The sequence below is a fragment of the Pinus tabuliformis genome, chromosome 1_1 (assembly GCF_031772625.1).
Source record: "Pinus tabuliformis cultivar Carrire ecotype Pingquan chromosome 1_1, CPIR1, whole genome shotgun sequence".
NCBI lineage: Eukaryota > Viridiplantae > Streptophyta > Pinopsida > Pinales > Pinaceae > Pinus > Pinus tabuliformis.
This window is the reverse complement of record NC_142297.1, coordinates 505593861-505665949: the sequence shown is the minus strand read 5'-3', so window position 1 is coordinate 505665949 and position 72089 is coordinate 505593861. Positions and strand designations below refer to the sequence as shown.

General features: G+C 38.0%; 3 protein-coding genes across 3 annotated transcripts; all 3 read right to left on the bottom strand.

The window, feature by feature from the left end:
* Positions 1-56528: 56528 nt before the first annotated feature.
* Positions 56529-60072, bottom strand: LOC149213999 (uncharacterized). Its single transcript, XM_089389246.1, has 3 exons — positions 59252-60072; positions 58686-59114; positions 56529-58532 (listed from the first exon to the last, which is right to left on the bottom strand). Exon 3 carries the CDS (start codon positions 58371-58373, stop codon positions 56529-56531), a length of 1845 nt encoding a protein of 614 aa, XP_089245372.1. The 5' UTR covers positions 58374-58532; positions 58686-59114; positions 59252-60072.
* LOC149214000 (disease resistance protein Roq1-like) lies at positions 59407-60006 on the bottom strand. The gene has a single exon (XM_089389245.1). It carries the CDS (start codon positions 60004-60006, stop codon positions 59407-59409), a length of 600 nt encoding a protein of 199 aa, XP_089245371.1.
* Positions 60073-60083: 11 nt separating the features above from the next.
* Positions 60084-60963, bottom strand: LOC149213998 (toll/interleukin-1 receptor-like protein). Its single transcript, XM_089389244.1, has 2 exons — positions 60449-60963; positions 60084-60357 (listed from the first exon to the last, which is right to left on the bottom strand). Exons 1-2 carry the CDS (start codon positions 60961-60963, stop codon positions 60084-60086), a joined length of 789 nt encoding a protein of 262 aa, XP_089245370.1.
* Between the last annotated feature and the right edge of the window lie 11126 nt (positions 60964-72089).

The window sequence follows — 72089 nt, the reverse complement described above, 5'->3', positions numbered from 1 at the left end:
TTCACATATTAGTCACATGTCTCTAAATCTATGACAAAAAACATTTCAACATAATTTTTTTTTCTAAAACTAGAATTTTTACATGCACGCGCACACATCAACTCATTCATAACCACATTTTCAAACGATTATGGTTTCCTTATTAAGCCTGGTTATAATAACTGGAAACTAGATACCATGCCAAAATCAACGGTATTCAATTCATTTAGTCTATATACCGAGACCCAAAACAATTGTTTAAATGAAACCTTCATACCACGGTTCATAATTAGTGTTTGCAATCTTAAGGAACTAATTAGAAACCCTTTAATGCATCTACAACATTTCATGCATAATCACGTCTTTACTAGAATAAATTTCATACTTTTACACGAAATTATCAACATTGATTACTATCAGCCTCTCTATTGAAACCCCTATTATTACTTGACATAATCAACCTTTTGAATTTAAAAGGAACATCAACTTTCATTAACTTTATTTAGTCTCTTTTCTGATACTATCACCACTAAATGAGAAGTCATCTTCCTCCACATGAAACCTAAGTAGCATGTATATTTAGTGTCTTTATGCAAGGCTAGCAATATAAATGCATTCCATAAAATTGAATGTCATAAACAACAATATGATCAACATCTTCATCCACGTCCCATTATCCAAGCCACATTATTCAAGTGGACACTTCATCCATGTCTCATTATTTGAGCCACATTCTTCAAGTGTCTTTTCCACTATACTAAAACAATACCTCATATAGACAAAATAAGCATTTATTGAGAAAGGATGATGAAACACTAGGGACTCCTCATAATTCAAGATAACTTTAATATTGCAACCTCTTTATCTAGCAAAGCTACAAATATTTCATCTACAGGGTCTACACAAGACCTTTACTTTTGAACTCATCTTAGTTCAAGAATTGAACATGGATGTTCTATATCATAGCAAGATGACAACCTTTACCGGCTTAAACTAACCCTTTTCATATGTCGTGCTTATTCCTTGAACAAAGAAGGCATTGATTGCAAAGACAAGAATTTGTAAATAAAACCTCAATCACCATAAAGAAAAAGTCAACCTCTACTGAGGTTCTCTTCCATGTAACAATCTAGTAATGGGACTTCCCCATCCAACCAATACATTTATGTACATATGCTTTCATTTAAATAGAAACAAGCTATGTTATCCGTGCTACAACATCATACAATCACATACCTATCACTTTACAACTTCGACTTTTCTCGTTTGTGCAATATATTATACATATACTGATAATTTCACAAATATTGGATATATATATATAGTCACCCAATCATATATATATAGTCACCCAATCACAGGGCCATACCTAACACCTATACACACAAGCAAGCATTCACTAAGTCTTTCCCCTCCCCTTCCTTAAACATGGAAGGCCTTAACCAAGGGGGGAACATTATGAGGAACTATGTAACATCAACACATAGGAAATAATCAGCCTCAACTAAGGTTCTTAGCCTCCTACAAAATACTTACCATGGGATTCCACATCCCAACTAGCATATATAATATATATGCCTATCATTCACCGAACCAAGCAAGGTTATATAGAATACACATCACACATGAATTCTTCCCTACATCCCTCAAACCTCATGAACATAAATGTTTCAACCATACACAATCACATCTCCCAACCACTAGTGTTGGTATGCTACAAAATAACTCACTTCCATGTAAGTTGTTTAACAAAATTAAAGAGAGATAAACTTACAAGGCCACAACCATTGATTGGCCAACCTTCATGATGCCAAATAGAATGTTCTTGCATTGCCAAGGCATCTATCATGATAACACACTAATGAACATTGAAGTTAGTGTACAATACTAATCAAATGCTATGAATAGGATACCATTAGGCTCGTATTTATTTATTAACCTCATAATTGAGCTCCTCGCTATCCCTAGGGATTCATGCATTAGTACCATGCTAGTAGTAAATCAATTAAATATTTTCTTTTAACACCTAAACAATAGCCAAGATAATTTTCTAAAAATAATTAAGCAAACCCCTTTTTGTGGGACTTTTGTTGCCACTTACTCATGATAGATCTGATTCAGTCCAAGTGTTGAACTTGGAAGCTCTGACACCACATGTAACAACAACTTCCCCCAATTACCCCATTGGGGTGGTGTTACTTGCTAATCCAACTCCTCTTGTATAGTCAGAAGAATGGGATAACTTTTTTTTCTTTTTTCTTTTCTTATACACACACACACATGTGTGTGTGAGATATATTTGTGTATATATATATATATAATTGAACCACACTGCCATGCCTTAGGGGTCCCCACCACCGCATAACAAACGTGCATTTTCTGGGTGGATCCCCACATGTTTGAGTAGTGGAGTCATTGTAAGCAACTCCGACAGGGTAAAGAGAACAATGGTTAAGAGGAGGTTACTCCTCAGAATAGGAAGTAAGAGGAACCCATTAATAATCATATCAATGACTGATATTTAATCTGACACCCTCCCACACCTTTTCTGACACCACTAAAGGGGGTGTCAGAGGAGGCAGTTTCAGGTTTTCCAAAACCAATTGCAGTTCTTCCAATGTGTGCATGACGTTAAGCAGGAGCCCAATTATCTAAAGCTCCTCCAAATTACTAGCCCACCACGTCACCCATGTGCTCCATCCCGATGCTTTCCTTGCATGTTCTCCTTTTTACCTGTAGGACATGTCATCCCGACCCCTTCAACCCATTGACTCTCCTTGCCTGCCCACTTGCACCTCTTGGGTGGGGACCTTTGGGACATGTCATCTTGATCCTGTCACCCTTGCGCTCTTCTAGTTTGCGCTTCCTGGGCTTCTGAGAACAACGATATGGGCTAAGTTGTACCATGGACTTCCTTGCGCATATCCTAGCATAACTATAGTTACATGGAGACCACCGTGTCCCAAACAAACGTCATCCCGCTCCTTTAGAGCGAGCTCTACTGCGATAGTTATGGAAACATTACCATCAGGATGAGCTGTAACATGGGCTCCATTGTGGTAAATGAGGACACTTCCTATCTCCGCTTCATATGCCTAGTTGGCCCGTGTCCCACGAGTCCTATCATTCCCTTACATTGATAGTTAAAGCTTTCGGGGTGTGGCCTATGGGCCACGTCACCCCTCCCCTTGTCCACGTCAAAACCAGGCATTCCATGCTGAGGGTTTCATCAGAATAGTTGGATAAGGTTTTATCAAATTAAAGCTATAAGATTGAGCCTCAACCTGCCTTAGCTGCAATGTTGCTCACATTAGATCTTTTCCATGGATCAATAAGGGAAGAATTACTAGAACATAGCTCGTATTCTCGATCTTGGATCTGGTGGTTTTCATGAGGTTCTACTCCCCTCCGACATACTCCACCATTCAACGAGGCTTCAATTATGGCTCGGTCTTGCTGGCTCTATAAGAGCCTATACTTGCACCAATGATCACTCATGGCTAGCATAATCTATTAAAAACTTTTGGTGTTATCTTTCCTGAGCTTAAGCTAGAGTCACTCTTCCCGAATCCATGGGATTTATGGGGCTCCATGAAGGCCACACAAAGATTGGGATTTGAATAGGGAATTCCAGGCATGTATGCACTGGTGACTCTTCGGTCGCCCCATGCTAAGAGCTTGTGAACTCCTTAAGGGATTCCAACTCTCCTGCCACACTCCAAGGTGCCCCCCATGGTTTACAACAAACCTGCAATCAACATTGTGGTGCTTATTAATGGTTTTAGGAGCATTTGACTATTATCAAGGGTGCACACATCGTCCCTCATGGATGAGTTATCCTCATCTCAAATGCCATGGATGCTACCGGCCATTCAAGCAATAAGCTACCCCATCATCTCAATGTCAAGATGTTACATAGAAGATGGATTCCATCCTAGGAAGGTTCAACAACTATGCTTTGCAAATCAATTTCTCCCATGAGAACATGCCAGAATCAATGGTGCACATAGATCCTTCGGACCCAACTCTGGTCAAGTGAATAATGTATCCCAACACCAGGGTGTTTATCACAACAGGCTAAAGATCCCCCTCATATAAAATAAAAAATTCTTTCACTTGTAAGGTTAAATAAGGATGAAATCCTTAGCATGAAAAATGAATGGCTTGTAACTAGTACTCTAGCACATTGCACACAGACCTCTCAACACAAGTTTTCTTCCATGTAACCAATATACTTGTAATAAAATAAGTCTTATGTTAAATATTGTTATAACAATGTAAACTTTGAAACGGGAACTGATATTGTTACCCGTTTCGTAGAGATAGAAAAAAGTGATCTGATTTTGAAAATGGGTGATGCAGAACGCACATGTTTTTTTTAGAGCATAGTTTTTGGCACTTTAAATAACCGATATGATTACCCGTTTCGTAGCGTTTCGTAGAGGTAGTAAAAATGTGACCCGATTTTGAAAAGTGGTGATGCAGAATACAATATTTATTTTTTGGAGCATATTTTTGACAATTTAAATATTCTTATATATCAAATATAAATATTTGTTTTTAAATGTTAGTGATTTTTATGCTGATTTTGAAACGTGTTGATGCAACATGTTATATAGCATACCTTTTTTTTTAGAGGACTTATTTTTCACACTTTAAAATTTATTATGTCCATTTTTTTTTAAATTATGATTACTTAACGAATTTTTAAGTCGTTTTATTTTTATTTTTTAAAATGTTGATTACTTCAAGAAACTCATATAAAAATATATATAAAAAAAAACAAAAAAAAAAGAGTTAATAAAAAAAAAATTATCTCATAAACCATAAAAGAATTTGAAAAAAAAAAACATAATTTAAAATATATATATATATATATATATATATATATATAATTAGGTAAGTCAAAATAGAAAAATTAACAAAAACAAGAAAATAAATAAATAAAAACAAACTAGATTAAAAAAAATTAGAAAATTAACAAAAATAAAAATAAAAAACTAGTAAAATTAACATTAAAAACATTAAAAAAACAAAAAAAAAAATGAAATGAAAAAAAAAACACAAACAAACAAATACCAAAAAAATATAAAAATTTTAAAAATATATCTCTTAAAAAAAAAAAAAACATGTATTTAAAATTAAAAATCAAATTTTTAAAGAACCATATATTTTTTTATTTAAAAAATAAAAAACAAAATTGATTAAAGTTATTTTTTTATTTAAATCCAAAAAAAAATAATAAAATAAATAAATAAATAATAATTAAAAAATTTAAAATTTTATTAAACAAATTGTTTCTCTGTTTAAAAATACATATATATTAAAAAAATATCAAATAATTGTGAAACAATTTTGTTTTTTTGTTATTTAAAAAAAATAATTATTAGAAAATGTTTTTTTTTAAACAAGTTGTTTTTTTCTTAAACAAAAAATTTTAAAGTTTTTTATTTAAAAAGAAAAAAAAAACATTTGTTTTAAAACAAAAGTTTTTAAAAGTTTTTATTTAAAAAAAAAAAATTGCGCCCTCCTGACCGCCCGCGGTGGGGCGGCATCGGGGGAAGGCCTGCGTGCAGGACCTCAGCTGGGGGTCGTGCCACTGCGGGCGGCCGGGAGGGCGGAGGGGCGATTCCCAGAATCGCCCCTCCGCCCTCCCAGCCGCCCGCGGTGGCACGGCCCCCAGCAAAGGCCCTGCATGCAGGACCTCAGCCCACGGTGGCGCAGCCCCGGGCGGAGGCCTGTGTAGAATCGCCCCTCCACCCCGAAGGTCTTGCACATAGGCCTCCGCCCTAGGCCGCACCACTGCGGGCGGCCGAGAGGGCACAATTTTGTTTTTTTTGTTTTTTTTTTTAAATAAAAAACTTTTAAAAATTTTGTTAAAAAAAAAAAAACAAACAAAAAACAAAAAAACTTGTTAAAAAAAAATAAACATTTTTTAATAAGTATTCTTTTTAAATAATAAAAAAAACAAAATTGTTTAACCATTATTAAAAAAAAAAATTAATATAAATTTTTTTAAACAAAAAAACAATTTGTTTAAATTTTATTTTTTTTTGTGTTTAAAATAAAAAAGTAATTTGAAAAGACATATTTTTAAATTTTTTTGGTTTTAAATTTTGTTTTTTTTTTTAGTTTTTTTTAAATGTTTTTAATGTTAATTTTACTAGTTTTTTATTTTTACTTTTATTCATTTTTTTTTTTAATCTACTTTGTTTTTAGATTTTTTTTTTCCTAATTTTTTTAATGTTTTTTTGTCTATTTTTATTTACTTAATTTTATAGATATATATATTTTTATTTTTATTTTTTCCTAATTTTTTTTTTATGGTTTATGAGATAATTTTTTAACATTTTTTTAAATTTTTTTTGGTCATATATATATATATATATAGTAATTAACATTTTAATCTTAATTTTAGTAGTTTTTAATTTTTTTTTGTTAATTTTTCTATTTTTATTTAAATTTTATAGTTTTCTTTTAATTTTTTTTCTTTTCCACACACACACACACACATATATATATATATATATATATATATATATTTCTTTTCTTTTGACAATTTTTTTTTATGGTTTACAAGATTTTTTTTTTATTTTCCATTTTTTTTTAAATATGTTTTTTTACTATTTATTTGTTTATAGTTTTTAAGTTTTTTAATTTAGTTTTTTTTTGACATTTTTTTATTGATTTTTTTTTAGTATATACTTTAATTTATGTTTTGCAAATTTTTAAACTTTTTTGTTTTGTGTTTTTTCATTGATTTAATTTTTTAATTTTTAATTATATTTTATGTCTTCATTATTTGTTTGAATTTTATTTTTTTTCAGGGTCATAATAAAATATTTTATCTATTATTTCGAAATGTTGAAATATTACACTTGAAAAAAAAGGGAAAAAAAAAAATTCATATCCCAACGTTAACACTTTTTGTTTTGAGGGTGTTTTTGGGACAATTTTTGCACAAAAATTTGGTTTTCACCGCCATTTTAAAAACATGTTCAAAATTTACCCTAAAAAAAAAGGTGTTACGTTTTTAGCATTGTTTTTTATGTTTTTAAGGGGTTTTTTTGGCTAGAGTTCCCGTTTTGAGTTTACAGTTCCCATTTCAAAGTTTACATTGTTTTATTATTTAGTCAGGATTATTGCATGCCATTTGAATTCCTTTAACATTGCACATGGTGTTATTCGTTTGTGTGATATTTTAAACACAGTCAAGCACCTCATACAAAACACCTTTTCATACCAGAAATGCACACACATTCATTATCATTTAAAGAAATATACAAGAGCACTTATCTTGTAAAAATTTAGGGTAATTGAGTCTAGGACAAAGAGTCTCCACCCAACCATAAACAGTTGCAGCCATTCCTCTCTTTTAGTTATCACCCCCGAGCTAGATTCTAAAGTCTGAGGGTTTCTTCTTGGGATTCAAACGTGACCAACAAATGAACCTGGAACTGGAGGTTTTGGCATATATTAAGTAACTACGGTTCCACCCAATTGTAGGGACTTCATAACCAAAAATAGAGTGAGTTAAAAAATAGAGAGTCTTCAGAAAATGTCTAGGAATTTCCCAAGAGTAATTCCTCCACCCCATCCCTCAGGAAATTATGAGAAAGGATATCTCCACCCTCTCATTCATGGGGGCTCGAGAGGCAATTCCTCCTCCCCTGAATGTTTTCTTTCAGACCCTTGCTAACCAGAGAACTCATCACCTCTTTCTCTTCTCTCATCCTGCTTCCTTGTTGAATGCTAATGATCACAAAAAAAATTCCCTCCTTTCCTCTATCCCCTCTTTTCTCTCCTGCGTAGTGATTTTCTTCCACTGTCCTTGCTGCTAGCACAATCAAATCTTCATAAATATTGTCATTTTTTCCTTGCAAGTTTTTTTTTTTCCAAAACAACATGGAATTTTTCCTTCTCTTTCAGTTCAATTTAATTTAGGAACCAAGCCATTTAAGTCTCAGCAACTAACCTTTAATGATTGTAAAAAGCAATTCATATTTCCTTCAACAAGGAAATCTTGAATATCCCAAACAAGTAACCTCCTCAACTCTGGAATCTGTATCCCTTAACTGAGCCTATTTTTTAAAATTCAATTACACGTTGTAATTACATGGAAAAATCAATCCAACGTCGGGCTAGTTGTAGACCCATACTCAAACATGGATAATGTAGAAAGGAATTGTTTTATATGATCTACCATAGTCAAACATTATTAACCATAATTAACATGATAAACCATCATCAACTAAAGTCAACCAATTTTGACCATGGTTAAATGCCACCACCCTTTGTTAAACATGTTGAACCAACGTTCAAACATGGTTAAGCTTTCTCAACCATAGTAAACCATTTTCAACCATACTCAAACACATTCAAATATGGTCAATCACATTTAAAACACAACCAATCATGGTGAATGATGTTCAAACATGTTTAGACATGGTCAACCAAATGTCCAGTATAATAAACCATCATTAAGAAAAAGGTCAACTAGGGCTAATCAAATGGTCAATAATGATCAACCATGGTTAAACATAATCAAATGTGGTGAACTATAAATATCATATATATTTCAATAAATTATATTGAAATTTAAACTCAAAAATCAACTAATCCTCCCATAATGTGTTTATCATCAACTAGAACTTTTTGCATAATTTAAATTCCTTAATATAGGTTTATTGGAAACATTAGTTAAAAAGGGTGGAAACTAGTGCCAATCAACGTATAGTAACCACTTCTAATTATGTGATTGTGCTAGTATTATATCAATTTAAAGTAAATTTCATTTTTGCATCATATTCCACCAAATATATATTTTGTTCTACAAAGGAGTAAAAATAGATAGCTTTGTGGCTTAAATAGGGTTTCTGAAGCATCCAGTGTTCTGCAAGGTGTCCTCGGGCCGTATCTGGCCTCCTGTCCATTCTGCTGAAGTTTCATCAAAGCCCCAATTGTTGCGATTCGCCAGCGAAGTTTAGTGGTGGGCCTATGAGCAGCCCCTCGCAAGGGAGGGGGGGATCTCCTCGTTCAGAGATGTGGTTAATTAGAACATCATCAGTCCCTCATAGCCAAGACGTCAGGGAAATGGTTTTCCACCTTCTCCGCTTGACGATTTCCTCATGATGGGCACTCAATGGCAAGCTCATGGGAAGAGTCGATGCATTCCAAAAGTGGCTAAGAACTCGAAGTTTTATGTTCTGAATAATCAACTAGAAAAGTCTCACCAATATATGAAAGATCATGCACTAATCTGCAAATTAATGGGGATCTGGCTGAGAGAACAAGAAATTATCTAATGGATCTAGTCAAAATGGAACCCCAGAGGGCAGATCGAGCTAAGGTTGAGAGGTAAAGTCTTTTTATGGTAATATTTGTAGATCTGAAAGACCGAAAGCGTATCTTTGAAAATGGCCCATACTTTATGAACAATGTCAGACTATTCATTAGGTTTTGGGAGGAATGGTATAATCCAGAAAAGGAGCAATTCAAGGCAACACCAATTTTGGTCCTCCTTTTCTCCCTTTCAGGAAGACTTTTGGGAACCATATATCCTTCAAGGGATTGACAACACAATTAGATAATTTGTCAAAGTCTCTGAAATAAAAAAAAATGAAGATGTCATGCATCATACGCTCGAATCTATGTCCACATGAATATTTATGAGCCACTCCTAGAATATATAGATCTAGAATACAATGACACTGTTTGGAATCAACCACTTTATTATGAGGACTTTCCCTTCAAATTTCACAGATGTCATGAGTATGGGCATCTCTTTTGGGATTTCCCTCTCACTTTGGCAGAAGAAGCCCAAGCTACTCCAGGACTATGGATGATGAAGCCTTTCAAGTGATGATTGGTGCAAACCCGCCAATCTCATACTTAACAACCCCCAATGAGGTCTCATCAACATCTTCTGCAACAGGAAGTTAGCCCATCATCCCATCCACAGGGTAAACCCTCACCTCCAGGGAATGAGAATCCCTTCGTAGCTCCAGAGAATTTGGAAGTCGAGGAACCAAATGGAGGAAAAACCAACCAATTGGCTATCTAAGAAATGGAGTTAGAAAAACAACTCCCTCTTCAACAAGACAAAGAAACCCCCTAAAGGAAATATCCATAAGATCTTAAGAAAGACAGAAGAATTAAGGAAAAAGTGATTAACACAAGCAATATCTTGGAAGTGGAGGAGAAAAATAATGGTCTGGGATCTGATGAATGCAAAATTCTTGACTTCCTTAGGGTATGGATCAAAGCAAACATCAAAGACATTCCATCTAACTATCTCATCCACTTCAAGAAATTGTTTGGATAGTGGAGTGCCTGAATGGCAAAACTGGACAGGGAAGCAAAAGTTGAGAACACTAGTAAGGAGGGAGGGGTCTTGGAAATCACGTTCCCAGAACGAGCGATGGAGAAAGGTAAAAATAGGAGAAAGACGACGAAGGAAGTAATTCGTGAGGTGGGTGAATTTATGCTTAATTTTGGGCAGATGGGACCCTTGATATACTATTTTCCCTGCACTATATCCCCTTCCCAATGAAACTAGTCTCATGGAACATATGGGGCTTAAATAGAAAAGGTAAGCTCCGTTCACTGAAAAATAAAATTAACAAGGTGAAACCGGACATTGTTCTAGTGCAAGAAACAAATATTTCTGTAGGAAAACTCCAGGATGTAAGAAAAAATTTGTTGGAGGGCAGGTAAATTCATGATGATAAATGCGGATGGTGCATTAGGATGAATCACTGTACTCTATAACCCCAACCAAGTAGTCTCCAATGATTGGGTCGGAATACAAAACAGTCTTACTTGAAGATTCAAAGGTATAGATTCAGACTTTTGGAATTCCTTAACAATAGTATATGGTCCTTTGACCCCAAATGCAAAAGAGAAATTTCTCCAAGAACTAGTGAATCTTCGATCTAGCCTCTCTGACTCTGCATGGATTATCGATGGTGATTTCAATATGATTCACAATCTAGATGAGAAAAGGGGGGGTTCATAGACTATATCCCATCTTTGTGGCTTTCAATGAAACAATTGTTGAGCTCAAGCTCACAGATATGGATACCAAAAATGGTCTACATACTTGGAACAATAGAAGGGGTGGGTGGTTTTAGGTGGCTAGTCGTCTAGATAGATTCCTTCTCTCGGAGGAATTTCTCCTGGGGGCGCCCTTGAAATTTCAATTTTGTCCTCTTTGGGATCAGATCATTGGATGACCTGTCTTGACTTGACACTTCTCTCCCCTTCCAAAAATCATCCGTTTCGGTTTGAATTTTTCTAGCTCCGACACCCGCGGTTTGTGGAGAAATTAAAGAGTGGTGGGAATCTCTATAGGTACCAGAAGGATCTAAAATGAAAACCTTCCAATGGAAGCTCAAGGCTCTTAAACTTAAAATCAAGATCTAGAATGGGGAAGCCTTTGGGGATATCTTTAAAGCAAAGTTTCAGCTAGAGGAAGCAATGGAATAGATCTAGATCCAGATCATGCAAGAAGGTCGATCATAATCAATAGAGAAGGAAAAAAGTTGTTCAATCAATTAACTTGAAGAGAGACGAAAACAAGAGGAAGCTTTGTGGCATTAGAAATCTCTAATTCAATGGCTGAGAGAGGGTGATTGAAATTGAAAGTTCTTCCACTGGTGCATGATCAATCACCGTCAGAATAATCACATTACCTATCTATCCTCTGGGAACGGGGACCATCTTGAAAGTCACTAGGCCTTGGAGAAGGAATTAATATCCTTTTTCTCAAATTTACTCTTAGAGGATGTTCTCAACACTCTGAAGATATAGAAAGGGTCACTTAGTGTATTCCTCGAATTGTGACTACAAACCAGAATGAGGATCTAATATGCCCAATTTCAACCGATGAGGTGGAAGTGATTGTCAAAGAGATGCCAGGAAATAAAGCCCAGGAGATACTTTGAGGGAAGTTGAGCTCTACGAAATTCCAAAACAAGTCTTAAATGGAATTGAATTAAATCTTTACAATTAAAGAAGAAAATGTTGGTCTTCTTTTTATTGATAAGAGTTCGTGAGGTTGCCATAAAAGCCTGCAATACTTTCTGAATACCTTTAACTTCTCTGAGAGTAGGAGGGCCAAACAAACAAACATCATCAACGAATTGTTGATGGGAAATTGGAAGATCATCACCAAACAAACATGAACCATTAATGGAACCCTATAAGCATGATTTCAAGAAGAATCTCCCAATACCTTCCATAGCCAAAATAAATCAGAAGGGTGATAGTGGGTCACCTTGCCACAAGCCATGTGACGATTTAAAAGTATAAGACGAAGAACGATTGACCAGGATAGAGAAAAAAGGGGATGAAATAAGAGACCAAATTGAAGAGATCCATTTCCATGAAAAACCAAAAGCCTCCAAAACTCGTAACAGATAATCCCAGTTGATTCTATCATAGGTCTTATACATATCCAATTTGATCAACATACATGGTTTCTTTGATGTCTTCCGAGAATGAATAATTTCTTGAGTTGTAATAATACCATCTGAGATATGTCTACCCTCCGCAAAACCAATATGCTTCGATGAAATAAGAGTTGATAATAATGGCTTCAAATGTTTAACAATAGCAGTGGATATTGCCTTGTAGATAACATTACATAATGTTATAGGTCGAAATCCATTGGGGTCCTCTGAATGTCCAAATTTAGGTATTAGTGTAAGAAAGGTAGCATTTAGGCCTGCCCATAGCAATTGAGTTTGATGGGACTCCTCCACAAGCTCAGGAACCTCATGACCTAAAGAGGCCCAACACACTTCATAAAAGTCAGAAGTAAATCCGTCAAGTCTCGACGATTTATTCTGTGGCATTTCCATCACCAATACCTCGACCTCATGGAAAGAGATAGGTCTCATTAACACCATGTTTTTCTCTTTATTAATAATCTTAGGAAAACATTCTACAATTGTATTGATGTTTGATTTCCAATTATAAGAGGTCCCAGATAAAATACTTCTATGATAATCCACCAATTCATGTTCTATATCTAAATGCAAAAGTTTATGGGCACCATCTTTACCTGTGAGGGAAAAATTCCAATTGTTGTGACGATGCTACAACATTGAATTATGAAAAGAAAAAAAAATCATTCCCCCTCCTTTAGCCATTGAACCCGTGACTTCTATTTCCTAAGAATTTATTCCAGTTGCATGCATTGTTCCAATTGATGCAGAGTAATACCCTCCTCAACCATTAGCTTTGTAGTTCTTCCTTCCAAAATCATACGCCGTTGCATCCCTTGCATCTAAGCTTCTAATTTTAATTTGTCTTCAAAAATGTTCCTGAATTATTATTTATTCCATAATTTGATTTGACCTTTCAATTTTCAAAGCTTCAATTGAAATGCATGCATTTTATTCCTACCTATAACTGTTAACACCTCCCACCAACATTTTAGTTTTTCCACAAAATTTGGCACCTGCAACCAAAATCTTTCAAAACGAAATGGTCTATTTCATGGTGCTTCTTTCAAGTCCAATTCTAACTGGACCGACCAATGATCTGACCCAAGACGAGGCAAGATGGATTATACAACAAAAATATCTTTATGCAAGACTTCCTCAGAGACAAAAAACTAATCCAAATGACTAGCCAGTTAGTGTATACCACCTCTTCTATTGTTCCAAGTATAGGTTCCATTAATAGTAGGTATGCCCAATAACTTCAGTCGCTCAGTGAATCCATCAAAGGAGACTGATTCAAAGTACAGCTTGTGAAGACCCCCCTTCTTCTCTGTTAGGGATCGAATTAGATTAAAATCCCCACTTCATATCCATAATGAATCTATGATATGCCTATTATGAAACAAAATCTTCCCAAAACTTCGATTTTTTTCTGGATGTAGGTGGACCATACACCACTATCAAAGCTACTAACTCCTTTGTCCCAAGGTAGCGAAATCGACCTGTCATAATTCAAGGTCTTTCCAACCAATCTTGAAAAACAACTTCTAAAGGATTCCATAAAATTGTTAGCCCTCCCGCACTATCTTAAGCATCTAGATCCGTAACCTAACAACCTTTCCAACAACCATCACTAATTTTGAACATATTATCCCAAGAAAGTTTAGTGTCCCGCAAAATAACTACAATCGACTTCTCATTCTTAATCATATCCCTAAGATAACATTGCGTCCCATTGTTGTTTAAGCCGCTGATATTCCATGTGATAATCTTAATTGTAAGGATTTTTGGTTAAGTCGTGGTGAGACCACCGTGCGCTCTTGCACGGGTGGACACCCGACTTGGGTGTAACGCCGGTAGAGCCAAGCTCCCGGTCACTTGTAAAAATCTTCATATATAATAAAAGAATTCTCTTGCATATGGATGTGTTTATGTTGTTGTTCTATGATGTTCTTATATTAATGGTTTCCACACATTAATATGTTATTCATGTTTAATGATGAATGTTAAGGCGTAGTTCGTAAAGTAAGCTAACAATGGAAGATGTTAATTACTTAGGCAGTGCTACACCCGGCCAATTTAATGAAAAAAGAATTGGGGGCGTGACAAGTGGTATCAGAGCAGGTTCACAGGGAGTGAATTCGTTGCTTGATGAATGCAGAGAACAGACATGTATGCAGGGAAAAGTTATGGAGAAATCGTGGATGAATAGTCTGGGTTTTGTGGACTTGATGGTTCATGGCAAGACCATTCAAGCTCTGGTGGACACGGGGGCCACTCATAACTTCATGACGACATGGTTGGTAAAAGAGGTTGGACTGATGATCTTCCCATCAAATGTGGAAGTCAAGGCAGTGAACTCTAGAGCTAAAGTGGCGGGTTTGGCACACAAAGTGCCTGTGCAGATAAAAGACTGGAAGGGTCAGTTGGACTTCACGGTGATAGAAATGAACGACTTCGATATGATACTCGAACAAGATTTCTTGAAGGGCAACAGGGCTATTGTTGTCCCCTTCTGTGATGAGGTGGTGCTGGTTGGACAATCACAAACTTGGACTTTGCCCACTCATAGGCAAAGGAGGGAAGTCAAGGTGCAGCATGTTTCAACACTAAGTTTGGAGAAGGCTATGAAGGAGTCAAATATGGAGACATATGCGGTGATGTTCAAGGATGTCGAAGGTGATGGAGTGGGGACGCCTGTTCCAGTTGAGATTTCTGAGGTACTGACCAAATATGCAGATTTGATGCCTGATGAGCTACCAAAGAAGCTTCCACCAAGGCATGCAGTGGACCATAGCATTGAGCTTGAGCTAGGAAAGCAACCCCCGGCTAAAGCACCTTATCGGTTGTCAGGACCTGAGTTGGAGGAATTGAAACGACAGCTAAAGGAGTTAGCTGATGCAGGTTTCATCAGACCTTCAAGGTCCCCTTATGGAGCTCTGGTATTGTTCTAGCGAAAGAAGGATTCGAATGAGCTACGAATGTGTTGTGATTACCGTGCACTGAACAAGCAGACGGTAAGGAACAAGTATCCTTTGACATTGGCTGCTGATTGCTTTGACAAGCTTGCGAAAGCCCGAGTGTTTTCCAAGCTGGACTTGAGGCATGGGTATTATCAAGTGCGGATCGCTGAAGGAGACGAGAAGAAGACCGCGATAGTAACAAGGTATGGTAGCTTTGAGTTCCTTGTTATGCCATTCGGGTTGTGTAATGCTCCTGCTACATTTTTCACTTTGATGAATGATGTCCTACACCATACTTGGATTCATTCGTAGTAGTATACTTGGACGATATAGTGGTATACAATGACAACATGGAGGATCATAAGAAGCAGTTGGCGATGGTTTTCGAGGCACTAAGGGCAAATCAGTTGTTCTTGAAGAAGTCTAAGTCTGTGTTCGCTCAGACCGAGATTCCGTTCCTTGGGCATATAGTTGGTCAAGGGTACATACGGATGGAGCCGAGCAGAGTAAACGCGATCGAGGACTGGGTTGAACTGAAGAATGTCCATGAGATGAGGGTGTTTTTGGGCATGACCAACTACCAACGGAAGTTTGTAGAGGGGTACTTCATCACTCAGTTGCCACAAGTTCAGGGGTATAATGGAATAATGGTCATGGTTGATTGTTTTTTCAAGTATGCTGTCTTTGTTCCAACAAAGATACCTTGTGGAGCCGTGCAGACTGCGGAGTTGTTCTTTAAGAACATAGTGAAGTATTGGCGGATGCTGTTAAGCATCGTGTCAGATAGAGATCCACGTTTTACAAGAAGATTTTGGACCACATTGTTCAAGTTAGTCGGGACAGAGTTGTTGATGAGTTTGAGTTACCATCCGCGGACAAATGGGGAGACCAAGAGGATCAACGCATTGCTAAAGGATTACTTGAGACATTATGTGACGGTTGATCAGAAGAATTGACCTGAACTCTTGGATATTGCCCAGTTTAGCTACAATATTCAAAAGAGTTCTGCAACAGGGTACAATCCATTTGAGTTGGTGAATGGGCAGATGTCGGTTGCACCGCATACCATAGTGAAAAGGAGGTTTTTTTAGGAGTCCTCATGCGAAGAAATTCATGAAGGCTTGGGATGAGACCTTGGAGTTGGCACGGTTGCGCTTGCACGAAGCTGCAAGGAGAATGAAGAAATGGGCTGATCGAGGAAGACAGGATGCGCACTTCAGTGTGGGAGAGATGGTGTTTCTCAGGATTAACGGGGCGCAGTTTCAGCCAGCCAAGGGGATTGCGAGAAAACTGACACAGAAGTATGAGGGACCATTCCAAGTGAAGAAGAGAGTGGGGGAAGTTGCTTATGAGGTGGAGCTTCTGCACCATATGCACATGAAGCATCCAGTTTTTCACATGAGTCAGTTGAAGAGATGCAAACTTGATGCTAATCATCCAGAGAGAGATGAACCGCCAAGAGGACCAACCAGGATTGTGGACAAGCCAGGACTAGAGTTGGATAATATTTTGAGCTACAGAACTACAGGGATTGATTGCCACATGAAACGGGATTATCTTGTCAGATGGAAGAATGCACTGAAGGAGGAAAGCTAGGAATCAGAGGACTCGCTTTGGAGATGGAAGAAGAAGATTGCGAAGTATGAACAGAAGATACTGAGGTAGTCGGGATTTTCGAGGGAGACAATGATTTCGAGTGGGGGAGAATGTAACGCCCTGTGGTTGATAAGCAATCGGGCGCGCGCTCCACCTGCTTCGTGAATTGACTAAGGCATGAAAAGTGCGACGGGCAACCAAGGGCGTAACATATCCATGAGGACGAGTTGGTGCTCTGTCGTTTATAGGGGTGAGCTAGGAGGAGCTCGTTCACAAAGCCGACCAAAGAGCATAGCCAAACGGAGGGCGAACCAGTGGGGCGGTCCCGCACCATGGGCGGGCCGACCACACGATGGCGTTACATATCGTTTGAAGGCGCGTCGGTTGGAGATATGTGGAAGGGTCGGCCGAGGGCGCGACCTCCATGCAAGGAGGCGTATAAACAAGCGATGAAGCTTGACATTTGAACCATCGAACTTGGCTTCATTCGAACAAGGAAGAGGTGTGAAGATAGGGGTATAGCCGCAGCTAGGCGCAACGCTAATGCGCCCGCCCGCCGGGCAGGATACACGAGACTTTGCGCAGATTTGAAGTTCGGTCGAAGTGTGGGTGGAAGGCGTGTAGGGGCGCCCGCCCGCCAAGGTTTGAAACAAAGGTTGAGGTTGTAAGTTGGGCGCGGGTCGTGCACGGGTGCGCTCGCCCGACTTGACAATAAGACCCAGTTGTATTGTATCTTGGTTAAGTCGTGGTGAGACCACCGTGCACTCTTGCACGGGTGGACGCTCGACTTGGATGTAACACCGGCAGAGCCAAGCCCCCGGTCACTTGTAAAAATATTCATATATAATAAAAGAATTCTCTTGCATATGGATGTGTTTATGCTGTTGTTCTATAAAGTTCTTATATTAATGGTTTCTGCACATTAATATGTTATTCATGTTTAATGATGAATGTTAAGGCGTAGTTCGTAAAGTAAGCTAACAATGGAAGATGTTAATTACTTAGGCGGTGCCGCACCCGACCAATTTAATGAAAAAACAATTGGGGGCGTGACACAAACGGTATAGGCTAATCTTGAGCTTCAAGTTCCGGTCATCACATCGGTCCAAACACTCTGAAGTCATCGCTCTAGTGGGGAGGATTATACGATCCCTATGAATCTTGGCGGTGGAAGATCTGTTGAGTGATTGAGTAAGTATTATTGTTTCTGGTTGATTTTTTTTTTCAATCTTTTTTATTGTAATTTTTATTAATGCTATAATAATTGTAATGATTTTTATATAAATTTGTATTTTAAGATGACTCTTTTTTTTCATAAATCTGTATTTAAAATGAATTTATGGTAGTTTATATATATTCCATTAAATATTTTTGTTTAAACAAATTAAAATGTTTACATAATCTAACATATAATTACAAAATGAATTTAGAGCGGTTTATATATATTATTATTATTATTATTATTATTATTATTATATCACATTACATTTTATTATTATACTTTTTTCATATCGGCTTGATGTTTTTTTAGGGTAATTGAGTTAAAATGTTTAACATAACATTACAACATCTCTTTCATACCTATGGACACATGTTATAAAACTGAAAGAAAATAAATGAATTGAATTAACCAGCAACTCACAGGGGAGCAAGCAGGTAAACAAGGTTGCACCTAGAGGCTGCACAAACTGGAGTGTACACTCTGATTCAATTAATCAAAGATGATTCAATAAATACATCACAACAAAATTACGATAGATCACTAATCATCCAGGTTACCTCAGTACAATTTTTGCTGCTACCCAATGACTTTCAAGAGGTTTAGACATAAACTGGGTCAGCACACTAACAAAGTATGCTAAGTTTGGTCTAGTTGTAGTCAGATATATCAGACTACCAACTAGTTGCCTGTACAAAGTATCATCCACCTCCTTAGAGCCATCGTCTCTGCATAATTTCAGGTTCTGCTGCGAAGGTACTGATGTTGTCTTACACTGTTCCATTCTGAACCTTTTAAGCAGCCTTTTGACATACTTCGCTTGAGTAAGGAAAGTTTGCGCAAAGTCTCTCCACACTTCTAGACCTAGACAACAATGTAAAATTTCGAGGTCTTTCATTTCAAAAACCTATGACATTTGCAATTTGATTTATTTGATTAATGCATCTGCACTACTTGTTATAATCATGTCATCCATATACAAGGAAATCAAAATTAGCTGCCCCTATTCATCATACATGGTATATAGATTTAGATCATTCTTACTCCTATGAAAACCATGATGTAAGAAAAATGAATCAATCTTCTCGTACCAAGACCTGGGTGTCTATTTTAAACCACAAAGGGTATTTTTCAATCTACAAACTAAATGTTCCTGCCCTTGTTTAACAAGCCCTTCAGGCTGCATTAAATAAACCTCTTCCTTTAAATCACCATTTAAAAATGCAAACTTAACATCTAACTGGTGTAGCTTCCACTAATATTTTGTACCTACTGCAATTAACATTCTAATAGGATTCAGTTTGGCTACAAGAGAAAAGGTTTCTCCATAGTCAATTCCATCTTTCTTTGAATAACCCTTTGCTACCATTCTAGCTTTAAACTTTTCTATACTCCCATTCACATTAAATTTAGGTTTGTAAAGCCACTTGCAACCTATGGGTATTTTTCATTCAGGCAATTCAACTAGATCCCAAGTATTATTTCTAATAATAGATTCAAATTATTCATTCATTGCGACCCTCCACTCATGAGATTGACTAGCTTCTTGATAATTTGTGGGCTCTATAACATATAAAATGTTTGACATTAAAGCATAGTCTTTTAATCTGGCTAATAGTTGAGTTTGGCTACCTAATCTTCTCGGTAAGGAACTCTCCTCAAATATGTCTGCTTCAGACCTTAGCGGGCTTGACTTACTGATTACATCACCTGCTCCTTCCTCTTTCTGTTTTTGTTGTTGTTGTTGTTGCTGCTGCTGATTGTCCTCACTGCTATCTTCCATCAACAATGGAATGTGCCACTCTTCAAGGTTATTCTCCTTATTTCATTCCTCATCCTTTTCATGAAATAGCACATCTTGACTCGCAAACACTTTATGAGTCAAAGGATTAAACAACTTATAAGCTTTAAACTCAGTGCAGTCTCATATGAAGACATATTTCATGGCCTTAGGGTCTAACTTCTTCCTATCATCCTTGGGAATATGGGCAAAGGATTTTGATCCAAAAACCCTTAAATGATTCACTGCAGGCTTATATCCATAAAATGCTTCAAAAGGAGTGTTAAAGTTAATACATTTAGTTGGGCTCCTATTTTTCAAGTACAGTAGTGTTGATGGCTTCAACCCAAAAACCATTGGATAGACCCTTACCTTGAAGCATACTTTGTGCGCACTTCAAAAGGGTTTTGTTCTTTCATTTAGCAACTACATTCTGCTACAGAATCTAAGGTACTGTGAATTGTTGAATAATCCCATGATTCCTGCAAAATTTCATGAACTCTCCCAACTTGTATTCTCCCCCTTGATCAGAGCAGAGAATCTTAATGAATTTCCCTGTCTGCTTCTCCACCATATTCTTAAATTCTTTAAAGCATTGAAATGTTTGGCTCATTTTTCTGATAAATTATACCCAAGAGAATCTAGTGCAATCATCAGTAAAGAGTAGAAAATAATATGCACCACCTAGCGACCTAGTCTGCATAGGTCCGCATATATCTGTATGCACAAGCTCCAAAATATCTCTTTTCTTCCTATCAACATTCAAAGGAAACTCTTCCCTATGCATTTTCCCTAATGCACATCCATCACAATCTAAATGAACATTCTGAAAAGCAGGAAGTCCATCAACCATACCTTTTCTTTGTAGCAGCATGAGATCTTGTAGGTTAAGATGACCGAATATTTGATGCCAAAGATTCTCGGCTGTCAATCCTATTGAAGCCAGAGCTTGGTGTGGCATGCTCTTGACGTTCAACCTATACAAGCCTCCCACACACACTCCTGATGCAATTGGTTCCTTCTTGTTGTCCTTTATGACACAGTATGTTCTAAAGAATTTGACTTGCAGGTCCTGATCTGCCATCATTGAAACAAAGATCAAGTTCTTCTTGATCGCGAGTACTATTTCTGGGAAAACTAATGTCGCTATTTGATCTACTAGTCCCACTATGACGGGTAGCTATCTTAGAAACAAACAATTCAAAGCAACTTGTGTTTTCCTTTATGGATGATAGATAATAGAGAAGCAGAGAGCACCAACCTTAGTCTTTCGCTTGGCTCCTTGTTTTTTTCCCCTCTCCTTTGATAGAACTTCGCCACCTCTTTCTCACTTGTCCTGCTTCAAAAAACACCTATAGAGGCAAAGTAGCAAAATACCATCAAAGCATAGAGATCTATAATGCCATAAACAATGTAGAATCAGATGTACATTAAGCATACAATTGCATTCACAAATACAAGATTCACAAGTACACAAGTATATGGAGGAAAACTCAAATAGCTTTATTGATAGTAGAAGTAGAAGAGAGGATTATAACCCAGTTGTCTAATCCAGCATCATCCTCCCAGCATGAAAGCCCTCTTCACCTCATGAAAAGCAAGATCACCCAACAATACAATGTCTTAAAGAGAAACCAACCACTTCCTTACAAATTACAAAATTCCAGCCTGTGGATCTCTGGGATGAGGGATCCATATATAGATATTTGCAAGGGGGGTGAGTCAGCTTCTGGAATTTTGATTAGTGTCATTTCACTAATAGTTCTTGGTTCCACTTGAAGATTTCATGATCTCTTACCCATCCCTAGGTGAATTCAGAGAGGCAAGTGTCATATGAGCAGTTTCTAGAAGATTCTCTGAGTTTCCACCTAGCCAACTGTCTCTGCCATTTGTCTGCTCTCGCTCATCGTATTAGTGCCTAGATTTGCCTCAGGCTGAAAAAGCAAGGTTCTAGGTCCACATCAAACCACGCTCAGCCTCGTAGCTAGCCCTACGAGGACAGGAGAGGGCTCTCTCCGGGTCAATCTCAGCAAAAGATGATCTATGGGGCTTGAGATGACTTGAAATAAAACCTAATTTTAGGCTAGGTATGAAGTGAAAGGGTTTAATTTGAGTTTTTGGGGGTTTTGTTGGAAAAAAGGGAAAGACAAATTTTGGGTCCGGGGATGAGACCAGATTTTTGCAGAGTTCTGGTTGGGGCAAGGTAGGCAGTATTTTTGATGCTTTCGATTAAATGAATGAATGGAAAAGACCGCTGAGGAGCTGAAGAGGGCGTGAGGGTATCAAGAATCTTCCTCAAACTGAAGAAAACATACAGGCAGAGCACAACAAACTCATGGATTCTACCTTTGTCACTTAACTTGTTTAATTCAGAAGCAAAGAGAAGGGAAATGGCATACATAAAACATTAATGAAATTACAATTACATGAAGAAACACACCATCAAAACACAGAGCCACAAGGATCTCAACAAGTGCTGCAAAACCCTTGGTCTTTCCTTTGCCAAAATTGCAGAAATGAAATGTACAATGGAGTGCCAAGCAATCCCAAGTATCCAACCATGAAAATGACTTAGAAATTACATAATATAGACAAGCCAAACCCATTCCCTTACCTTTAGGGGTCGAGCTCATCATTCTAGGAGCTATTTCAACCAATTCCAAACAAGGCACTGAAATCTAGGCAATCAAACAACTTGCCTCTATATGGAAGGAAACTGATTCATTCATTTAATTTTCACTTTTTAGTGAATGAATCCTCTAGAACAAGTAAATATGTACCAAAATTAAATCATGGTTATGAAATTACATCATGTTAGATCAAGAGTTACATGAAAATGTAAAACTAGTCAAAACTGGGCGAATTTTTGAGCTGAAGAGTGAAAATGAGGCCAAATTTCTCTATGCACCGCCCCCAAATTCTCTATGCATAGCGCAACTTTGGAGCTGATTCTGAGGCCCTTCCCAGAGTCCAAAATGAGTTCATGATAGCTCGTTGGAAATCCCTGTCTGTCTACTTTCCAGCCCAAGTGGAATTTCCGGATTTGGTGTCCATTTGCCCCTCCAAATATCCAATCTCCCAAGACTCCTTCTTGTGTGTCAAAATAGGGGCAGTGAGGTCATTTTTTGAGTGTTTTTTGACCTTTTGAGGGCTCAAAACCTCCTAAAATTTCTTGGCTATAGGTAGGAAAGCATATATTTTCATGAAAAATCAAGTAATGCAAAGTTTTTTGGATTTGGAACCCTCTAGCAAAAGCGAGCACCACATGGCGCGGCGCATAGGGAGGAAAACCCTGTGTTAAAAATTTCTGTGCGTAGCGCCTTTTTGCATACCAGTTTTGAGGATCTTCTCGTTGTCCAAATTGGGCGTGGGATAGCTCGTTGGAAAGATTATTGAGTCTATTTTCCAACCCAACTTTAATTTTTTAATTTAGAGCTCATTTGCTTTGTCAAAATTCAAATCTTCCAAGACTGGTCAAAATGTGTCAAATGAGGCTGCCTTAAGGCAGAGCGCTGTTGCAGTCAACTTTTGAACATCTTCCTCAACTCCAAATTAATCTCATGATAGCTAATTGGAAATATCTTTGTGTCTACTTATCATTTGACTCAACAAGAAATTCATTTGGCCAACCATGCTAGGAGAAAACTTGATTTTCCCAAGATCACTTCAGAAGTGCATCAATTCTCCCAAGGCGACTGTATTTTTGACTTTTCTCTAAAACCATGACACCTGTGTAAAAAATTAAGGAGGTTTTTTTTCCTTAGCCTATTTTGGACAAAAAAATCTCTCAGTGTTTCCAAATGCATCTTTCCTTGCTCAAAATCATCATTTGAGTAAAACCTACACCGATGTGTGGGACAGGGGATTTGTCGAAATGAAGCGAAATGAAGGGGATAAGAGGCTTCTAAATTCTTGAGAAAATTTTTGGAAGTAGGGAGAGATATTAAGAAGCAGGGGAAAGTGGAATGTCAAATATTGAGTGAGGGGAAGGGGTCCAAAAGGGCTAAACACAGGCCCAACCTAGGAAATTGTCAAGTTGTAGCAAGAAACTAGGGTTTGTGCAAAAATGAGGAATTTGAGGGATCTCAGTGATGGGAAGTGTTTAATAAAGTACATTAAGGATAGGGGAAGGTGTATGAACATCAGGATACAAGTTTTTCTCATGATTTGACCATCCAAGAGAAATTGCCTTCGAACTTTACCTAAGCACAACTGAAGCATGAACAAGGCATAAAATGACCCAGTGAAACTTGGCATGGTGATGACAACCCTCTGAATGATGGTACATTCTGCCTAATGGTGACATGAAGCTCTTGGGACAACCATTAGGGTTTGGGAATTTTAAGTATGAGACTAGGGTTTGGTGCATTTGGGATTTTGAGAAAGGGAACTTAGGATAAGGGATTAGTGATTTAAGGGGGTAGTGGAACTTAAGGAATAAGGGAATCAATGAAAAAAGGATAAGGGAGTAAACTTGGTGGCAAAATAGTCATCAAAACCCTAGGCAACAATTTTTGTTGGAGGAACTTAAAATGATAGGGTTCAACTTCTTTAAGCAATCACCATGAAACAAGCATCATGAAGTAGGCACCCAACTTGGATAGAAAATAATAATGGAGGCTCTACCTGACAAATCCGTGCATTTTTGGGCGATTTGAGCGATTTGGGAAAGTTCTAGCAATTTTTGAACCCTCTGTCTGTATGCGCTGCGTGGCCAGCCCAATGCGCCGTGCCTGTGTAAAAATACACTGAGTTCTAAGGCCCAGTGTGTCGCGCCTCACCAATGCGCCGCACCTTCTGCCCAGTGCGCCGCACCAAGCAATTTTCACCCAAACTTTCTCCAACTTTGCTTTGCTCACCCCGAAATATGTTTGCCTTGTTTCCACTTTGGCTCTTTGATGTATTTAGTATGCAAATGAACTCATGGAACACAAAAATGATATATATGCCAAGGATTTAACTCTTGATTTCAAAAACCAATTTGTCATGTTGCAAACTTTGACACTTCACTTTGAAACTCTGTTTTGCTTCTTTGTTGCTCTTGGACTGAATGGTTTGATTTTCACTTGTCTTGCAGGGATGAATGGCCTGGAACTTTGCAAAGGACCAGAGCTGCGCCTGAAGATTTTTGACAACTGAAAAACCTTGAAAATATACATGGAAATTTATTACAAAGAACCAAATGATGATTTTCTTCAAAACAGAGTTTTGAAGAAAAGTCATGATCAAAGATTGCGATGAAAACTTATTATGAAACCTCCCTCATGTGTCTGCTGGCATTATTGGACACTTTAAAAAAAACCCTAGACCTAATGACTAAAATGACTCTTTGCTGACCAAGAAACCATCCATGACTGTAAAATTGATTTTGATGAACTTTGATGATCGGACACAAACCAACAGGTACATGACATGAGGGAAATGAGTGAAGAAACCCTTCGTCAGATAATCTATGCTCCTAATGGAATGCAGATGATCGAGCTGAATGAGACACCTAAAAATGAAATGCAACAAAAGAGGTTTTGATCTCTGACGGAGGGCTGAACAGACCGACTCTAACATTGGCTCCAATGGGTATGGTAGCTCCTTGGAGGTGCCAAGGACTGCAGATCTTTGGGAGAGCAGACAGTGCCTTCAGCCATTGGGTAATGGAGTCAAAACACGAAAACTAACATTATGCAGACTGAGTCTGACTCAAGGCTAAAACTAAAAACCATAATAAAATCAGACATGACTAAAACATAACTAATAAACTGGAAAGATGCTCATATTTGAGCTTATTCATCAAACCTACTCTAATTGTTCTTTTCACCATCTGATCAAGTGAAATGGAACAGCCAATGCAACCATGTAAGCATCATGGCTGATATTTGATTTCTTCCCAAATGCTTTCTGATGTGCAGGAAAAGAGAAGAATCAAAAGGCAACTCCCATGGAAACTTGGAATCAAGTTGACTGCTGATAAACTTGCGAAGCATGAGTTGACTGGATGACTTCAAGAATACTGCGAAAGGATCTTCATAAACATAGCTATTAATTTCCATTAACACATTACTGCTCTGGTCCAAGTAATCTTCATAGCTAGATATTAAAATTTTCCTCACATATGTGATGTCTTTCTTTGGTGATAGCAGCAGGCTGTCAAAAGGATCCTGAATTTCGTGAATAACCAAACTCTGTTGTTGATTCCAAACAGAACAAAAGTCTCCTTTATCAATCTCCTCATATGACTGCAAACCTTGATATGGACTTTGTAATGAAAAATCTGTTAAACAAGACAATGAAGGCAACTTTTGAATAAGATTATTATCAACATTCTTATCTGGCACATGGTTAGCCAATGGGGAAGAACTTTTACAGCAAACATCATCCAACACACGAGCAATAGGATCATCAAAAATTTGAGAAGACTGCTGCGATGTATCCATTAAAACTGTATGACATCCTACTGGTTGTTCATCTTTTTCTTTAGAGATATTACGAAGATTCTGCCTTATAAACTGAAATGCTTTGAAACAAAAAGGTAAAGAATCCTCTTGCATCATTAAATCATGTATTTCAGATTCCACGCGTTCATCTATAATCTGATCTTCAATTGAGTCTGGTGGCTGCAAATCTGGTGTTAGGGAGGGTTTTGTATCCAAAATGATTTCATCAATCATTTTAAGGGAAGATTTCTCATTAACAACTTGCTCAAGAATTTCGCTATTTGTCCTTCCTACAAGCTGTTCATTTGAAGATTTACTATGTAATTTACCCTTCAAAAACTGAAATGATTCAAAACAGAAAGGTAGGGAATCTTCTTGTATTATTTGATCATATGTGCCAGCTTCCATGTCTTCATGTGCAACTTGACAATCAATGGCATTTGGGGGCTGGATATCTGAATATGAGAAGTCTTGAACAAGGTTTTCATTGCTCTCAAGGTGGTCCAGATCAAGACTTGTCAACAATTGATTTCTGAGTGCATGAATGTTGTCTCCGATGAACTGAAACGAAGCAAAACAAAAGGGCAAAGATCCTTCACTTACTTCAAAATTTGTTGCACTTTCCTCGTCACTGTCATAGCTCATATGCATCGGCTGAACATTGTATTCGAGCTGCTGTAAGTGAACTTCCTCCTCCCACAAACTAGCTGTTGATTTGTCTGCAAGATTAGCTTCTGTTTGGAGGACATAATCATCATCATACTGATCAAACTGAGGCAAATCATCAGTATACAACACATCATCAAGCATATATATCATATCAACATATTTCTCTTCTCCAAGATGATCTATAAAACAATCATTGTCAGATCTATGACAACTAGGATAAGAAAGAAGATGTTTTGGAGTAGCGACTTGCTCTTCTTCAATCAACGAGCTATGGGCTTGAACATCATAATCATTCTTTGTAGTGATCTTTAGCATCATCTCTTCCACTTCACTTACCAAAATGTCAAGCTTTACCTCTAGAGATGTCGATTCCTCCGGATCTATATTTTTCATCTCTTCTTCCTTCAAATTTTCTCTTCGGATCAGAAAATGTTCTTCTACATCTACTGCACTATTCTGCATCTCTTCAAGTGTTGCAAGGTTCCTTTCCCTCAGCTGAAACTCCATTTCCGGATCAAAGGCACCCGGATAGTGCAAGAGAGCAGATCTAGGAGGAGGTCTTATATCAACCGGCATTGAATAATAAACTTGAATAAATCTGGCTGAAAATTGTTGTACTGTCTCCCCTGGCAATATTTTCAGCTGGTTATACTCTTCTATAATCAATAAAGGGTTTTGTCTTACCACCCACCTGTCGAGGAACACTTTGATGAACTGCTGGTAATCTGAGATGCTCGCATCAGGCAGGGTTTTGAACCAACTCTTGACTTTTCCTTGCAAAGAAAGAGCAAAAAGCCTAATACTAACATCTTCTTCATCAACTTCAAAAAGATCAAGAAAAGTCTCAACATTCTGCACATGTTGCTCAACGTTGACATTCTTACATTCACTGTCAAATCTCGGCAAATATAGGTAATAATTTGCAGGGAAAGCATGGAGAACAGAAGGTAAAACAAGAGGTTTATACCTATCCGAGACTATAAAAGGTGTAGGAGTATATACAAGAGCTACATGATCAGGTTTGTTTTCTTTAGGCTCATCACACTGAAGAGAGTCATCATGAGATGTGGGAAAAGTAAGGAGGCCAGGATCAAAGGGAAACTCAGTATTTACACTTTTTGAATAGATCGAGTGAAGATTTTGATCACCTTTATCATACAACAAATTCTGAAAAACTTTCAGGACAACTTCAAGAACAACAAAGAAGTAATTTACAAGAAAGCAGAGTAGATCCTGAATACCATTCCACTTTGGATACCTGGACTTTGTGTAAGATCCTTCCATTTTCTCAGAGAAGAGTTAGTCCTCCAGTGGAGTCTCTACATTGAGTTGGAGTCACCAGGTGAATGATTTCAGCCTTCTTATGTCTGATCGTTGTCCACCATCAACAATCAGATCTAACTTGATACATGTACTGGGGTGATCATTTAGATCAGATGTTCAGTTTATAAACTAGACCGGAGATTGACTGAAGCAACATTCATCTACTTGTGCTAATGCAAAGCAAAAGCGTTTTGAAGGCTACCTGGCTAACTTCAGGCTCCGTCTGTAGTCTACAAAGCCAAACAATGAAAATAAACTTTCTTCCCCAGTATGGTCGCCACTATGTTAGTGCCTAGATTTGCCTCAGGCTGAAAAGGCAAGGTTCTAGGTCCACATCAAACCACGCTCAGAGAGGGCTCTCTCCGGGTCAATCTCAACAAAAGATGATCTATGGGGCTTGAGATGACTTGAAATAAAACCTAATTTTAGGCTAGGTATGAAGTGCAATGGGTTTAATTTGAGTTTTTGGGGGTTTTGTTGGAAAAAAGGGAAAGGCAAATTTTGGGTTCGAGGATGAGGCCAGATTTTTGCAGAGTTCTGGTTGGGGCAAGGTAGGCAGTAGTTTTGATGCTTTAGATTAAATGAATGGATGGAAAAGACCGCTGAGGAGCTGAAGAGGGCGTGAGGGTATCAAGAATCCTCCTCAAACTGAAGAAAACATTGAGAATTAAACAAAACTACAGGCAGAGCACAACAAACTCATGGATTCTACCTTTGTCACTTAACTTGTTTAATTCAGAAGCAAAGAGAAGGGAAATGGCATACATAAAACATCAATGAACTTACAATTACATGAAGAAACACACCATCAAAACACAGAGCCACAAGGATCCCAACAAGTGCTGCAAAACCCTAGTCTTTCCTTTGCCAAAATTGCAGAAATGAAATGTACAATGGAGTGCCAAGCAATCCCAAGTATCCAACCATGAAAATGACTTAGAAATTACATAATATAGACAAGCCAAACCCATTCCCTTGCCTCTAGGGGTCGAGCTCATCATTCTAGGAGTTGTTTCAACCAATTCTAAACAAGGCACTGAAATCTAGGCAATCAAACAACTTGCCTCTATATGGAAGGAAATTGATTCATTCATTTAATTTTCACTTTTTAGTGAATGAATCCTCTAGAACAAGTAAATATGTACCAAAATTACATCATGGTTATGAAATTACATCATGGTAGATCAAGAGTTACATGAAAAAGTAAAAATAGTCAAAACTGGACGAATTTCTAAGCTGAAGAGTGAAAATGAGGTCAAATTTCTATATGCGCTGCGACCAAATTCTCTATGAGTAGCACAACTTTGGAGCTGATTTTGAGGCCCTTCCTGGAGTCCAAATTGAGCTTATGATAGCTTTGCCTATCTACTTTCCAACCCAAGTAGAATTTCCAGATTTTGTGTCCATTTGCCCCTCCAAATATCCAATATCCCAAGACTGCTTCCTGTGTGTCAAAATAGGGGCAGTGAGGTCATTTTTTGAGTGTTTTTTGACCTTTTGAGGGCTCAAAACCTCCTAAAATTTCTTGGCCATAGATAAGAAAGAAAAACTTTTCATGAAAAATCGAGAAATGCAAAGTTTTTTGGATTTGGAGCCCTCTAGCAAAAGCGAATGCCACGTGGCACGGCGCATAGGGAGGAAAACCATGTGTTAAAATTTCTGTGTGTAGCGCCTTTTTTCATACCAGTTTTGAGGACCTTTCCGTGGTCCAAATTGGGCATGGGATAGCTTGTTGGAAAGCGTATGGAGTCTGATTTCTAACCCAACTTGAATTTTTCAATTTGGAGTTCATTTGCTCTATCAAAAGTCAAATCTCCCAAGACGGGTCAAAATGTTCCAAATGAGACTGCCTCAGGGCGGAGTGCTGTTGCAGTCAACTTTTGAACATCTTCCTCAACTCCAAATTAAGCTCATGCTAGCTCATTGGAAATATATTTGTGTCTACTTATCATTTGACTCAACAATAAAGTCATTTGGCCAACCATGCTAGGAGAAAACTTGATTTTCCCAAGGTCACTTCAGAGGTGCATCAATTCTCCCGAGACGACTGTATTTTTGATGTTTCTCTAAAACCATGACACCTGTGTAAAAAGTGAAGGAATTTTTTCTTCCGTAGCCTATTTGGGAGAAAAACCACTCTCAGTTTTTCCAAATTCATCTTTCCTTGCTCAGAAACATTATTTGAGTAAAATCTACCCCGATGTGTGGAACAGGGGATTTGTCGAAATGAAGCGAAATGAAGGGGATAAGGGGCTTTTAAATTCTTGAGAAAAATTTGAGAAGTAGGGAGGGATGTTAGGAAGCAGGGGAAAGTGGAATGTCAAAGATTGAGTGAGGGGAAGGGGTCCAAAAGTGCTAAACACAGGCCCAACCTAGGAAATTGTCAAGTTGTAGCAAGAAACTAGGGTTTGTGCAAAAATGAGGAATTTGAGGGATCTCAGTGATGGGAAGTGTTTAATAAAGTACATTAAGGATAGGGGAAGGTGTATTAACATCAGGATACAAGTTTTTCTCATGATTTGACCATCCAAGAGAAATTTCCTTCGAACTTTACCTAAGCACAACTGAAGCATGAACAAGGCATATTTCAACCACCCCTCATTGCTCTTTAACTTGGCAATTACATTCTCATATAACCTTATAGCAGTAGCTCTCAACACAAAAGGAACCTTTAGCTCTTCTAATCTGTTCCAAAGGTTGTTTCTAGGAACCGTATCAAAAGCCTTTCTAAAGTCCACAAAGCAACAAAAGATATTGGATTTATCATTGTGGCACTCCTCCACAATGATCCTAAGTGTAATGAGGTGGTCTTTTGTTGAGTGCTACTTTCTAAAACTCGCTTGGTCTTTAGCCCGCTTACCTTCACTTTCAAGCCATATGCTCAACTTCCTTTCCAAAATAATACCATATAACTTGGCTAGGAGAGGGCTGATCATAATTGTCCGATAATTAGAGGGGTTATTTGTATCCCCACTTTTAAAAATAGGGATAATGAGGCTTTGAGTCCATGGTTTAGGGAACCCTTGCTTGACCGCTTGATTGAAAAGCTTGTGAATGTGGGGGATGAGGACAGGACCTCCAATTTTTAAGATTTCCGCCTGGTAACCTTCAATGTCCTTAGCTTTCCCATTAGCCAAGCGATTAACCCCAAAATCAATGTCTTCTAATGAGAAAACTTCTTTCATTGTGAGCAGGGTTTCAAAGTTATCCATGACATTTGGAGATTCATAAAGCTTTTTAAGATAGGAATTCTAGTCGTGTAAAGCAATTTTATTATTATCTTTAGTTTTCCTAGTTAGAATCTGCCTCCAGAATTTCTTAGGAGCTACCTTAGAGAGGTGTAAGAGATTCCCTTAGCCTTTTACGAATATACTGCCTTTTTTTCCTTTTAGTTAGGGATTTGTATATTTTTATCTTGCCAATTTTAAGAGATTCATCAACAACTTCCTTAATTGCTCTCCTCGCACTTTTACAATCTTTCTCATACCATGGGTTGGTTTTGCTATTTCTTTTATTACTTGAAACTTCAATTGAGAACTTGTTAACAGAATATGAGAGGGTTGTAGTAAAATTATGATGGATATCTTTTATGTTCTCTATACTAGATAAAGGAAGCAAATTAGTTTTTAATTCATTTAGAAAGAGATCTATTTTATTTCTATCAAAGATTAACTTCTTTTGGCTATAAGGATTATCTTCTATGGGATCTCTATGCAAGACAAAATTGAGAGGTATAAGTAAAGGCCTATGATCAGAGTCAGGTTGGTCATTTGTAAAATGGACCATTTTTCTAAATAAAAATTGCTTATATATAAATTTCCTCATTTAATTAGAATGTGACTTATTAGAATTGGAATAATCTCAAATCCATAGGAAATTGGTGGGCTAGAAGGAATCTAATTCAACTTGAGAATAAAAAGAATTACACATCTTATTGTAAAATGGACTATTTTGCTAACTAAAGTTTTCTTATATATTAATTTCCCCATCTAATTAGAATATGAATATATTAAAATTGGAATAATTTCAAATCCCTAGGAAATTGGTGGGCAGGAAGCCATGTGGCACAGATTTATTTATTTATTTATTTTTTATTAAAAATCAATGAAACCTAACAAACTCTATAACACACTACAACCGTTGATAAACATTAAGACTAAGCATATGATGAACATATTCCCTTGAGAACCAATCTAAGCCATCAATAAAAAAAATAAAAAAAAGCCAACATATGCTCATCCACCTTAAGTTGAAATAAAAATCCTTTGGCAACATTCTCGATCGAATGAAAGAGAATTAATTATAAAATTACCACTCATCCAAAATTGAACACACTCTCGAACGAAAGGCACTTCAAGTCTACAAAACTCCCCCCCTAGAATTTGAACAAATTTTGTTATGAGTGTTTTTCAAATGACCATTCATTAAACTTTATACTAGCACATCCACATTAATAAATGTGGTTGATAAACACCAAACACATACATCAATTATCAATAATATTAAGAATTAATGTTATTAATGTTATTATCAATAATATCAATATAAACATAAGAACCATATTAATAATAATTAATATTATATTATTATTATTACATTAAATAATAATAATAATAAAAACAATTATTTTAATAATTATTTAATAAATAATAATGAAATAATTTAGAAATAAACATTTATTAAAAATCAAACAACAATTTAAATGTGGTTGATACAAAATTCAACTTTAACCACTCCACCTGAACACAGTTATTAAACACTAGCCTCTTCCAAAGCACACCGACACTGATAAAAAATGTTGCACCAATTCAAATCAATAGGGTAGTGATCGCGACCATTCACACTTTCCAACCAATCCCTTCTCTCACTTTCTTTCATTTTTTCATAACATTGAAAAGAAAAAGGCAATGAAATTTGGTAACCATCTATTGATTTCACTCTTGATATAGATTTAAATGTCAGAACTTGCCTCTCTCTATCTCCAATATCTACAGTGGCTCACTGAAAGGGAATAATATTAAACCCAAGGGATAAATATTATAAACCCAAGGTATAAAATCCCTAAGATAAATATTATAAACTCTAAACTAAACATGGTTGACCATGATTTACCATAATTGATTTTCATACTGAGACGATGTTTGTCAGAATGTGACATTGGACCATGGTTGACCATGGTTGATTTTCATATTGAGATAATCTTTGGCACATTGTGACATTGGACCATCGTTGACCGTGGATGACCATGATTGTAAACCCAAGAGATTTATGTTAAACCCTAGGATTAATATTATAAACCCTATGAATAATATTATACCCTAGAAATATGAGCCAAATAAACCCAAGGGATTGATATTATAAACCGAAGGGATTAATTCTAAAACCCAAAGTTATTATAAACCCAAGGAAATAATATTAAACCCAAGGGATTAATTCTAAAACCCAAAGGTATTATAAAACCGGGGGATTAATATTATAAATGCAAGCTATATAAATCCAAGGGAATAAAAACCAAACAGATTGATAATATAAACCTAAGGGAATAATATAAAACCCAATGGATTAATTTTATAAACCCAAGATACATAAACCCTGAGATAAATATTTTAAACCCAAGGGAATAATATTAAACCCAAGGGATAAATATTATAAACCTAAGGAATATAAACCCTAAGATAAGAATTATAAACTGTAAGATAAATATTTGTCACAATGTGATGTTGGAAAATGGTTGACCATGATTGATTTTCATATTGAGACAATGTTTGTCACAATGCGACGTTGGACAATGGTTGACCATCATTGGCCATGGTTGATCTCCATATTGATATAATCTTTGTCACAATGTGATGTTGGACCATGGTTGACCATCATTGTGACAATATGAGTTCACGGGGGCTTCATTGGCAGAGAAATAACATACCACGTAGGTTCATATTGGGGAAAATATATTGAGGAAAAAATTACATAATATATTGGGGGATATATAAGGGGTAAAGGGTTTTTATATTGGAAAATATAAAAAATGGTGCTTAAAGTTAATAAAAAAATGGATACCTACAATATCTAGTGAAATTAGGGTTTTTTTTAAATGGGAAGTTGTATTGCGTTCATATTGGTAGGGGATTAAATAATGTGATTTTTAGAGGGATTTTCCAATATGTAGTCAAATTAAGGGTATTGTTTAATATGCCATGAACGCACATGATATGTCAAAGGTTCGTTGAGTGAATCCCCCTTGGTGCTATTGAACCAAGAGATAGTCTTTGTCATAATGTGACCATGGTTGACCAAGGTTACTGACCATGGTTGACTATGATTGAACCCAAAGGTATTATAAACTCAAGGGAGTAATATTAAACATAAGGAATTAATATTATAAATGCAAGGTATATATACCCTAAAGGTATTGATATTATAAATGCAAGGGAATAATAAACCCAACGGATAAATAATAAGAACCCAACAAATTGATAATATGAACGCAAGGGAATAATATTAAACCCAAGGGATTAATATTATAAACCCAAGGTATATAAACCCTAAGATAAATATTATAAACCCAAGGGAATAATAAACCCAAGGGATTATAAATACAAGGGAATAATATTAAACCCAAGGGATAAATATTATAAACCCAAGGAATATAAACCCTAACATAAATATTTGTCACAATGTGATGTTGGAATATGATTGACAATGATTTATTTTCATATTGAGACAAATAATCCCTAAAATAAACATGGTTGACCATGATTTACCATCATTGATTTTCACATTGAAGCGATGTTTGTGACAATATGATGTTGGACCAGGGTTGACCATGGCTGATTTTCATATTGAGACAATATTTGGCACATTGTGACATTAGACCATGGATGACCATAATTGTAAACCCGAGGGATTTATATTAAACCCTAGGATTAATATTATAAATTCTATGAATAATATTATATCCTAGGAATATTAACCAAATAAACCCAAGGGATTGATATTATAAACCGAAGGGAATAATAAACCTAAGGGATTAATCCTAAAACCCAAATGTATTATAAACCCACGGGAATAATATTAAACTCAAGGGATTAATATTATAAATGCAAGTTATATAAACCCTAAAGGGATTTATATTATAAACTCTAGGGAATAATAAACTGAAAGGATTAATACTAAAAATCCAAAGTATTAAAAAACCAATGTATTTGATAAAATAAACCCAACAATATAATATTAAACCCAAGGGATTAATATTATAAACCCAAGGTATATAAACCCTAAGATAAATATTATAAACCCAAGGGATAAATATTATAAACACAAGGAATATAAAACCTAGGATAAATATTTGTCACGATGCGACGTAGTGCAAAAGCCCACTACCATCATTACCTTCAATTTTCTCCACTTTGACCTCCAAAGCTGCCAACTATGAGAAAATTTCTACCTTAAATTGTTGCAGTTGAGCATGTTGAAGCACATGCTTTATGTTCATCAACAACTAAAAGGTGTGTTTTTCTTCTTCTGCTACTAAATATTGCTTCTACAAAGTAGCCAAAATCCCCTCCATCGATTATGTCAGCCTGACTAACAACCTGCTGGTTTGGACCCGTTCCTCCTCTCATGACATATCTTCCATATTTTCCATTGTACTATAAATATATCTCATGTATCGAGCTTCACAAAGGAAGGTTCACCTAATTTCACAAATATGTGTGCTCAATAGCAGGGAGATACAGAGCATCAACACACCAAAGAACCTTATATAACCACACCACCTCCAATGTCACCTCCTAAAGGCATTGAAATGCAAGGCTTCTAAATCCATACCCAAATCTTGACTAGCTCCATGAAATGTCAATCATTTACTAGAAGCAATGATAATAAAGAATGTGGGGAAGAAGACTGGAAACCTTCTCTAGACTAATTTCCAGTCTCCAATGTTTGGATACCCTACTCGAATTAGATCCATGAATGATTTTGGTGATTATTTTTATAATGAGTGGGGAGTCACCTTCAATTATAAGTTTTGAGAACTTCTTAGATTGAACAAAGTGCAAGCCCATTTCTACAACTTTAAGCTCACTTGTGTTATTCCTATTGAAGTCAACGACGACCGTAAAAGAGGAATAAGGTGTGACCTATGTGTTCTTGAAAGACACCACCATATCTTTTCATGTTGTGATTTCCTTTCGAGACTCCATAAAAGTTAGCTTTATGAAACATAAACAGCGTTTCCATTTTATGGGGATGGAAGGAGGATTCTGGGCAAAGGATTTCTATATCAATTGAGTCAATTAAGCTAGCTCCCATGCTACGAGAACATTAGCTTCTATGCGCTCTACTTGTCAATCATGATTTGACCAATGATGGGAAATAACTATTTCCTTGATGTTCACTTTAATAATGTTCCAAATAGATTCCAAAATTATAGAACTTTAAAAGGTACAACAATTACATTCTTTCTAGATAGTTGAAGGTGTAAAGCCTGGGAGAAATGTCCATAACTGATTTAGGATGGGATTTACAAATGAATTTTCTCAAAAATGTTCGATAGTGCTAGGGATGATATTGTGGTTGAAATTTTATCTGTGCATTATAGATGTTGTGGTTGACAAGAGGAAGTTAGAAAATGTATACCCATTAAACAAATTATCTAGGTCTTCCACTACATACCTACAAAGATGGGATTGAGAGGGGCCCAAGAATCCTTTTCTAAGGAGTTTCTAAGAGTTTTACCTTAGATTAAAATCCAAAGAAAGAATGTCACCTTGGGCCATATGTTTTAGTTCCAGATTCAATACCAGATGACCTCTTAGGGATTCTCTTGGGAGTGAGCCACCAGATGGTAGGCCTCCTTGATTGAGAGAACCACTGGATTTGTGGCCCCAATGAAGTCTGTCTGGCTCTTGAGAAAATGGAATGGCTTATGAATGGAGACTATTCCAAAAAGGTTTCCATTTTCTTTCCTCAAACTAAGGGGACCAATATTCTTGTGGTAACCAGTGATGACATTGGAGATGAGAGTGATGTGGAGACTAGTAGTATGCAACCTTATGTGTATTGATGGCTTGCATATTGGATTTTATATCCTAATTTTTTTCCTAAGGTCATAAAGTTTAGGAGCTTTTCCCATGAATTCTCCCAAAAGAGGGTTTCATTCCCATTATGAATCGCCCATAAACAATGTTGTTATATAGGGTGCATTCCCCTTTTAGCTAAACTGCAGATAAAAGATCTAGCTTGATTGAAATTTGATCTTATCATAAGAAGTGTGGGTTTTTTTTTCCATAATTTTTATTCCGCATTTGCCTCTATAATGAAGGTTCACCTTGAACCCATATCCACCATAATTTAGCTCCTAGTACGGTGCTTAAGATACTAAGATCATGTAATCCTAGTTGTCCACAATTTTTATAGAAACAAATTGTGTCCTAGGAAACCTAAACCCATTTGCTTTGCATTTTAGCGCCTCCCTAGAGGAAGGGTAATTGGATTCTTCTAAGGGTGGAGAGGATTAAAGAAGGGGCCATTAAAGCTGAGAGAATATAAAATGGGAGTTCTTGAATGATTGATTTCAACAAGACAAGTTGACCTACTCTTTTAAGAGAATGGAAAGCCTTGTTATCACTTCTCCTAACCTTAACAACAATCCCATCACATGAATTTTTCTTCAAGTGCAATAGGGTGCTACCTTGCAAGCTATGGGGCTAAAACTTCCTATTTGATTTCCAAGATAGACTTATTGTTCAATGCACTACTGGCCTTCTAGATGCAGTACAAAACCAACCGTTACAACCCAAGGTACTACTAGACTTCTAAGCATCGTACAAAACCAAAAACTACAAACCAGAGAACTACTAGGCTTCTAGATGCAATGCATATGCAATAGTTGCAACCCAAGGCACTATTTATTTTCTGGGCATAGTGAAAAATCAACAATTACATCATTTGAGCATATTTCAACACCTATAAGAGGAATTGGGTAGCAATTTTATGAGTAAACATTCTATCTTCTTTTCGTTTAGAGTTTTATTCTCACAATCTCTTAAGACCTATGCAGTTGGCATATAATAGAATATTCCATGGAAAATTGCAAGAAACATATGTGTTGTTTATCTCAAGGCTTCAAGGTGTTGTTCATTAAGGCTTCAAGACAATCAATTTGAAGTTCACTGGAAGAAATTGAAAATATTCTTCATTGACACAACTGCAAAGACAAGCATTTCTTTCTAAAGGACAGTGCTACCTTGCATGTTATATGGCTTCTACTTCCTAATTTGATTCCATGACAGAGAAGATAATTTCTAGATATTTGTTTATTGCACCAAATCCCATTTTTTAGGGCACTATTGGGCTTCTGGACATAACGTAGAACCAACAGTTGCAAAATTGCATGGTTCAAGCCTATTCCCACACTTGTAAGAGACATTGGGAGGCAATTTTATGAGTAAGTATTCCATATTAATTTTCTTTATGCATTTAATTTTTCTTATTTTTGTTTTACCATGAAACATTCCCTTGACTACATTTGCATTTGCATCATCAATTTTGTTCTTTAGTATTGGAACCTAAATATATCACTTGGAATGATAGATTTTCATTCAAATCCTAACGCAAATTATTGGGACAACAGACCTCTCTCTATTGTTGTTGAGTACATCCACATGTGTTGTTGAGTACATCCACATGGATATATTCATGGGTTTGACTAATCCTAGAACACTTGTTTTCACTCTCTTGCAATCCGTAGCTCCAAAATATATATCTTCGAGTCGTCCCACACATGTATCACAATCGATTTATTCTTGAAATCACAAGTCACATTCAATTTAATCATAAAATCATGTGTTATGTAAGAATTAAAATTCTATGAATTAGGTGATAGCTTAGGTAGGAATTATTGTAAGTGAACCACTATGGATAGTAAGAGAGAAAATAGACAATGTAGTGGGATTAAGTAGAAGTGTCCAAGTGGCTTCCCGTTAAGGGTAACATGGATGCAAATGCATCTATTATATCACACAAGTGGTGGATGGCGTGGCAACAAAAAAAATGTATCAATTAGGCATCAACGTGCAATAAATATCGAGTGAGTGGTGTATGGATTAACATCAACTATGGTCATGAGACATGAGAACGTGCATGTCAAGGTCTCTAAAATTGTGTAGCTTCAATGTTATCCTCCAAAGGCACCAATTATGTAACTTGTAAAATTATGCACTACGAGTGTCAACTATTCAAGCGGGACAATATTTTAATTTCTTAAAAAATAGATTTATAATTAGTGGAAATAATTTTACATACACCAAGGGATTTATGTCACATCAAAGTGACTTCAATTAATGGAAAATCTAATCTAATAAAACGCAAAAAAAAAAGAAGAAAAAGAAGAAGAAGAAGTTAATTTTAATTATCTAAATAACAATGATAATAAAAATAAGTTAAGGGAACTTTGTATTTGCACGCAAAATACTAGTGAATTAATATGAAGTCAATTGTCTTTGAACTTTGAAGGAAAAATATAGTCCCTAGTGGGGTAGGCACTAATAACATGTTAAAAAACACTAAAGTTTGAAGTCTTGGAAATTGTTTTGAATCATTTTTTGAATTCTTTCTAAACATTAATAATTTTGTAAAAGAAGTTATTCTAAAACATGTAACACAATACCACCTAATATTGACTAGTATAGTCATTAGGGGAATTTTGAGGTCAAAAATATGCCTCAAAACAAAAAAAGTACTAATGAAATTAACTTTAAATAAACCAATAGGATTCAAAATGATGATGTTGGAGGGAAAAGGAGAAACTACCTTTTCAATTGTATTTTTAGCTTATCTCCTTATAGATTTGCTTAAGTGTCAATGTTGATTGAAGTAGAGAAGTAAGGGTTCTTCTTGCCTAGATGTTAAGGCAAGCAGACGAACCTACAAGACAACCGCTTTAGAAGGATATTAATTATTTAACTATTTCATAAAGTTAGGCTTAGGAAAAATTAAATTCCTAAGCTAAATTATAATTTAATCTTATCCCTTGATCACAATTTAATCTCAGTCGTTGAGAGGAAGATTAGGGTTGAGATCGAAATTACAAGAGGAGATAGATCGAGTTGGTGGAAAGTTAGTTGAGTACAACTAGTGTGTGCCAAAGAAATGAAGGAAGAGTTGACGGTTTTCAATAGATCAAAGTGACTCAACAACCATGGGTTTTCACATTTCTTTGGTGCATGTGCTCCAATGCTCGGCGTTAATTTATGGAGAACATAATGGTGCTATTGTTTGATCCTTGAATTTTCCTCATTTCAACACCCTTTTTCCCTTCATTTTCACTTATTCCATATGTTTTTTTGCTATATTTACAAGTTATAAGGCCATCCAAGTCATCCTCAACTATAATATAAGGCATCATTGATTGAAATATTGCTATGGCTATCGAAAAGTACAATTTCCGTAGCTAATCAAATTTTTGCAACCAAGTCCTAGGTTGAACAGGTTGTCAAGAGTTTTAAAACTAGCAATATACATGGATAAGCACCAAATGTGAAATGCAAGGATACCCACCTATCACGCTTACCTGGAAGATCATAAAATTCGAGAATCTGATTGGTCAAAGAAAAAGTCAAACCTGGTCTATTCTCATGCAATACTTCAAGGGAAACAGTTTCATAATCAAATGAGTTTGGAATTAAGCAAGCAAGAACCGAGATGAAACCATTACAACCTAAGGTACTACTAGACTTCTAAGCATTGTAAAAAACCAAAAACTACAAACCAAAGCACTACTAGGCTTCTAGATGCAATGCATATCCAATAGTTGCAAGACAAGGCACTATTTGTTTTCTGGGCGTAGTGAAAAATCAACAGTTGCATCATTTGAGCCTATTTCAACACTTATAAGAGGAATTGGGTAGCAATTTTATGAGTAAACATTCCATCTTCTTTTCGTTTATAGTTTTATTCTCACAATCTCTTAAGACCTATGCAATTGGCATGGAATAACATATTCCATGGAAAATTGCAAGCAACATATGTGTTGTTTATCTCAAGGCTCCAAGGTGTTGCTCATTTTAAGGCTTCAAGGCAATCAATTTAAAATTGGCTCGAATAAAAACGAAAATATTTTTCATTGGCGCAACTGCAAAGACAAATATTTCTTCCTAAAGTAGGGTGCTACCTTGAATTTTATAGGGCTTCTACTTCTTATTTTGATTCCATGACAAAGAGCATAATTTCTAGATATTTTTTTATTGCACATAAGCCCATTTTTTAGGGCAACATTGGGCTTCTAGACATAACGTAGAACCAACAGTTGCAACCTAGAGGTACTATTAGGCTTCTAGATGTAGTGCAAAGTCAACAACTGCATGGTTCAAGCCTATTCCCACACTTGTAAGAGACATTGGGAGGAAATTTTATGAGTAAGCATTCCATATTCATTTTGTTTATGCATTTAATTTTTTATTTTTATTTTTTATGATGAAGCATTCCCTTGACTACATCTGCATTTGCATCATCAATTTTGTTCTTTAGTATTGGAACCTAAATATCTCACTGGAATGATAGATTTTCATTCAAATCCTAACCAAAATTATTGGTACAACAGACCTCTCTCTATTGTTGTTGAATACATCCACATGGATAGATTCATGTGTTTGACTAATCCTAAAACACTTGTTTTCACTCTCTTTCAATCTGTAGCTCCAAAATATATATCTTCGAGTCATCCCACACATGTATGACAACCAATTTATTCTCGAAATCATAAGTCATGATCAATTTAATCATAGAATCATAGGTTATGTAAGAATTGAAATGCTATGAATTAGATGTTAACTTATGTAGGAATTGTTGTAATTGAACCACTATGGATAGTAAGAGAGAAAATAGACAACGTAGTGGGATGAAGTAGAAGTATCTAAGTGGATTCTCGTTAGGGGTAACATGGATGCAAATGCATCTATTATATCACACAAGTGGTGGATGGTGTGGCAACAAAAAAATGTATCAATTAGGCATCCACATGCAATAAGCATCGATTGCAGTGGTGTATGGATTAGCATCAACTATGGTCACGAGACATGAGAACATGCATGTCAAGGTCTCTAAAATTGTGTAGTTCCAATGTTAGCCTCCAAAGGCACCAATTATGTAACTTGTAAAATTATGCACTACTAGTGTCAATCGTTCAAACGAGACAATATTTTAATTTCTTAAAAAAAAAAAAAATTTAATTACTTTGTAATATTGATAATTAGTGGAAATAATTTGACCTACATTGAGGGATTTATGTCACATCAAAGTGACTTCAACTAATGGAAAATCCAATCTAATAAAATGTAGAAATGAAAAGTTTATTTTAATTATTTATATAACAATTATAATAAAAATAAGTTAAGGGAACTTTGTATTTGCACGCAAAAGACTAGTGAATTAATATGAAGTCAATTGTCTTTGAACTTCGAAGTAAAAATATAGTCCCTAGCAGGGTAGGCAGTGATAACATGTTAAAAAACAATAAAGTTTGATGTCTTGGAAATTGCTTTGAATCATTTTTTGAAATTCTTTCTAAACATTAATAATTTTGTAAAAGAAGTTATTCTAAAACATGAAACATGATACCAAGCCCCAAGAGGTAGCTCAATTGGTCAAGTTGGGGCCTCGACGTTTGGGAGGTCACAAGGTCAATTCCCGAAAGCTCTTGGGGTTAGGTCTTGTCATAGGCCGAGGGGCATCAGCCATAGATTTTCGCATGGACGTAGCACCACCCACTGACCGAAGGTGTCCGTGAACCACAACATAGAGAACCAAAAAAAAAAAAAAACCACGATACGAACTAATATTGACTAGTATAGTCATTAGGGGAATTTTGAGGTCAAAAATATGCCTCAAAACAAAAAATGTACTCACAAAATTAACTTTAAATAAACCAATAGGATTCAAGATGATGATGTTGGAGGGAAAAGAAGAAACTATTTTTTTAATTGTATTTTCAGCATATCTCCTTATAGGTTTTCTTAAGTGTCAATGTTGATTGAAGAAGAGAAGTAAGGGTTCTTCTTGCCTAGGTGTTAAGGCTAGCAGACGAACCTACAAGACAACCACTTTAGAAGGATATTAATTATTTAACTATTTCCTAAAGTTAGGCTTAGGAAAATTAAAAATTCCTAAGCTAAATAATAATTTAATCTTAGCCCTTGATCACGATTTAATCTCAGTCATTGAGAGGAAGATTAGGGTTGAGATAGAAATTACAAGAGGAGATAGAGTGAGTTAGTGGCAAGTCAGTTGAGCACAACTAGTGTGTTAGATCAATGAAGGAAGAGATGAGGGTTTTCAGTAGATCACAATGACTCAACAACCAGGGGTTTTCACATTTCTTTGGTGCATGTGCTCCAATGCTCGACGACAATTGATGGAGATCATAATGGTGTTATTGTTTGATCCTTGAATTTTCCTCATTTTAACGCCCTTTTCCCCTTCCTTTTCACCTATTCCATATGTGTTTTTTCTATATTTACAAGTTATAAGGTCATCTAGTTCATCCTCAACTATAATATAAGGTATCATTAATTGAAATATTGCTATGGCTATTGAAATGTACAATTTTCGTAGCTAATCAGAATTTATGTAACCAAGTCCTGAGTTGAACAGGTTGTGAAGAGTTTGAAGACGAGAAATATACATGGATAAGCACCAAATGTGAAATGCAAGGATATCCACCTATCACGCTTACTTGGAAGATCATATAATTCGAGAATCTGATTGGTCAAAGAAAAATTCAAACATGGTCTATTCTCATGAAATACTTCAAGGGAAACAATTTCATAATCAAACATGTGGAATCAAGAAAGCAAGAACCAAGATGTGAAGATGATGATGTGTTGATATGTGTTGATCGATAACCTTTGTGATTTCTCTTCTCGTAGTAAATTATAAAGAATATACTTTTTGTTTTAATTAGGAACCTAAGTGTCGATTGAGGAACTTGACTGCATTGTTTTCTTAGAAGTTATTAGTTAAGAATAGTATAAATTTGTTTGATCTTAAGGAAAGAAAATCAAGTTTTAGCTTTGTAATTACTGTTACTCTCTGAGACTTTATTTCTAGTTAATGCAATTACTCTGTTCCTATACGAATTTGTTGGTGATTTGATTCATTGATTTGAGTTTTTATGCCTCGTGTTCACCAAGAGGGCCCCATGACGAGTTGTGAGATAGTAAAGTATTGTTTGATTTCATTATTCTTTGGTAGTTCTTTCGATCTGGTTTTCAATTAGTTAGATGTCAATTACTTTGGATGATGCTTTTTTTCCATGCATAGTTTACTCATTATCATTTTGATTGCAACAAGTTGAGCGCTCAACATTAAAAATAAAAACACCAAAAACATTTCTTTTATTAGTTTGCTTATTTAAATTCCTTGCTTAGTCTCAGATTTAATGTAATGCTTGGATTAGTTCTCATTAAAGTTGCGCACACTAGTAATTTGTAAAGACTTTCAATTTAAATTATAGCTTTTCAATTCAATCACTGCCTTTTAAGGTAGTGTCAGTTTTTCTTCATAACTAGATTTCCTTATGCATTTTTAGAATAGAATTGAATTCAAAGCACATAAATTGGCTTCATTTCCAGTCAAATAGAGTAGATTTATTTCAAGTTGAATAACATAAACTTTCAATTATGTTCAATAGAATAGCCTTCCATTCAGTTCACTAGCATACATTTTTAATTTTTGTTAATAGAATAGCTCTTCAATTCCTACTCTTAGAGTAATTTGATTTGATTACTTGCATTCTAGCATAGGTTGTTTTCAATTTTATCTTAAGTCAAAAAGTCTTATAGAAAAAACATGTGTGTACACTTAATAAGAATTAGTCTTGAATATATTAAATTTACAATTTTTATTTAGATATGATCTCTTGATTAAAAGATAATCCTAGCATATATTGTGCACATACAATTCACAAGTACACAAGTCATGGTCGATAATTTAATGAAGTAATTTAATCAACAATTAAATTACCCAACAACTATGAAAGCTCGAGAATTCCTAACATATGACGTTGTGGATAACACTATTAGTCCACCAGTGTGCTAAATTGTTGCAATGGAAGAAGAGGTGGCAACAATGATGTGGTGGAATGTAGAGATCACGGGACAATGCACAATAGATGGTCGTCCCTAGTTCAGATCGAATAAGGTTCTGCCAACATATTTTTAAGTATTGTGTAAAGCTAGAAAAATGAAAATGGAAAGAAAAAAAGATTCGTTATAGCGTGAGATGGTCAAGAAGGATGTGGATTTTGGTGTATGGCATTGACTAGTGTTGGCAAATGATGAGGCTATTATATCACAACTAGATCTATTTAAGTTCAGATTTGAGAATTGCGGCTAGGCAAGTGCAAATAGTGTTGAAAGGCCAGGTAAAGGTATGGATTAGGCAAGATGTAGCAAGAGAGAGAGGGGTTGCATGGACAAGAGAAAGAATGGAAATGGAGTTAATGGTGTCGATGTTTGGAGAAGGAGCCAGCCTGTAATAAGAGCTATAGTGGTTTGTGAATTTCCTAAGGGTCTTTTAATCAAGTTATGAAATCCTACCATAGGTAGGTGTATTCCCAAGGAAGTTGTAAAACATGTTGTTTGAGAATACATGTTGTGCTAGAGCACGTGATGACTCAAGTTGTGGAATGAACTATTTGAATAGATGTGAGAGTGGTGTATGGAGTTATCAAGTTGTCGAATGAACCACTTTGATAGGTACTAGGGTGGCAGGTGTACTGATATCATAGCTTGAAGGGGGGAATTTGAGAATGTGAAATGGTTGATGAACTATGTACACTCATAGATGGTAACTTTTTTATATGGATAGATGTGAGAGTGGTGCATGCAGTTATGAAGTTGTCGAATGAACCACTTTGATAGGTACTAGGGTGGCAGGTGTACAAATATCATAACTTGATGGGGGGAATGTGAGAATGTGAAATGGTTGATGAACTATGTACTCTCATAGGAGTGATTGGAATAAGGCTAATCTCCCAAAGTCAAGTTTAAGATGGGGATTGTTAAGGTAGTTCAAGTAAACTTACAAGGGCTTTTTGGGATTCAGCTTTATAAGAACCCATGGTTTTTCCCATATAATTCTTCTCTAATATAGCTTATTTAAAAGTGGAAAGGCTCAAAATAAAATTGTCCTCGTCATTGTTGAGATCATAAGTGATGTCTTTAGACACCACTACTCTAAATTTTAAATTTTAAGATCTTAACAATTTATTGATATCAATAAAATCATTGGCTAAGATCACTTGTACCTGATGAATGCAATAAGTGTCAATGAAAGGTTCGAGTGGCAATCCCATTCCATGCCGAAGGTCGTACAGAGACGCAAGCCTGGAAGCACAATAGTAGCAACGTCTCTTGCCTCTCAACAGATCGTTCAACCTCCATATGTGGCATTGCTTCCATTAATCAAGGTGGGTTTTAAACTTATCTTTCAACCAACAAATGGTGTGCACAACTCACTTTATTTCCCATTGATTTTGTTGGAGATAGATTTTAATATTGCATAGTGAACACAACTCTGCCGATGCATTGTTTAATGAAAAATGTAAGGGTGAGGTCGACTCAACTTTAGTCTCAAATGATCTCGAAGAGCCTTCAAATGTCAAAGCATGGAAACATGACTCAATCTATAATCCCCCTTACATTTATCTTATCAAAGGGGTGATGGAACACCCTTTTCCAATCGATGTCAAGAAGATCGTGATCCTCATTCCCGACGCATCACTAAGTCAATTGTCCATCAAAATCCATTGACTAGTGTAGGTTGGTGCACATATGACTTCCCACCTCACGGTTTGAAGTGAGGAGATTGACAGATTGACATGAGCTCTGTGATCGTTAACGATGATAAGAGCATAGGTGTGAACGTTGCAGTGTGTTTATTACTAAATATTCTAACTCTCATAAATAGTTTGGATCAAAACTTGATAATAATTTTTTTTGTTTTTGGTAAAATTGTGGTTTTGAGTTTAAATATGCAGATGACTTTAATATTCTCTAAATGTCTCAAGCATTCAAATTACATAGATATTATAATTAAAATTTGTAATTTCTACGGATCTCTATCAAATTTAAAATAGAATCCACTTAAAACAAACAAAAATTTATGAAATAATTAATTGGTTTTTTTTTATAGATTTTATGTTATATATATAGAGAATATCACCAAAATCTTGTGAGTTAATTGTTGATGAAATCTCAACTTTATATAATATCATTAAACAAAAAAAATTAAAAATTTATACATTTTAATTGTGTAATTTAAATCCAAATTTACAATTCTATAATTTCAATTTGAATAGTTAAAATTTACAATTTAATTTATACATTTTAATCGTGTAATTTAAATCCAAATTTATAATTCTATAATTTCAATTTGAATAGTTAAAATTTACAATTTCTAATAAAAATAGGGAAAACATTTAAAATAACTTTCCAATCAATCATATAATAAAGTAGTTGTTTTATCAAAATTAAATACCAAACTCTTAAAAATATTGAAATTTTAAATTTCGAAAATAATTTTTAAAATTTTTTAAAATATGATTTAATATAAAATATATATTAACATATTATTAAAAAATAATGAATTAATAAAAATCTTATTTTTTTGAATTTAATATATATATATATATATATATATATATATATATATATATATATATAAATAAGAGTAAGATTACTATAACCTTTTTTTTACAATTTATTTCATTGTTAAATTCTTGAAATTGTTCGAATTTTATCATTGCTACTTCGATATTCATCTCCCTTTCTAATTCTCAATCAATCAACTATACACCCACTCAAAATATAAATCTAATACAAATTATTATTTGTAAATAAATTTATTCTATAATATTTTTTCATATTTATATAATATTTTATATTTATTTTATAAAAATTAATAAATTATTTGACAAACAAATTGAATTTTAAAAATCACAAAGTTTCTTTCTATATCTTAACTTTTCTTAAACCAATTAATATACCTAAACAACTTGTTGAACACTAAATGTCACACATGCAATAATGAAATATAGTTCTCGTTAAACAACTTCTTAAACATTATATGTGATACATCAATGATAACCAAATAAAATATTGTAAACAATCAATATGCATAAACAATTTGTTAAACACTAAACATGACACACTTGCAATGATGTCAAAATAAATACAACCTATTAAAAAAGGAAAGGTGATTAAAAATATATTTAAATTGAAAATGCTTTAGAACTGAAATATATATATATAATTGTTTTAATAATTAATTTTTATGATTGCGAATAAATATTATTTAAAATTTTAAACATTTTATGTCCTAATTTTTTTAAAATAATAAATAAATAATATTAAAAAAATTAAAATCATTTTTCAATGGGGTGAGAATCTTGGAGCACACTGTAAATCGAGTCTCATGACTACAAATAACTGGTGTGCGGGTGGAGGACCGGCCTCCCTGTCCTCTCATCTGAATCGGCATATTGGGGGGTGTAAATGCGCTCGTGTGAAACATCTTAATGTCTCGACGAGTGTAGACGACAAAGATATAAGGAGAGGGATGGCTCATTGCTATGGCTTTTGTGGTGTTTCAGTCCAATGTTGTGCTCCCGGTTGGTATTCTACGAGCAAACAGAAGCAACGACGGTGGATTTTCTAAGCAGAGTGACGGTGATCGATCTTCCCTTCCAATTCTCGGCAGTGTAAATTTATCATTGTTCTTCTCCAAAGGTGCCACCCCGTGCTTTTCTATGCATGCACAGTGCGGCCTAAGGTGGTTCGGGTAAGTTGGTATTTTTGGTTACGTTGGAATTTAAAAGGTGCGAGATGTTGGTCCACTAGAGGCTACTGGAGGTGGTAATGTTGGTGGTGTTGTTGGGAGTGATGATGGTTGTGCATGGAATACTCTGTCTCAGGCATTTGTACTGAGAAGTGGCATGCCTTGTGTCTTAGTGGGTGTTTTCTTGTGTGTTGTGGGGATAGCAGAATTACCTCCCTGAAGATCACTGTGGAGGTATGTTGGTGTGGTCTGCGAGAGGCCCCTTGTAATGACCTGCAGTTCTGGGCGCGCGGGTAGATTGAACGAGCTGTGGTTGGACGAAGTGCGAGCTCTCTCTTGAGTATGCGATAGTGTTATGCGCATATGTGGAGGGCGAGCGAGTGTTTATATGCGTGGTGGCATGGCGGTAAACATATGGAGGCCGACCTACATTGACAAAGGGGCCGACATGATATTTGATGGCGTGTGTAGCATGGTGGACGAGTCGGCCGGGTGAGCCAACTCGCCCTGCCATGGGTATATCTTGGTGATGCGTTGAGTCATTTGGATATCACTCATTCGCTCAACATCTTCGCTCTATGAGGTAGAGGCGCATGTCTAGTGCGCAGATCTAAGGAGGAGGCGTAGGTTTAGTAATGCGCCCATTCTTGGGCTTGGTTGCACGGTAAAGACGCGTTTGACTTGGTTGTGGGTGAAGGGCGTGGGCAAGAGCGCCCGACGGTTGGGTGAGGGCGTGCATGGGTGTGGTGCCCGGTTTGTGCAATGACTTGACATGGGTGTCTTGGCGACTCGGGTGAGCGCCCGCCTGTCGTGCAAGTGTGCACGGTGACTTGGTGAAGTGTTGAGATTGTGGACAAAGGTGTGTCTCGAGTGGAGGCGCCCGTGTGTGGCGACTTGGAGGCGCACCCAAGTTGGGCAAACAACACGATCGTGCGACGAGGTGAACGAAGGGTTGGTGAGTCGTGCAGCGACCATGCGGAGGCGCCGACGAGCTGGGCAACCGAGTTTGCCAAAGATTGTAAAATTGGCTAAGTATGAAACTTGGAGTTCCCAAGTATACTTGTAAAGCTTGTAACTTGTAAAAGATTGTATAATATATTATTGAGCAAACTCATTGTTCAGGGAATTGCCCCTCCCTTTATACTGTGCAATTGTGTTCTTCATTTATAATTGCTGATGATAATGAATGTGTATGGGCGTTCATTGGTATAAAGGATAACACAATGGTTGCGGAACAAAAACTAAGTAGGAGTAAGTGGTTAGGCGTAGTCCACGAACATAAGTATTGGTGAAAAGAAAGTGTTCGGTGGTGCCGCACTTCGCTAAGAGCGGTTGAAAGACTACCGCCGGCTTGGGGGCATGACAGGTGGTATCAGAGCTAGTCTGAAGACTTGGAGAAGTCTTGCAGGAAGCCGAAAACTGATTTAGGGTTGAAGAAGCTTGATAGTTGAAGATAGTGAAGCAGTTACTTGTAGGTGAAGGACGCTGCTTCACATACAAGTGGAACAAGAGCTTACTCAAGTTGCAGGCATCTTGGTGAAGTTGTTGGATGGTAGAAACTAGATCGCAAAGAAGAAGGAAGCTGTTAGAAATGGCAGCTGAATCTCAAGCTGGGTCTAGTCACGGTGCGAAGGATGCTACTATGGCACTTATGGAAAAAGTGTTGGAAAGGATGGAGGACTTGGAAGCTTTCTGGGCTAAGAAGTTGGAATTGTTCGATAAGGAGCAAGAGGCCAATTCGAAGATGAAGGAAGAGCTCGATGAACTCCGGACTCAACACCACTACATTGATCTTATGTGTACACAACTTGAAGTAAGGGTCAAGGAGGTTGAAGAGGCAAGAGACCAAGGTCTTGCAAAGATCGTGGGCTTGCGAAAATCTCTTGACGAAGCTAGAGATGAGATCGCAGTGTTGAAGAAGGTCGTGAGGCATAACTCAGGTGGAGGAGTGCCTCATGTGAAAATCAAGGAATCAGAATCTTATGATGGTACAAGGAGTGCAAAGACTCTTGGCAACTTTTTATGGGACATGGAGTAGTATTTGGAACAATTGGGTCTATCTGATGATGAGATGAAGGTCAAGGTAGCTGCTCAGTTCTTGACAAAGGATGCTAAGATGTGGTGGCGAAGGAGGATGGATCAGATTGCCAATGGCAGTGCTGGTGACATTACTTCGTGGGATGAGATGAAGAAAGCTTTGTAGACCCATTTCAGTCCTCAGGATGAAACGTGGGAAGCAAGGATGAAAATTAAGTTCATAAAGCAGACCGGGAACCTTCAGACATATCAACAGGAGTTTGCAAGTGCGGTTCTGGAACTTCCTGACATGGCGAAGAGGGACAAGGTGTTCAATTTCATTATTGGGTTGAAGCCTTGGGCACGCAATGAAGTGAAGAGGCAGAGGATTAGAACACTTGAAGAAGCTTTTGCTGCTATTGACAAGTTGGTGGAGCATTATGATGAAACTTCTGATGATAGGAAAAAGAAGTCCGATAAGCCGAAAGATAAGAAGAAGGAGGAAGCTTCGAAATTGGATGATAGTTCGAAGACGAAGAAAGCTTTGAAGTGTTGGATATGTGCTAGATCACATACGGTGAAGAATTGTCTTTCTAAACCGAAAGTGGCTGCGATTGCACAATCTAATGCGAAGAATGAAGAAGCTTCTGTGGGGATGATGCAGATACTTGGTGCTGTTGCTACTACAAAGTTGGTCTCTCGGAGGGATCTTGAGAGGAACAGTTTGGAGTATGTTCAGATGAAGGTTGGAGGTGCTGATATACTCACTATGGTGGATAGTGGGGCCTCTCACAACTTCATGGGTGAAGATACTGCGAGAAGAATTGGGCTGAAATTTGTACCGATGAAGGCACAGATGAAGACAGTCAATTCTCCTCTTGATAATGTTCTTGGTGTAGCTGAAAAAGTGGACACAACACTTGGTGAGTGGACAGGGAAGGTCGACTTCACTATAGTGCAGATAGATGACTACGAAGCTGTACTAGGAATGGAATTCATGAAACAATTTGATGCTATGATTGTTCCACATTTGAGGAAGCTGTACATTTACGATGGAAGGGAAGATGTACCCATTGGTGTTCCAACCATTGGAGTGACAAGGCCTGATTGTAAGTTGGCAGTGATGCAAATGGAGGACGAGAAGCGGATGGAAGATATGAGTAAGCGGTTGTCTACGGTTGAGACAAAGCTTACCGAGCAGTCATTGGTCATCAGGACACTTTCAGATAGTATCTTGGATTTGTCAAGAAGGCTAGAAGTGGTCGAGGATGATGATGATGATGATGAGGCATATGTGAGGCCGAATGTCCGGGAGGAGGATCGGGTCACTTATCTACAGAGGATGGAGATAGAAGATCCTGACAGATGGATTGAGATGATTAGTGAGGGTGAGCCTTTAGGCTCTACCCCCTCCACATCTTCTTAGATGACAAGAAGATGGGGCTCATTGTTAGCTGCTCATGGCAGTGAGTCTTTAAAATAGATTGAGCAGGTATGGCAGATGGTGCAGGGATGGCTTGGCATCAAGCATCATGACATGTTGCATATGGGATGGAGTTTCCATGGACCTGAGCATGGGTGAGATTCTTGGTGAGTCCGAGATGTGGCAGGAATCCGAGAGAGACTGGTGAAGGCATAAGGATGTTCACTCTCATGGCTTCAGCATGACTGTTGGATTAGCTACCCAACTAGTTCAAACATGGGGTCTGGAAGTGCATGGAGAGATGCTGGCCTCAGGCAGACAAGGAGGAAAATTCACAGGATGAGGACGACAAATGATGGAGATGGGAGTTCTACATATGTTGCAAGGATGTTTGCAGTATGTGGAAGAGTTGACATCATCGACCAAGGATGAGACAGACATTGATGTTGATCTTGGTGGATGGCTACCAGGATGGTATGTTGTCGAGGACGACAAAGATTTCAGGTGGAGGAGGATGTAACGACCTGCAGTTCTGGGCACGCAGGTGGAACGTGCATGCGCGCGGGTAGGTTGAACGAGTTGCGGTTGGACGAAGTGCGAGATCTCTCTTGAGTATGTGATAGTGTTATCCGCATATGTGGAGGGCGAGCGAGTGTTTATATGCATGGTGGCATGGCGGTAAACATATGGAGGCCGACCTACATTGACAAAGGGGCCGACATGATATTTGATGGCGTGTGTAGCATGGTGGACGAGTCGGCTGGGTGAGCCAACTCGCCCTGCCATGGGTATATGTTGGTGATGCGTTGAGTCATTTGGATATCACTCATTCGCTCAACATCTTCGCTCTATGAGGTAGAGGCACAGGTCTAGTGCGCATATCTAAGGAGGAGGTGCAGGTTTAGTAATGCGCCCATTCTTGGGCTTGGTTGCACGGTAAAGACGTGTTTGACTCGGTTGTGGGTGAAGGGTGTGGGCAGGAGCGCCCGACGGTTGGGTGAGGGCGCGCACGGGTGTGGCACCCAGTTTGTGCGACGACTTGACACGGGTGTCTTGGCGACTCAGGTGAGCGCCCGCCCGTCGTGCAAGTGTGCACGGTGACTTGGTGAAGTGTTGAGATTGTGGACAAAGGTGTGTCTCGGGTGGAGGCGCCCGTGTGTGGCAACTTGGAGGCGCGCCCAAGTTGGGCAAACAACACGATCATGCGACGAAGTAAACTAAGGGTTGGTGAGTCGTGCGGAGGCACCGACGAGCTGGGAAACCGAGTTTGCTAAAGATTGTAAAATTGTCTAAGTATGAAACTTGGTGTTCCCAAGTATACTTGTAAAGCTTGTAACTTGTAAGAGATTGTATAATATATTATCGAGCAGACTCATTGTTTAGGGAGTTGCACCTCCCTTTATACTGTGCAATTGTGTTCTTCATTTATAATTGCTGATGATAATGAATGTGTATGGGTGTTCATTGGTATAAAGGATAACACAATAATACTTGGTTGCGAAACACAAACTAAGTAGGAGTAAGTGGTTAGGCGTAGTCCACGAACATAAGTATTGGTGAAAAGAAAGTGTTCGGTGGTGCCACACCTCGCTAAGAGCGGTTGAAAGACTACCGCCGGCTTGGGGGCGTGACACCCCTTGTGGAGCTTTGGCTAGGAGTGAGATTAACTCATCCATACTATCTCATTTGCTAAAGCTCTCGGTGCTTTCCGAAAACTTGGAGTGCACAATTGGTGGAGTGGCAGTAGTCGAGTCATTATGTGTGGTTGTTTGTGGAGTATTTTGGGTGATGGGAGGTCTAGGCTCTAGGTGAGGCCCTCGTGTCAATTTACAGTGGGTCGAGCTGTGAAATTTGTCAGTGGCTCCAACACTCTTAAGCCGGGTATAGGTAGTGGTGTTGTTGGTTTTTTCAACATGCGACCTTCCCCTCGCGGTGGGTGTTCCTCCCTCCTTACCAAGCCAGGTTTAGTTGGGCACGGGCAGCAGGGCAAACCAATTCAATCTGCGGAGCTGAGATTGGTGGTAGCTGGGACGCGCCGGGGTGGCGAGACTGTTAGCCGCTCCCGACAGATGGGTGTTGGAGTGCATGTTGGTTGTGGTGGTAGCGAGTAGGCGACCCATCATGGAGGGTGGTCTCAGCAACCTCAGTGACGTGGTGGTGTGCGGCGTCGTGGTAAGGTCAACCGGGGGTCTGGCAAATGTTCAACTCCCAACTTGTGGGTAATTCAACGCTGTTGTCTAGAGAATTGTCGTGAGCTAATTCAAACTTTGCTAGATTGGGTGAAGTCGGTTGAAAGGATCTAAAGGGAGGAGCATGTTGAGCTAGTGGCCACCCTGGATAGGATGCACTACTTTCAGTGCCAGGTTAAAGAGCGCATGGTGGTGGCCTGACATGGCCAAAACCATCTTTCATAAAAAGTGGAAACGTTGGAGACATGGATGGCGTACTTTGAAGGGCATGTCCAGTGCAACTTTCGCCCTCCGCCTCCTCTAGGAACAACCCTGGATAACCCAACGTCCATCACGTCGGATGACTAGCATGCCCTCAGGTGTTTTCTATGTGTTGTTTGTCTTTTGGTGTCTTTGGCCTTCCCGTTTATGGACAATGTCCTTAGTCTCGTTTTTGTATTTTTGTCACATGCTACAAACAATGGTCAACAAATGTGGTTTGGATGAGCCCACCAGTTTTTGTTACTCTCGATGTATATCTCTTTTACCAAATGAAAATGCAGTGAGAGTGAGACCACCAATTTTTATTAGTCTCGATGTATATCGCTTTTCCTAAAGTAATAGAATGTTGACTTTAATTAAAATATATATATATATATATATATTATGAATGAAAAATTATATAAAAATGGTTTAATTAAGAATAAAAAATATTATAAAATTCGGAAGAAATTTTAGATTTCTTTGGAAGCCATTCACCTTTATAAGCAATTTAATGTGAGCAAACAGTGCACTCGTAACTAAGAAAATATATTGAATTTATGTTTTTTTTGGTCATATTTATTTATTTAGGTTGAAGATACCTCCACGTTCCAATATGCTCTTCAGATCTAAACTTGAAACTAGATGAGAACTGAACCTCGTGAAATCTACACTTTTAAGCGTATAGGAATTTTCAAATCATCCACAAATTTGATAAAATTAAAAACTATCCATTAAAAAACAAAAATAGTAAATACCTGTTAAATTCGACCGCTGCCCCAGCCTACCCCCTATCAGCGGTACCCATAAAGTGGCCTCCGACCGCCTGTCAAGAACTTCGGCTTCCGACCACAGTGCGTTCGCCCGCATGTCGAGATCTTCGACTTCCCACGGCATTGCGTTCGCTCGCATGGCAAGACCTTCAGAGCACCCGCAGAGAAGTTGTCTATAAGAAGTTAATTATGGCTTAAGAGTTTATTATTTATTCCTTATAACTTATTGTAAGCTCAATTTTTCAACAAACAATAAATCTATATATATTAATCTCTGTGGACTGTGAAGGATATCAATACATAACGGATTCAATGTCTAATTTTCAATTGTCATGGACTGTGATGCGTCCAATGTTGATCCTTCGAACGAACCAGTCTGCTCAGAGCGGCGAGAGTGGGGAGATGGGCGGGAGGAGAGTGGGGAGTTGGGCGGGGAACCAGTCTGCTCAGAGCGGCGAGAGTGGGGAGATGGGGGGGGGCAGAGTGGGGAGATGGGGGGGGGGCAGAGTGGGGAGATGGGAGTTGGGCGGGGACAAGAAATGGGGGGAAGATCGGCCAAGGGAGATAATGGTGTCCACGGCGGGGAGAGTGGGGAGTTCATCAGGGAGAGGATATGCCTGGTGATCCTTCGACCGAACCAGTCTGCTCAGCGCGGCGAGAGTGGGGAGATGGACGGGGGGAGAGTGGGGAGTTGGGCGGGGGCAAGAAATGGGGGGAAAGACCGGCCAAGGGAGAGAATGGTGTCCACGGCGGGAAGAGTGGGGAGTTCATCGGGGAGAGGATATGCCTGGTCGGTCCAGTCGGTCCAGGGCGAGAAGTTTGAAGCCGAGGGCGTATTGAAGAAAGGCCAACGAAAATCAATCGCTCCCCCAGCCTGGCCTCCATGAGCAGTGCCTCTAAAAGCGGCCTCCGTCTGCAGTGTGTTCGCCTGTCCGTAAAGAACCTCAGCATCTGACCGCAGTGCGTTCGCCCGCCAGTCATGATTTTCAGCCTCCAATCGCAGTGCGTTCGCCCGCCTGTCATGATCTTCAGCCTCCGATCGCAGTGCGTTCGCCCGCCTGGCAAGATCTTCAGCATTTGCCAACGGTTCGTTTCCCGCCATAAAATTCGCCGACTGCTCCTGCGGTTCGTTTCCTCCCATAAAACTTCTCGATTGCTGCTCGTTTCTCCCCTGCAACTGCTGTCCGTTTCCCCGCCTGAAATCTTCAACCTCCCATTGCCGTTCGTTTCTCCCTTTAAAATATTGGGCTTCTACTTCCTGTTCTTTTTCCAGATAAAAGCTCTCCACCTGCAACTCATGCAACTGCTCTTTCCACAACTTTAAATCTTTAAACAATTCCAATTCTATCAAATCGCTGGGAGGAGCTTCAGAGCTTGGTGTTCGAAGATTAGTTCCATCTGCAAATCTCCTTATGCTCTTAAGACTGCAACATCCAGAAACGCGGAGATGCACCAAAGATATCAACGTTTCAACACCTGACAACTCCTCCACTGTTTTACAGTTTCTCATGTCCAGTTCTCTAAGTTTTGCTAGACCATAAAACCCTGTTACTTTCTTTAATACATCACATCCATTCAAATCCAGCAATATTAGTGTTGTGGGCAATGTTCCAACCTCCTCCAGTTCTAAACAATCGCTGATGTCCAGCTGACGCAGGTTGGGGCAAACGCCTTCAGCAAATGATAATTCCCTTATTCTTGTGCCATGCAGGTCTAACTGTTTGAGTCGAAGAAGCATGCCCTTGTGAATAGAAGAGTCCAACAATCTGCGTTCACTCTGCTGTGCTGATGCATCTTCTCCCTCAACGTTTTCCACCTTGCCAAATGGCACTTCACGCAGAGGACATTTAGTTACTTTTAAAACTGTAAGACTCTTTAACTCTCTTAAACTTGCTGGTAAATACTCTATTCTTCCACAATCGATTTTGAGATCCGTCAATCGATTCAACTCTGCAACTGAGTCCGGCAAACATTTCCAAATCCCACCAAATAGTGTCAAGTGCTTTAAGCTCTTTAGCTTACCAAGTGAAGGAGGCAGCATTGCCATAGAGGATTCCTGAAAGGATACTCTCAGAATTTCCAAGTTACTTAAGTTTCCAATATCACATGGCAATTCTTTAAGGTTCGCATTCCACAAGGAAAGTTTTTCCAGGGACCACTGACGTGTAACCTGAGGAGGCAATATTTCTACTTTCTGACAATCTGAAAGGTCTAAGCTTTCCAGCGTTCTGATATTTCCTAGAGTTTCTGCACCGAGGATCAACTGCGAGCAACCCTTCAAATAGAGATGTTTAAGTGCAGTTAAACTCCCGAAGGAATGTGGCAGCGTTTCCAAACGGGAGCACCCATACAAGCTAAGATACTGAAGGTTTGTAAGACTCCCAAAAGAGTTTGGCAGCGTTTCTAAATCGCAGCTACCAGTCAAGTTAAGATGTTGGAGGTTTGAAAGATTCCCAATCGCATTTCGCAGTAACTTCATGCTTACGCGCATTCTCAAATGTTTCAGGGAGCGGAGAAGAAAGAATTCTTCTGGCAGTGCTTCGATAGTGCATCACAGTTCAATCTTTTCCAGGTGGTTCAACATCCCAATAGACCTTGGCAACTGTAAATGGGCTACATCAATATTCAACTCCCTCAGCTGAATAGGTACCTACAACGAATTGTTCGTTTTAAATTTAAAAACCTCTACTTGCTATGAAAGGAGAAAAATACACATTAAATCTTTTAGTCACTGAAAAGAACCATAACGCAACACACAAACTTTTAATTACCGAAAAGAACGAGACCGCAACAAAAGAGTTACCTCACTGCCACTCTCCCACAGTGTTTCCAAGTGGCTATCGCCGCCAAAGATTTCTAAAACTCTCAAGTTCTTTATTGGAATACTCGAAGGCAAAGAAAAGTAGCGACACGGCCGATCAGAGGAAACAAGAACTTCTGAGCTCCCGAGACGGGAGGAAGAAGCAATTTCCGAAACACTTTCCGAGAACCCATGTGACAAAGATACACTTTCCGACACACCTTCCGAGACATGTGACGAGATCCGATTGAAGGAAGAGAAATCCCACCGGAGCCATAGAAGATTTGACCATCTCAAGTGATTGGATAGGCTTTCACACCATTCACCTTGAACTCTCAGCAGCTGCAAGCCGCGCAGATGAACAAAAGGATTGCCGATCTCCAGAGGATTTTCCAAAGAAATGCCTGATGTTTGTAAGTTAATTCCGCGTACCTAAATTGTTGAGTGAAAACTGTTAGAAACAATAATAATTCAAAAGATGAAAAACAGCTTAAATTGACCATAAATTTAAGAACAGCTTAAAGATGAAAAACAGCTTAAATTGAATGTGTAGTGGTTCAAACACATACCGATGATTGGGGGAACACATTACAAAAGGCGTTGTGTGTTGAGCGCCAAAGACGAACCGTAGGTTCTTTCACTGCCCAAGCTCTGCCCAAGTCTCGAAGATGAGAATGCATTCTTATACAGTTTCTGTGGTCGACCTCTACGAGATACTTGTTCTCTAGGTTCCGAAAACCGATGGATCCTTCCCAGTTAGATGCGTCCCATAGTTTGATGGCCTTCTCTCTGTTTCTCCTATGAAGAAACAAGCAATATCTAAGAAGATCTCTCTCTCTTGCTCATCAAGGCTATCAAAACTAATTTTAAGTCTGCCTTGTACATCACTGGGAAGTACTTTGGATATTTTTTGTAACAGGGCTCTCCAATACCCCAAGTCCTGGCTTTCCGAGTAAAGATAAGCCCCTATCACTTTCAGAGATAACGGCAATCCTTGGCACTGATCCAAAAACTGGCTAACAACTTCTTCAAATCCTACAACAGGGTTAGACTGCTGAAAAGCGTGCAAGCAAAATAGCTCTCGAGAATCTTCTCTATTCAGACCTTTCAGATTATAAATGGACGAGTTCATTCCACAGCTTTTAAGAAGAGCCTTATTGCGAGATGTAACTAAAATTATGCTACATGAACTAAGGCTATCCTTCAGCGGTGAAATTAATGCCCGCATCTGCTCAACAGAATCCACATCATCTAGAATTACGAAAACTTGAGAATTCGGGACTTGACATTTTAACATCGCTATGCCTTCATCAATGCTATTCATCGTCTGAGCCTGTCCAGTCAAGTCCTCGTAAAGTTTACCTTGCAACGATGTTAAAGAACCCCTAGATGCAGCTTCTCTCACGTCAAAGTTTCAAACAAAAAGCAAGATCGATCATACTCTGATCTCTTACGGTTAAAGAACAGTTTCGCAAGAGTCGTCTTGCCAACTCCACCAATGCCTGCTATCCCTGCAATCTTGACTTCCTCGCTGTGATGTTGTGACAACACAGTCCATTCAAAATCTTGTAGCTTTCCTTCTAACCCAGTTTGATATGTGGCCACCTCCAAAAGGGGTTTTCTGGCCCTTTTCTGCACCAAGTGCAAAACCCTATCCACGAGCTCCCCCTCGTCCCTGTTTATTTACAAATACATAACTAAAGCTGGTGAGAAACACGCTTAAAGAACTTAAAGGTCAATCGGGAAAAAGTAGTTAGAAATGTTACCCATTACACTCCTGCAGTTCCAAACCGCTTATATCTGCAACGCTAGAAAGGGCCTGTCTCCATTTTTGAACAGTGTTAGGTTCGTATCTCTTTTTCTTTTCTAGCTGGCGAAGGGCTTCAGCATACTTTCCGCAATTGCCTTCATCCTGCGTCCTCCGAAGTTCAGAAGGATTAACATGGTAAAAGACAGGGATAATGGTCGCCCCCGACTTCAGCATCAACAGGAGCTCGTCTAGACACCATTTTGACTCCGCATATCGTGGAGAGAAAATAGCCACATGAACAGAGGCCGTTGCAATAGCTCCTTCAATTTGACAAGTTATATTTTCCCCTTCCTGCATTTCTTGCTGGTCTAGAAACACTCTGAATCCAGAGGAAAGAAGCCGTCGGTAGAGATGACTGGCAAAGGTTTTCTTAACATCCGGCCCTCTATGATTGAGGAAAACATCGTAAATATAAATGCTGTTGGGAGTTGCAGAGGACGAGGAAGAAGCCAATGTCTGATTATTCGCCATTTCTTGTATTTAGGACTGATAAATTGCACTGGGCACGGAGACGAGATGATGAAATGCCAAAAGGGGAAGACTCAGTGTGAGAAGAGGAAGGGATTTGACCGATCAGTTGATCCGACAAGTACTAAACTGCTTGCTAATAAAAGTTAGCTCTATGCAGCTCATTTCTCATATTTATTATGGTTTAAATATTTAAGTTCGGTGGGTTATTGCTTCTTTATTTCAAGAAAGCCCTATTTCCAACCCTATTGCATAGTAAATGCTGATTGACATGGGGTTGATATAACACGTCAACTCTATTGCATAGTAAATGTTGCTTGATACGGGGTTGATATAACACGTCGTGATATAACATACCATACCAGTGATGAGAGAGAAAAAAATAACAACACATTATATCTTGTTATATCCACTTTATGTCAAACCGCATTTACTATGCAATAGAGTTGGAAATAGAGCTTTCCATTTATTTCATAGTGCGATGACATAGGATATGGTCTGGCTGTCATCTTTTAACAGTTTATTGGATCGGTCATTAATAATTAACCAATGACTTGAATGTTTTTTTAATATCTTTTAACCGGGCCACCATGTCATTGAAAAAAAGGTTCAGAGTTTGACTGAAATATAAGATATGTACCCTTAAATTTGACGTATTATCCAAAAATGTATATTTTAATTACTGTATTATTAAAAATACTTTTCTTGGAATTGCAAAAGATTCTCATGGTTCTGCTCGTTATTTTTTATTCAAATATGTTGTTTTAATATCTTTTTATCGGGCCACCATGTCATTCAAAAAAATGTTCAGAGTTTGACTGAAATATAAGATATGTACCCTTAAATTTGACGTATTATCCAAAAATGTATATTTTAATTACTCTGTTATTAAAAATACTTTTTTTGGAAATGCAAAAGATTCTCATGGTTCTGCCTTTAAACTCTGTAGTAGTTTAAAGAATTTGTCTGGAAAGGTGTAGAAATTCTTGTTATATTTTGAGAAAATTTGGTAAGGATTTTTGTAAATATAAATTATAATTGTTAAATTTCAAAATTTCAAGTGTTCCAAATTTTTTTGATGATGCTAAATCTATTATCTCTACAAAAAAATTTTAAATTTTTTTAATTAAATTCCAAACACTTTTGACCTCCGCCTGCATAAACTACACCATTTTAGACACTCAGTTATAAATGCAATAATGCCACTGAAAGGACTCCGACAAAGCCTTGATATTTTTATACGCGTTTCAAATTCTCACCGTTTCTTAGCTGGTCTTTGTGAGGGATACAAAGATGCGACGATGACATTCACAAAGCTTCAATAAGTTTTTGCTTTTTCCTTCAATCGAGAATGAGAAAAACCTTCCTGAGTAATTGACAAAGTCATCAAATATTTTAAATTTGTAGTTATTTAAAATTCCAAATTTTTACACCTAATTAATATTAAGAAAATATTTATTTTTTTGATAATTTGGTCACTAAAAAGTTTGTTGATTGTGAACAAAATCTTGCACGGCCCAAATTAATATGTGAGCTTTGTTCCTAGCTTTAACACTATACTAATCATAACATTTCTGAAATTTTACTTGCTTATTTCACTGAAGAGTACAATAAAATTTTATTTAAAGGTAGGAGTTTGCTTCCGTGTCAAAACAAATTTTGACAAATGGTCTTAATGAGATTTTCTAGGAAGGGAAAACTATTTAAGTTATTTATTTATTAATTTCAATAAATAATATAGAAAATTAATTTTTTTGGGTTTGGAGCGGTATGTTTTAAAACTATTTTGGCTTGGTGAAGAGTTTGTTTTTTTGACTAAGAAATAGGTTAACGGTCCAAAACAAAGAGACATGTGACAAGAGTGAAACCCTGTCTCTTAATAATCACCAACTAGTTATTCTAAGTGACATAACTTTCCTTGAATAATAATGATGACTACTAGTTATTCCAAGTGACATAACTTTCCTTGAATAATAATGATGAGTCATCATGCATTAGTTATTAACAACTAGAAATAATTGTCCTCACAACTGGCTTGACAACTAAATTATTGTGAAATTTTACCAGAATTTGATATGTAATATTAAAGAACTATGTTTTTAAGAAACTCTCCACACTTTCTTTCATGTTATGAATTCCTGCGGATTTCTCTTTTCAGTATTTGTCATGATTTTTCTGGACATTTTCTCATAGTGGAAGACTTCCTAATGTCTGGTCGATGACCACTGGCTAACACTTTTCTTTTTCTCTGAGTCCACATCCACTTTTGTTCATTTCATACCACACCCCCAAGAATTTCTCAAACACTTCTTCGCACTTTCTTTCATCTTCCTGACGCACTTCATATTGCAATTTCAGAGTTTCTTTCAATTATCCACTAACTTCCCTTTTCACACTGTATTTCATTCATGCGTTCTACAGGTGGGAGAATTTCCCGTGCCTTTCTTCACATGTATACTACATTTTCTAATGGTCTTACTATTGGTTGCGTTTTTTTTTTGAACTGGAGCTCCCGCGCCCCTGCTCAGCCTTGGCTCCCGCGGCCTTCCGCAGGCCCTCCGCTTGGCAGTCCCTGCTGCTGGGCCCTCTATTAGTTCCCCTGGTATCCCCGCATTCGGGCTCTGTCGTCCACCCTCTGCCAGTGTTGTTGCTAGCTCCTTTTCCGCCCCTTGTTTCTCATGGCTGGGAGTGACTCCTCCCTCCTACAAGACCCTGATGAACAAGCTGAGATCTTCACTTCTCTTATCTCTGAAAACGGTGCCCCACGAAACAAACCCACAACTTCCAAGTTTGTCAAAAAACTGGCTGACATCCCAGAGATTTCTTTACCTCCTAGTCTCCCAAGCAAAGCAACTATTTCTCTAGCTGAGAGAGGTTTGGTTGGTCAATTTACTGGTCTGTGGCCTTCCCCCAAAGATGTTCAGAAATGGGTGGAGCATAACTGGAGTGCGAACATTCAAGGGAAAATCACAATAAGATTCTGTGGCAGAGGATACTATACGTTCCTCTTTGAAACAAAAGAAGACTGGAACCTCATTTTCAGAAGCGGCCCTTACTTCATGGACTCAAGAGGTCTCTACTTGAACACATGGTCCCCAGATTTTGATCCAGAAATGGATGTCCCTAATGCAGTCCCGGTCTGGGTCCGCTTGCCTCACCTCCCTCTCCACTGTTGGGGAGATGAATCGGTCAAAGCAATAGGAAATGCTGTTGGAAAATATATTGACAGATGCGAACCAAAGGACAATATGTATGCCTGTGCCAGGATCTGCGTAGAAGTCGACTTACGGAAGGGCCTCCCGGAAGCAATCAATATCAAAGTGGACCAATGGATGCATATTCAGCAGCTAGACTATGAACAAATCCCATTCAAATGCAAGGTATGCCATGAATACAGTCATTTTGCTACTGATGTAGCAAACTAAAGGAAGCTGAAACGACTGAGAATGTAGAAGCCAATGAAGACTCATGGGAACAAGTCAAAAAAAAGAAAACAAACTCCAAACAATTAGGCCCAAAACCAAAGCAACCCCTTGAAATCCCGGCTGCAATCTCCTCTCCCCCCCCCCCCCATCTTGTCTCAACCAATACCTTCATCTTCAAACCCCTTTGAATCCTTGGAAGAAGAAGATCCTTCATCCCCTCGTTCTCCTTCTCAAGACAAAGCCTTAGCAACCATTCACTCCCCCATTCAGAACTTCCCATCCCCTCCTCCCACCATAGTTCGAATCCTTACAAGAAATAAAGTCAAAGAATCAAGCAACTCCACCGAGCAACCAAAAAAAGTTGGTAGAAAGTCAAACAAAGAAATAAGAGATGAAATAGTAGCTAAAGAAATGGCTACAGGCACCCAACAACCGATGGATTCTTTTTTGGCCAAACAAAGAGGAAACGGGGAAAAGCTGAAAGAGAAGAGTGGGGCTCACCAAAAAGCAAGTAAGTAATGATTTTGGTCTCTTGGAACAGCAGGGGTTTGGGCTCCTCTCTTAAATCCAACGCAGCCCGAGATATTATTAGTCAAGAACAACCAGATATCTTTTTGATCCAAGAGACCAAAATGTCCAACCAAGATTTTCAAAAATTAATAAAAAAACACAAAAGCTTTGAAGGAATAACGACAGACTCAATGGGTGCCTCAGGAGGCATAGGCAAATTGTGGAACAAGAGGAAATGGGAGCTCATCAGCCAAAAATCAAATTACTAGTGGGTCAAAACTGATCTCAAAAACAAAACTACACATGAAGAATTCACAGTGCTGAGCATTTATTCTCCAAATCATTACAAGGATAAAGCAATTTGTTGGGACTCCGTCAAAACAGAGGTGAAAGAGTACCAAAGAAGTAAGATGGTTTTGGGAGGCGACCTGAATATAGTAAGAAACATTGAAGAAAAGATGGGAGGAAAATATCTCAGTGACCCGTCAAGAGCTGCACTGGAAGAAATAATAGAAGCCCATAAACTCATGGACATCCTGCCATGTAATGGGAAATTTACTTGGAGCAACAAAAGAGCTGGAACACAAAATATCAAAGAAAGACTGGACAGGATCTTAATTCATGAAAGTATAGCAGTAGGATTCACATCCATAAAAAGCAATATCGTCCATGCCACAGCCTTAGATCATAAGCCAGTGGTTCTGATTCTAAACAGAATAGAAAATTTTGGGCCAATCCCATTCAAATATAATAAAAATTGGGACAACAAGGAGGACTTTAGCAAGATCATCAAGGGCAGCTGGGAGATCGAAGTCTTTGGATCTCCTCATTTTGTTTGGGAATCCAAACTAAAAAACTTAAGAGCAACAATTAAAAAGTGGGCAAGAGAGAATGCAATAATAGAGAAAAATAAAAAATTCAAGCTGCATAGAAAATTGGAAAAGTGGAGCCAGGAAAAGGAAAGCCAACAAATATCTGAGGAAGAACAAGTCCATGAAAAAGCAATTTTTATGGAATTGTACAGGCAGAACAGGCATGAGGAGGAGGAGCTGAGACAAAAATCGAGGTGCCTCTGGCTGAAAGCGGGAGATAAAAATACCTCCTTTCATAACAATCTCAAGCTCAGAAGAGCAGGCAACCAAATAGATAGAATCCTTGCTTAGGGGAAAGAAATAAAAGAGCGAGATGAAATCAAAGAAGCAGCCCACAATCATTTCAAATCCCTCTTATTAGTTGATATTCAGCCTCTGGACAGCGCTGAATTCCTCCATCTTTTGGACAACAAAATCAGCGAACAGCAAAACAATGAGCTAGAAATGGAGGTTTCTTAGGAAGAAATTAGAGAAGCCAGGCGGAGTATGCATCTAGACAAAGCTCTTGGGCCAGACGGCTTCACCATTGCTTTTTACAAGACTCATTGGGACATAATAAAGAAAGACTTTGTCAGTATGGTTAAAAACGTTTTAAAAAAAAACAATATGGGAGAAAACACCAAGACTTCTCATTTGGCGCTCATCCCCAAGGAGCCAAACCTCCTTACTTTTGATCGTTTCAGATCCATCTCTCTTTGTAACGCTTCCTATAAAATTGTCACAAAAATCCTGGCAAATAGACTGAAAAAGCTCTTTCCGAGCCTCATCTCAGAGAACCAAGGAGGTTTTGTCCCAAAAAGACAGATAACGAATAACATAATCCTTGTGCAGGAAGCCATACATAGTAGCATACAAAGAAAAGAAAAAGGCATGGTCATTAAACTTGACATGGCAAATTCCTTTGACAGGGTCAGTCATCAGTTTCTAATGGTTGTACTTTAGAAGTTTGGAATATCAAACAAATTCATCAACATCATAATGGAATGTATTTCAAATCCTTGGACAACTCCCCTGATCAATGGAAGGCCCAGTCGCTACTTTCGAAGTACCAGAGGTTTGAGACAAGGTTGTCCCCTCTCTCCTTTTGTTTTTATCATTATGACGGAAACTTTAAGCATACATCTTGAAAATCAAAGGAAGAAAAGGGCGATAACTGGCATCTGCATAGCGAGAGGTATAAAAGAAATCAATCACTCCCTCTTTGCCGATGATACACTCCTAATTGGAGGAGCGTCAAGTTTAATAGCTAGGAGATTCAAGAAAATTTTAGAAATCTTCCTGGCCATCTCAGGGGGAATGCTTAACAACAAGAAGTGCAGAATATATACTTGGAATGTCTCGCCCCAAGTAATGTAAAGGATTTCTCAAATTATGGACATCTCGGTTCAAAGGAACTGGAGCCATTTCTCCTACCTTGGTCTTCCTCTGGCAAAGGAAGTGGTCAAGTCCGAGACCTAGAACAAGCAGATTGAAAAAATGAGAGGGAAACTCCAAAGTTGGGGGCTGATGTGGTTAAATTTAGCGGGCAAAACCATCCTCATTAAAGATCTTCTATCAGCTCTTCCCATTTATCAGTATGATATTATTTTGGCTCCCGCCAGCATCCATAAACAAATGGAGCTAATCATAAGAGGCTTCCTCTGGCAAGGAGGGAAGCAAGACACAAAAAAATTCAGTCTGGTTCGCTGGGAACAGGTGATCCTTCCCTTTGAAAAAGCAGGCATATCCATCAGGATTCCAAGTTTAACAAATAAAGCAATGGGCTTCAAACTTGTGTGGTGAATGTTAATAGAAAAAGTCGTTGGTGGGTCGAGGCTCTGCTAAAGAAATACCTCAATGGATAGCATTCAAAGATCCTCTCTGATTTGATCACGGAAAGACCATGCACCCAAGCGTGGAGACTCATCAAAAAGGTCATTCCTCAAATCAAAAATCATATTTCAAAGATCCCAGGGAATGGAAAAGACATAAATCTATGGACCGATAGAATAATGGGCTCGGAGCCCCGAAGTCATTTCCAGCAGTATAGGCCTTTGAAAAATTGGATGGATGCAAAACGTATAAACTCTCTTCATGACATTTCTGTCTTGGACCAAACTAGCTGGTCTGCCGAGAAAGACCTTCCTCTTCCAAATAATTTGAAAAATCAGTGGGCTGAATTGAAATAACGCTGACTGGAGCCGCCCTAATTAATAAAACATCTCAAGACAGCTTTGTTTGGGACCCAAGCGGAGAAAAGTTTACAGTGAAAGCCGAGTATCAGCTCCTTCAACCCAGCAACAACCTTGAAAATTGGAAACTTCGCACAACAGTTTGGAAGAACGAGTGTCTTCCAAAAATATTTTTTTTTGCTTGGACCCTTTTGAAGGGTAAAATTTTCACTGCTGAAAATCTCAGGAAAAAAGGGATTCAAGGGCCTTCAATGTGTTGTTTATGTCGCTGTTATCACTCAGGTTGTCCTTAAGCTCCTGAAAGGATACGGCCGAGGTAACCACAAACCAACTTTGGACTGCAGGTCCTAGCCTACCTACAGTCAGAGAGGGCTCTCTCTTTCTAATTTAGCTTTGTTGATGATGATTTTAGGCTATTTATTGAGCTCATGGGTTTTGTTTATAATTTGGTGGGAAGGATGATGCTTCCAAGTAGAGAGGCAAAGCATAGCGTGAAGGTTTCACACCATTGGGCATGGAGTCAAAGAGTGGGACTGTTGGTGCGTTTTATTGGTCACAAGACAAAGTGGAGCAAGATAGCTGCATACAAAACAATCTTTCAAGCTAAAGGATGGAGTGAGAGCTAAGGCATGAGAGGCAGTAAAGAATCTCTCAAACAGGTTTAGCAGAGGGAAGATGAATGAACTCTGCCTAGGAGCAATTAAGAATTCCTAGTTAACAGTCATTCATATGTGAAATAGGTTAAACATGAGGCATAAAGGAATTCATATTCATGCCTAAATCAAGAGGAAAACATTAAGAAACCACATAAACTGAGCATAGAGTGCAGATATGCAAATTCTAAACCAATCTTTCTTTATGTGTTTTGAGCATATATGAGATGAAAATAACAGAGATAAGGAACACTTATTGACTCATACAGCAGCGCAAGAATTCCACATTCACGTCTTCAAACTATTAAACACAGTGCAGACAGTCATTTCTCCAAGCTCTTCAGCAGTCTTTGATTATAAAAATATTCAGGCATACAGTGCGAGTCTCTTTTTGAGTACATTAACCAACCAACCGCTTTCACAACACTTAGGGTGGTATTTATACAAAAAAAACAAGATACAAAAACATCTAAAGGATGAGTTATCAACTCATAACTTCCTTACCAACTCTTAAAGAGCGGTTGATGAGAAAGTAAATGCTGAAATAAAAACGAATGTAACAGCTGCTCTTTTCTGTCAGTGAATGTTGACCTTTGAGCTCATTTGAGTCGGTTGGACTGTGCTTTCAAAAATTCGCGCCCTTAGGCTTATCGTCCCAGCGCATTGCTCTGTGACTGCTTCAACCTTTTCTGCATGCACCTTGGCTGCCCTGTCTGGTGCCTCCATGCCTTCCCTGTGCTTGCTGGTGACCTGTATCTGACTGTGATTTTGAAATAAACAAAAAGGGGTAAAACTGACGCTACCTGGGCAAGACGGCCAGCATTGCCTGCCACCAGTTCTCAGAAGGCAACTGATGCCTTTGTATTTTGACAAGTGTTTCATCGGCCTCTGTGTACTTGTAATAACTACGTGGCATCTCAAACAAATGGTTGACTTCATGCTCCAAGTAAAATAAGCTTTCCAGCTTGTCGTAGAGTGTTTGTCCTGTAGGCGGCCCTGCCTCTGCTGTAGAACTTGAAGCAGCAGCAAGCTGATTAGTGACAAAATTATCGAGCCTGGTAGAATACTGGTCACATGTCAATAGTTTTCCAGCACTGGTCAGCAGGCTGGGCAATCCCATAGTTTGTAATGCTGCAAGCTTTACGCCAAAATTGTCTACATCCCTTTGTATATCCCGGCATCTTGCCTCCAGAGTTTGCACAAAGCTTCTCAATGTAAGCACACTTTTCGCTGTCAGTATGGTATCTGTTCTGTTCATGATATGGAGTGCTGCCAGCTCTTCCCTAGTTTAATGATTCAGAAAATTGATCATTATGTTAGCCTGCTCAGGCATGTTTCCTAATCCTGTCTTAGCTCTCTGAATTTCAGTTTTAGCACGGCCAAGAAATTCTACTTGTTCGTACATGGCCTGAATTGACCTCCATTGGCCAGTGATTGACTGATTTATTTTGGCCCACAGAAGTTTCTTTATTTCAGCCAGGGTCTTGCCCAAGGATAGCTCTTTCTCCAATGTTTTGATTCTGTCCTTCAGGGCCTTGATTTCCCTTTATTGCTCAGCCACTGTCATTTTGGACTTGTCATATTTTTCTTCCAATTTGGCCAGCTTTTCTTTGGCCTCCTTTATCTCTGTTGCTTGTAGCTTTAGCTCATTGACAGCTCTTGTCAATTCATCCACACTTGTGCTAGACTCAGGGACTGTTGTTGTTGCCGCTGTAGCTTCTGTAGTTGTTGTTTTGGCTGGAAAAATTGGAGGGGTCACTGCTGCTTGTGATAGAGGAACAGCAACAGTTGGGATTGTTTGAGGTGGCTGGGAGGTCGACTCTCCCTGCTTTCCTTGCAGTGCTTTCTCCAATTCCCCTTCCAAATCAATTACTCTTTGGTTTAATTTCATCATCAAATCCAATTGATCCTCAGCTTCTTTTTCTTTCTGCAGTTCTCCTGTTTGAGGATGCTCAGTAGGCCGCAACCTCAATCTCTTCTTTAATGCACCAATGTCATCATCTTTCTTTTTCATAAGGGTCCTCACACCTTAGGATCTTTAGGATCATGTCCTAAGTCCACAATGATCTCCTCCAGTGTTTTAATTCTATTATCTTTGGCCGTGGAGGACAGTCTTTCAAAATTCAGCTGAGTGTTAGTATTCTTCAATGATTCTTTCAATTCATGGGCCAATGTGACCTTTTCTACAAGGGTGGCATAAATCATTTCGGTTGTCTGCTTGTGTAATTCTATTTGATCCATTGGGTGAATGTCCTTGGACAGGACCTCTAACCGCGTTTTAACAAAATCTGCAGCTAATTGTGGCTGCTGAACCTTGGGCTTGAAATGGCTGAGAATCATCTTTTCTTGTTTGATATCAAATGCTGCCATCAATCTTTCCTATTTGGTAGGTGTTGCCTTCAGGAATTGCTCATACAATTGCACTCTTAGTAGCTCATTTTGAGCTTTGATTTCTTTGAAACTGGCCTTGGTGCTGGCTGGTTTATTTCCTTTTTGTGTGGAGGAAGACACCTCCATGCTGTGTTGTCTATCTTGCCCTTGCTGAAAAGAGCTTGTTGGTGTATGCAGGCTCGCTTCCCTTCTCGGGCTTTCTATGACCTCTTCATTGACCTCCTCCTCAATTGGAGAGTCCCCTCTTTGCCTTTTTGATTCAAGCTGCTGTGTAGACCCACTAGCAGGTGTGGAGTCTTCTCGGTCTCGTTTTCTGCTTCTTTCTTCATTGAGCGGATTTTGCAGAGGTGGCACTTGTAGCATTTCCGTTTGGTGAGGAGGGGCTTGCACTTGAGTTTCTTCCATTGAGGTGACCGGCTGTTTCGTGACCATTTCCTTGTTTCCATCGGCTCCTTCCCTTTGGCTATACATGTTGCTGATGTAGAAGCTCCTTCAGCAGCTTGTGAAGCTGCAGCTATAGAAGTGCCCTCTTCAATTTGGTAAGGCAGCTTGAAATTTACCTGGTCAGCAGAATCCAAGTCAAGATTCTTTTCAAGATCCTTAGCAGTTTGCTCCAAAAGTTCCTCTTGAGTAAATTCTTCAACCAAAGTCCCATGTTCCCATGCATCTTGATTAGCATATTTTTCAATGTGTGGTTTTTTGCAATGGTCATAGGGTGTCAACCTATATTTGACTCTTCTAGCACTAACAAAGCCAAGAGGGTCATAAGGTACCCACCAGAAACTCCTTTTCAACTTAAATTGATCCTTGAGTATTAGGTCAGCATCTTGCCAACCATCCTTCTTATTCATGATGAAGGGGCCTAGGTGGTCTTTGAATTTTAGTTGTGCCTTTTTCTTGGTGCTGTGGAAGTGAGTCAAATCTGAATTTATAAGCTACCTGTAGTATTCTAATGCAAACAGCCTCATTGGCACATATCTTGGGAGCCTGTAAGGACACAGCTCACAACCGTAAATTCTGATGACAGTATGGTTTTGATATAGGTACCAATCACCTAATTTGTAATTCTTAGACAACTGTAAGATCTTTTGCATTTCATAGGTTATT

Coding starts and splice junctions, on each gene's coding strand:
- LOC149213999 (XM_089389246.1), bottom strand. CDS start 58,373: ATGCGCGTAAGCATGAAGTTACTGCGAAATGCGATTGGGAATCTTTCA.
- LOC149214000 (XM_089389245.1), bottom strand. CDS start 60,006: ATGAATAGCATTGATGAAGGCATAGCGATGTTAAAATGTCAAGTCCCG.
- LOC149213998 (XM_089389244.1), bottom strand. CDS start 60,963: ATGGCGAATAATCAGACATTGGCTTCTTCCTCGTCCTCTGCAACTCCC. Junction 60,358..60,448: donor GAACTGCAGGAGTGTAATGG/GTAACATTTCTA, acceptor GTAAATAAACAG/GGACGAGGGGGAGCTCGTGG.